The 60180-nt window shown below is 42.0% G+C and overlaps 2 protein-coding genes across 3 annotated transcripts in view; both read left to right on the plus strand.

Moving 5' to 3' along the window:
* GAB3 (GRB2 associated binding protein 3) overlaps nucleotides 1-5474 on the plus strand; it is a 64331-nt gene extending 58857 nt beyond the window's left edge. The window contains exons 6-9 of the mRNA XM_074147520.1: nucleotides 1095-1198; nucleotides 2855-2957; nucleotides 4209-4322; nucleotides 5358-5474. Of these exons, the coding sequence (XP_074003621.1) occupies nucleotides 1095-1198; nucleotides 2855-2957; nucleotides 4209-4322; nucleotides 5358-5474 (438 nt within the window). The remainder of the gene's footprint in view (nucleotides 1-1094; nucleotides 1199-2854; nucleotides 2958-4208; nucleotides 4323-5357) is intronic.
* A 23264-nt stretch (nucleotides 5475-28738) lies between these two features.
* On the plus strand, nucleotides 28739-59878 carry LOC141464996 (phosphatidylinositol-binding clathrin assembly protein-like). Of its 2 annotated transcripts, XM_074148171.1 has the most exons (22): nucleotides 28739-28868; nucleotides 36499-36641; nucleotides 39439-39514; nucleotides 40306-40408; nucleotides 40592-40685; nucleotides 40787-40898; nucleotides 41953-42059; nucleotides 42673-42714; nucleotides 46644-46729; nucleotides 47554-47677; nucleotides 48281-48417; nucleotides 48734-48837; nucleotides 49678-49824; nucleotides 50282-50341; nucleotides 50447-50557; nucleotides 51419-51535; nucleotides 51654-51684; nucleotides 52187-52307; nucleotides 54233-54256; nucleotides 54387-54443; nucleotides 54767-54874; nucleotides 55460-59878. In XM_074148171.1, the coding sequence occupies exons 1-22, from the start codon at nucleotides 28739-28741 to the stop codon at nucleotides 55472-55474; spliced, it is 2049 nt and encodes a 682-aa protein (XP_074004272.1). In that variant the 3' UTR covers nucleotides 55475-59878. The 2 variants fall into 2 exon arrangements, with proteins under 2 accessions (XP_074004272.1, XP_074004274.1); XM_074148173.1 differs by lacking the exon at nucleotides 54233-54256.
* Nucleotides 59879-60180: the final 302 nt, after the last annotated feature.

The following is a 60180-nucleotide window of genomic DNA, read 5'->3' on the forward strand; positions in this document are numbered from 1 at the left end:
GGTCCTGATAGCGGGGACACGGGTGACCTCCTTTGATAGTGTCCTTGGCACATTTTAAAGTGCATCCTGCTCTAGAAGAGGATTGACTTGCTGTGTAAGTGGCTAATAGTACTGTAACATAGGATGTGTCTGCAGAGGAAGAGCATCCATACCTGCTTTTGTGGTCAAAGACCAGGTGACTGCATTAGTATGGTGCATGGCCTTAGCTCCACTCTGACTGCAAATGACCAAAGGGATGTACCCTTGGAGAGAGAGCAGGCTAAATCCTGCAGTTCTGAAGTACATGTACTGCTGTCTCACCAGCTCCCTGACCTTCCAGGAACAGGACATCCAAACACTCAAATACTCAAACTCAATGTGTGGCTTTTGGTTGAACCTCTGTTGGGTAGGCGCGGCTGTCTTGGTTTAATTAGGAATGTCCTGCAGATGCTTTTACTGATGGTAATTTTACACTCTTGTTTTCCATGGCATCTCCAAAATCTGGGTTGCATTTCCAGAGGATATACTGGGGACAAAATCCAGCTTTGCAGTGGAGAAGTTGCCTAAACCTAGCCTACATTAAAGCTCTTAGGGCTGCAGAGCCGCAGGGCTTCTCAGATACTGGTTCAGGAAATGCTACTGTGAACTGGGGACAGAAATATAGACCATTGCCAGGAAGCAAAGCAAGTTTAAGTCCTTTCACAGAGGGTTTTGAGAACAGAGTGAAAAATGTACATTAACTGGTGAGAAGAATGATCTTGATCTCCACGTGTAGGACCTTTTTATTTAGAAGAGAGCCCAAAACCTGTTTTGACCTGTAGGCTGAACTGGCCTCACCTCTTGAAGGCAGCACACGCAGAGCAGATTTGAGGCAAGCACGTGGATCTTTTGGGGCATTTGCTCTACTTATCCCCATTGTATTTATTCTATTATTTTAGGGTAAATGAGGGCCTTGCTTTCCAGCACTGATTGAAGTGGTCATTTGTTACTTACTTCTGTCTTGGTTATATCAGTTATGTTCTGTGAAATACTCTGTTAGTTTCTTACTGTTAATATAAAACTGCGTTTTTCTAAACAGTCTGTACTTTTCATTAGCTCTGCTATTGGAAATTTAGTACCTTTTGTATCTACTTGCAGCACGGCCACCTCCTCTGGACTTGAGGAACCTTTCCACAATCCGGGAGCATGCTGCCGTGACCAGGATGTGGACTGTGCCTTAGTAAGTCAACAAGAAACCTGCCGTTCCAATCTTTTAAGTATTAACATTGTGGAGTGGAGTTAAAAATAACTTATCACATCCCACAAGAAACAGTTTCCTGGCAAAGTCCACAAACAAAAATTCCCCAGGGCTCCTTCCAGCATCCCCCAGGCTTTTGCTGTCTCTAAAAAGCAAGGCTCCCTTTCATGACAGGCAGTTCCAGTGCATCACACAGTGATGCTCAGTCTGTTTTGAAGGTTTTTTTTGAAAAGACTGGAGCTGGTCTGCATTTTGGTGTGGCTGTTGCGATGGCTAAAAGCTTCACATACTTAATTATTTTTTTTTTCAAAGTGATAGAGCCATTTTTGTTCCTGAAAATTAATATAGCAAAGGAGAACCAAATAAGATAACATCTGCCTGACTTGCAGTCCAGGTGTAGACTTCTGCACTGCCACAGAGCAATTCAGACTTGATCTTCTGGTGTGACCTTGTGTCACTGGAAATTAGTTGTGGGGTAAAAAAAAATGCTTTTGGTCCCAAAGCCCAGGAACTATGAACAGATTATACTGTTGGGCTCCATGGGCATTGAAAGACTCATCTTCAGGGAACACGTGAGTAGGGGCGGACTGCAGCCTGGTGGCTGGGGAGATCTTGGCACTATGGGGAAAGGCTGACAGCAGAGCCAGCTGTGCTGAAGTGTGCATGCAAAAGCCAGGAATTCCCACCAACCTCCTCTGCATACCCCGGGCACTCCAGAAAATGTGTTTTTTCGCTAGCATGAGTGCCAGACAGGTCATTTACACTCCTCTGCCTCAGGTCATCATTTGGAGGGCAAAAGGGGCACGAGACGGGCACTTTCTCAATTGCAGACCCCTCGCCCAGCCATACAATCCAAAGCCGACTAAGCCCATCAGTGCTGCCTGTTGAGGAAACCCAGTAGCCTTCCTCCCAAGCATCCCTGCCAGAGCACGGTGGTTAATTAGTGCTGACACAGTGCAGAGTCCTGAGGATAATGAGCTTGGAGGGAGTTTGTATGTTTTGCATTAACCAAACTAAAAAAAGAAGTATGCCCGGAACTAATAAAGCAAAAGGAATTATACTATTTGTACTGCACAAAGTGGCCATCTAATCTCCTAATAACTAACCCCATTGTGCTAGCCTGCAATAATTTACTCACGATACACCTCTGACAGTTATCTTACTGGAAGAGATTTTCTTGTACAAGGGCTGAGTCGCAGCCATCTCCACAGCACATACTCTGTGTTCAAAGCCAGACAAGTTCCTCTGCATGCACCTCCAGTAGCTGATTAATTCACATCAATCTCCAAAATGTGGATACCCGCACAACTAAGTAACTGCCCCATCAGCACATATTATCTGGATGAATGATACCTGTGTCTGTGCCCCTTGCTGGAGAATTGCTCCAATGTTTTATGCTTTCTGTCATGCCAGAGATGGGAAACTTTCATAAATCCCAGAAAAAAAATCATCAACAAAACCACTCATAGTAATACAGCACACTTTTTCTAGAACTGAGGAGTGGTTTTGGACATCCTTTCCATAAAGGCTGCAGCGTTAGTGTGAGTTTATTCACCATATGGACTGTGTCAGGCTTTGGCTTCATTTCAGAGCATCTGTAAGATGCTTCCTTAACCTCTCCTGTGTTTTCCTTCATAGCAATCGAATGAGCTTTATCTCACCAGAAAGAGACGGTATTAATTCAGCAAGAATATTTGCCAATTCAGTTTCCGGAGAAGAGGAAGAAAGTTACATTCATATGGTAATCTTCATTTTCACACAGCCATCCTTTGCTTTATTCTGCTCTGTCACATTGATGGAGAATGCAGAAGTTTGTTTTCTAAGAAAAAATGTTGAGGAGGTTTGTCCTTTGCCTTCTGTTTTTTTAAAAAAATGATGAAACAGTTTTAAACCAAAGACACTGGGACCAATTTACGGAGAGATAAGGGAAGCCCTTCTTCTGCTCTGCAGAACTCAGCTGTTCGCCCACGAATGTTGCTGAGCAGTTCCAAGAGATCACAGGGATCAGCCATATTTACATGAGAACTCATTAAGGCAAAGGAAAATTAAATCTTTTCACCTTTTAAAAGTGTGCCCTGCAGAATCTCCTAGGAAATGACAGAAAGCCGTTAGTGCACTTCCTAAAGAAACACACCAAATATTGTGCAGAAACAGAACTCCCATTAAAGTCTCTTATTGCTTCTGCTTTGGCTGGTGGCACTAACCCCACTTCCCATCCCATGAAAGAACATCTGGCTTTGTGGCTTCCTTTTCTTCATTCACTCTTTAGCCATATCTTGCAAAAGACCAGAATCTCAGTTTCCTTTGAATTTTAGGTAGAAATGAATCTCAAATCCCTTGGTCTGAGCCAATGTCTACAGATTTGGCTCCACAGCCAAAGCCCAACAGCAGTGGCTATAAAAATATATTGTAAAACTGACCACAGTCTCCATGAACCATAGTCTCAAATTTTAACCCACACCTTTACTACATCAAAATCTGCTCAGGAGGGCAGTTCCAATTGTAACTATGCCCTATTTGATTTTTCTAGTCAAATAAAACCTTCCATACATTTGTGGTCATCTGGGATTTTCCTGAGATTAATTTTCAGTTGCTAGATTTGAACAGAATTATCACTATTTCTTCAAATTCATAGAAGGATGCTGGTTAAGAGGGCACCAAATCTGGGCCTTCCAAGGGCTTGGGTCGAGAAGCTGGGCACAAGTCCTTCCTGATAACATTGAATGAAAATCACCCTGGTTTGCTTGTTTTGCCATAATTACCAGGAGAAAAAGGCTCTCACAGTTGGGGTTTTTCTTATGCCATCTCACAGTTAATCAGTGTTATCCTGTGGTTAGTCACCAAAAGGCACCCTTGGCGTAGAAAACTGCATGGGTGCTGACCCTCCTCACTCACATTCTGCCAGACAAGTCTCCCACCTCCCAGTTGTAGTCCTGCTTCTTTTTAGGATCATGTTTTGAGAGCATTAAAAGTTTCTCTTCTTTTCCGACAGGAACACAGACAGGCAACATCTCCATACAGTGGTGCTTTTCCATGGACAAGGAAATCTAACCTTGATTACTTAGCATTGGATTTTAATTCTGCTTCCCCGTCCCCTGTACAGAAGGTATGAGTCGTATGAAAAACCCTACGGCCTCCTGTCTTTTTGTCTGCTGGGAGGAAAACAATACACAATACCAAGAGTCACACTCTGCTAGGTGCCCTAACTATCATGATGAAGCCAGTCATGTTTCCAGCTGACTGCATTTGTGGCAGGCTCAAGATTAACATAATAATAAAAGCACTATTAGGGTGATGACAAGGTGTCCTTAGCGTGACTCATAGGGATGCCATTAACACGACCTCGGCAGAGGGCAGGAGTCCACACTGGATGTGCAGCCATGAGGGCTTGTGGACAAGCTTGTTGGTGCTTGCAGGATCTCTGCATGCTCTTCCATTTTCATCGAGTCTCCAAAAACCCTTTCCTTCTAGTTTTCCCCCAAATCTCTTTGCAGTAACAAGTTTACAGCCCATGATAAATTCATGGGGTAGAACTGTACCATCTCTTGTAACATGGCAAAATGTGCATCTTTATTCTTGCATCACCAAAAGCATTTCAATTTCCTTAGCAATGCTGATAAAATACATTCATTGTTCCAAAGAGCTTATAATCTGCCCAGGTGATGGGTAGGTACCACTGCAAAGCAATGAACTGTTGTCGGTTTGTGCCATTTTGTCCTGTGTATCATTTTCCCCATCAGGTAATACTCCTGGAGACAAAAGACTCAAGACTCCTAAGCTTTCTTATTTAATCCCCCCCTACTCCCCCTCCCACCCTGTAGTTAAAATGCAGTTAGGTTATCCCTGCAGCAGGATCACTCGGATGAGAAGAGAATGATTATCTGCATGGAAATAGCCAGAACAGCACGTTTCCCTTGCTCGCTGTGCTGGGCTGAGTGACAGGGTGACAGATGGATAATTATAGCTAAAGCAGGCTGTAAAGCAATGCTTTTGTCAGCTGATGTCACTGTGAGCTTCAAGGTGAAGTGAAGCAATCAAGGAACAAGGGGAAGGGAAAAAACAGAAAATCAAGCCAAGTTTTACTAGCATCCCTTTTCAACCCTAAAATTAATACGTTGGTTTTTTCCTTTCTTTCCCACAGAAACCTTTTCTCTCTGAGGAGCAGAGAGTGGACTACGTCCAGGTAGATGAACAGAAGACTCAAGCTTTACAGAACACTAAGCAGGAATGGACAGATGAGAGGCAATCAAAAGTCTAAAGGAAGAAGATTTAGGATCTGGAGGATGGGGTTTTTTGCACTGGAACCACAATGTTAATGAAGCAGCTATCACAGTAGAGTTCAAAGGCTGAGAGAGTTGCAAGATGCTTACAGTCTGTAGAGGAACAGCATTTTTAATGGAAACCTTTGATTTCAGCTGGAAATAGTATGTTGAATGAGTGAGTGGTTCACTGATGATTAAAGTAATGCATTACCCTTTTGACTGCCCTTACCAGTAAGCTACATGGTACCATTTTCTGGCATGATTCTGCGACGAGTCATACACTTAATGTTAACAAAATCCACTACATGTTGCATTAATCTAGTTAGTCCTGCCTTCTCTCTCTGTTGCATAATTCCTAGTTGCTAAAGCTATTTTTTGATATTCCTACAAATACTGCGGGTGCTCAGAGTGCTTTTATGGCAGTGGGCATCTGACAAGTATTGGTGACTAATCAACTAAGGGCTAAAATACTGAACCAGTAAAAAGAACTTTGAATATATAGTGCTTAAGCAAAGAGAATTTTGGAAAATATTTTTCCCCTGGGTTTAAAGGTCTGACTCTGAGCTGATGCTGTCAAAAAGTCAAAACAGGACTATATACCTACCGATGGGACTGGAACGCATGGTCTTTGACCCTCTAGATGACAGTCATCGTATTAAGCTTCTTCTCTCCATTGTGGCTCATACTTGTCGCCTTTCTGTCTGATTCTTACTGATGTTTTCTCCCCTATCTTGAGGAGCGTCTTCGGCACAGCACAGCACAGCTGCTCCTCTAGCAGGAGGCTGCAGGCACACAGCTCTTGGCTGGCCAAAAAATAGAAAGGGAAGCTGTGAGCCTGTTTCTGCAAGTCTTGGGAGAACTGGCAAAGGATCAAGAATGCTTTCATCTGAACTGCAGAAGAAATGCCATTGGAATTGCTGGTAGCAGTCGTCAGACTGATTGTTTCACTAGACCCACCCCCAAAAAAAAAGAGAATTAGGAAGTGCAGCATGCTCGAGAGAGGCTAGCAGGCCTGCCAAAATAAAACAACAATGCGCTTACGTGGTGTGAGGACCTCTGGGTTCAGGAAGCTTATCTACCTTGGGACTTGCTACAGGCACTATCTCAGGATCACATATGCGTATAGTTTATAACATATTTAACTTTAAAAGCTTGGCTGCAGTCTTTATTTTAAGGTGGCACACAGCCACTGGAATCATGGAAGTATGCAGTGCTGCTGGGTGACCCACACTGGATTTGATCTTGCAGGCTTCACTGGTGCAGGCATGTCCAAGTAGCCATAGGAGGTCTGATCCAGGCAGCCAGGACCCTTACGAAAGATTTCCTCTTTGACAGTGCCAAGTCACTGGCCTCCCTTCACGTGCCTGTTGCTACCACCTTGTATTACTGTAATCTGACATCCCAAAAGCGCTGATTTACCAAACAGAGGCTGTAGAAATGTCATTGCAGAAACCACTGGCATTTCCTTGAAAGGTTCTACTTGCTGTACTCCATGCACCCATTCTGCTTCAGCCTTTTGGGCACTCCAGGAAGCCGGGACACGGTCGAGTCACTCATCCTGCTGGGAGAGGCAGCGTAGCTCACAGAAACGCCATTTTTCTCCTACCTCAAGAGAGCTGAAGTGCTTGCAAGCCTCACTGCTTCTTTAGAGCAAATACAAAACTGGGGATCTGTGGTGACCAGGCTCTTATTAGCTGATCCTGTGAGAACAACAAGGTTCACCCGCTCCTTTATTGACTCTGGCGCAAACTGGGCGCCCAGGCCTGCAGGCATAAAAGTGTCCTGGACTAGAGCTGCTTGGGAAAATGGGGTTTACAGCGCAGATAGCTACCAGCTGTTTCCTCATACTCTGCCCCCCAGCCCCCAAAGCTCTAAAATTAATGTTCATAAAAGTTTGGAAAAGAATTCAGACTTTTCCATCTAAATCTTGTCTGTCTGGTGTGAAATTCAGTTTGTTAAAACCCAGTTGTTCTGTCCTAAAATGGATTTAGGAGGGCTGTGAGCAGCCGTGCCCTGGCTGTGGTATTGCTGCAGGGGAAGTGGGTTTGGGGCGAGGCGGAGGAGCCGGGCACCTCCCCGGAGGTGCTAGAGAGAGGTACGCGAGGAAGAGCCACACTTACAGAGACTTTTGCCTTTCTGCTCAAAAGAATTGCCTTTCTTGCAAGGTGTGCAAATAAAACATGTCACTGAAAGCTTTTGGTGTATGCTGCAGGACTGAAAGAGTTAAAAGACCAGTTAAGACCAGTAGGGGACAGAAAACATCCACAAAGGGCAGGTAAAATTATGCTCTGCTCCTGCAGACCCCAGACTGCAGGGTGATGGTGCGGCAGCCTCCGATGCAGACTGCAGTAGCATACAGAGCAGCTCACGTTTGACTGGAGTGTTTCTTTTCATGCTGTCAGAAATTATTCTGAAGTGGAAAAACACCAAGTTATTAGAGGCAACTGGCTCACTTGTTATTCTAGTTTATTGTAAAAATATTTAAACTTTGATAAACCTGGCTAACAGATCATTGAGATGTTTAGAAAAGAAGGAGCTCTTTTGGTATTTTTTTTCCCCTAAAAGGACATAACCGTGTATCTTGGCAAGGACCTTAGATCAGAATGGCTATCTTTCAACTTCTGAGCCTGCCCCCACCGCTCTGTTATCTTGATCAAACACTGCTCACTGGTTTCTAACTTTCACTTTTAAACTAAAAGCTAAGTTTAGGGATTTATTCAGATTTTTCATTGAAGGTCTGTTTTTTCCCGCTGCCCAGGGCCCATGACATGCATTCTTGTGTGAGCCCAACACACAAGAGGCGCAATTAAAAAAATAATTTAAAAAATGTTTTAAAAGCAGAGCAGTCCTCCCCCAAGGCTTTCTCTTTTTTTTTTTAAAGTCAAATTCCGTGATATTCCCAAGAGGGTAAAGAGGAGGAGGATGGTGGGAGGATGGCGAAGGCCAAATCTGCTGTGGCCACCCCATTATTGAGGATTTTGTTGTGAACGGAGCCACAACAGCCCCTGCTTGGTACAGGACTGCAGGTATAGATATAGGATAGCTATAGGACATACCTATGGGCTGCCACGCTGCCAACCCATAGAGCCTACTGGTGGGAGAGGAGGGGTGGTACAGAGCGAAAAGGAGGCACTCTTTAATGAAGTCTGTTCTTAAATACTGGTCCCCTGGCCAAAAGAGAAAAGAAAACCTGTGAAAGCACATGAAAACTGAGTCAGCTTTTGACAGTCAGGTCCGAAAATGTAGCCCGGGCAAGAGACCTGTCTCTGGGGTCAGCCAGGAACACTCCTGGTAGTGTCTTCTTTCTGCTGTGGGTCTGGTATGTTGTTATTTTTATGTATTTCTTTAAAAAGTATCATGAGAGCTGATACAGAGAGCGGCTCTGCACCCAAATGAGGCAGAGCCTCCTAAGAGATGGCCAGTGGTCCCTTAGGAAACTCTTAGAGTCTCCTGAGGGAACGGGCATTGCTCAGGACTTGTAGTGCCTTCTCCAGCACTGCTGGGCTTTCTCGTTCCAAATGGAGAGCAGCACTAAATAAGCAGAATAGTTTTTGTTTGAAAATGTCACCCTGCAGAGTTGCCAGGTGAAGTTCTGTTGCAGGACAATGTGGAAAACAAACGAGCTAAATGGTTTCAATCCTGTGGTTACTGTTAGGACGATCAGCTGGATTCTCCCCACTGCTGGTGCCCGGGCATGGGAAGGAGATCAGAGGTGAGATGGATCTCTTCTGCTGAATTTGTCTGTGGCCATTGAACACAAAAATAGCCTGCGTCAAACACCTGCTTGAAATACAACCTAAAGAGTCATAAATAAATCAGTCTGATCTGAACTTCTGTTTTGGAGTGAGCAGGATTTCAGTCCTTACTGGAGTTCCACGCATTCCCCAGGTCTTTGCTCAGTTTGGGTTTAATATGACCTTATTCTGCAGTCTTTCAATGATGACACATTTGAGCAAGACATAGCAGGATCCAAGACTTGTTTTCTTTTTTGGACAAAACTGTATTTTCGGTTTATAATTCCTTTTTTACAGGAAGCAGCATTAAATTCCTTACTGGTGGATAGGAACACTTTACCTGAGAAACGTCAAGAGCCATTTAACTTGAGGCAGGTGTTTTCAACCAGCTCACTTCTGTCAGCGGTAGTGCCTGCTCTCTTCCATGTTACTAATTACATCATAGATGTAGATTTTGGAGTTGCATTCACTTGAAGTGATTCAGTGGCTTAGTAATTTAAAGACCATCAGATGCTGTGATGAGAATGAAGCACAGGGCAATGCCTTTCCTTTGATCCCCTGTTCCGCAAAACTTGCTCAGGTTTAAAAAAAAAATTTAAAAAGCCACCAAAATAGCAGACTTTTGCCATGTCAAAGCCAGAATATTTTTTGTTCAAATGAAAATAAACTTTTGTCTTGTGCTAATGAAGCATTATACATTTTTTGTATTTGTAAATCTGTGGAGAAGCATTAAACAGTCATCTCTGTTATGAAGGAGTAAGTCATTGATAGAGGGAAGGGGCTCACCTTCCTGATGTTTCATTGTAATGTTTGTTGTATATATTTGCACATTAAACTGTGTATCTTTTTTCTAATAAATTAATATAAAATGTATCAGTGATCTTCAATCATTTTGATAAGTGAAGGTGCTCATGGGGAAAACTCACGTTTTTCATTTAATGCTTTTTCCATTTTTTAAGTCTCTTTATTAGGCCGTGTCTTGTTCATCTAAATTATTTGGAGGCGAATTCAGACAAATTTGCAAACAAATTCCACACACCTGTGTATCAGGAAGATTATTTGCGGATGACTTGAGAAACAAAGAATGGTGAGGTTGCAACCTGGGCTGGTGTCTGCCTCCTCCCGGGGCGTGGGGAAGTTGCAGCCCCCTAGCCCGGGGGCAGGAAGGGGCCGCGCTTACTGAGCAAAGATGTAGACCACAAGCACAAATTTGTTCAGCATATGCTCTGGGCTTGGATACAAAGACTAGTTGTTATTTAACCTGATCCTTTAATTGCTCTGTGCTGAGGAGCGTAGTTGCTGTTAATGTAATTTCCACATGCGGCGAGCTGGGGACGTGGGATCCTTTCACCATGCCCGTCTCGGGATTTTGAAGATGAAATGAGGCAGTCCACGGGAGCAGAGCTGGGCAAGCCTAGCTGCTAACAAGCAAGGTAGTTTGGGAAATAGTTTATTTATTGCTCCAGGCAAGTGTCACTTTTGGATCCGTGTGCTTTGTCATCCTGGCTGGATACCCGCTGCGGTGAATCGAGGGACTTGTAGTGCTTAGAGAGCCACTGATGGAAACTTGGCTGCAGGACTCGAGAAGCACAGACACGCGTAGTTTAGATAAGCCTATGCCTGCGGGCTTGATACAAGGGAACTGCGTGACATTTTGTGTTCAGTCTTACAGGCAGGGCAGGTCGGATAAATAAAAGGTCAGATAAAGTCTGACTGCCGGTTCACAGGCTGCTCCCGTGTCCTCTCTCCAGCCGAGATGGGAACGGCTCTTTTGGCAGGGTGTTCTCTCCAGAAAAGTGACCTCCCTCCCCTGCACCAGCTCCCAGCCCCTTGGAGGGGGAAGCGAGCCCCGACAAAGCCACCGCCACCCCTCCTGCAATGGCCCGGCATGTCCCCTCCATGGGGCACTTCCCAGAACAGCAGAGGTGGCCCCAGGTGGTGGAGGGTCCCAGAGCATCCCCACAGGCAGGGACAGCCCGGCCCGTGAGAGCCAACGCTCTCTGAGCTTGCGATGAAGAAACTGGGTTCTGCGGGTAAACAGTGATGAAACGAAGCAGTATGAGGTTCCGCAAAATTCAGGAAGCTCTCATGCTTCTCACGCCTCTGTGCAAGTGCTTTGGTGATTAGATAATAAGGGGAAAAAACTGACAGCAAAAAGTATGACTGTGTAAGCACTTGGTAGAGGTTAGCCCCCTAATCACATCCGCAGCTTCCAACCACGTAACATGTTTCCCTGAAGCAAAAAGCTGCAGAGCAGCCAGTTACCAAACCCAGGTCATCTTCACAGGGCATGAAAACACAAACCCCTCCAAAAAGGCAGTAATTCCCTATTGCCCCCGTGCTGTTTCCCTCTAACTCTTTTGGTTATGAGTGCAATTGCTTTGGTCTTTTTTAGCCTGAGATGCTCAATAGAGCACTACCTTAAAAATGGGCATTCCTATGTAATCGTGTCCACACTGGGGACCAGATAAAAGCAAGGATACAGGTCTTGAGATATCACAGTGGTGACATCTCATTTCTCTCCAGTAGATCTCCAAGAGCTTTGGCAAAGGGACCTGTAATTTATTTCTGATTTTTCATGTGTGCTTTGAGGGACAGTGACTCCCCCAGGGCCTGTGGCAGCACCGGAGACGGCACCTGGGTCTGGGGAGTCTTAGTCCTGCCCTTTCGCCAGCAACGAATACAGGCTGCATGCTGTGTTTTGACAGGTCTTAAGATCTGCATTTCCCCATCAAACAGCATCTAAAGCTCCTCTTCCAGTTGTTCAGGGCAGAGAGCGCAGAGGGGCTGTGCTCTACCGGTTATACATATTTATAGGAGCGCGCCAGGTGTCAGCAGCACCACATCCAGCACTTAAACACAAAGGATGGGTCTGGCAGGGGTTCAGCCCCTTCCCACCCAGGGAGCTGATCCCAGGCTCTGTTGTAATGCAGGAGTGAGCAGGGAGTGACCCAACCTTTCATTTATTGTCCTGTTTTGTTTTACTTTGATATTTGATCTTCCTTTCACATCCGATTTTAGCATCAGCTCATTGTTATACAGCCCCGACCTGCCCCGCTCTGGCAGCTTGGGGATCTCAGCGTTGGCAAATGCATCACTGTGGAAGAGCCTGAAAATCCCTTGCTCTGCTGGTGGGGTCTCATTGAGGGCTTTAAAGCCTAACACAAATTGGGGGTGTTTTCCTTGCATGTGTTTGTGCTGGTTGTTGTTGCAGTTTGGTTTGCTTCTTCATTCAAAAATGTTCAGTGCTTTGTCCGGGAGCTCAGCTACTTGGAAGTGCCTCTGGCTGTGCCGCTATCTAGAGACGCTTGGTTTTGCTACTGCTGCTGTTATTTCTTGGCTTCCTTCCCCACATGGACAGCAGAGCAACAGGGAGGACCTGCTCCGTATTTTTCCCCACAAGGGGAAAACCACAGATCCTTCCCATGAAAGCAGTGGTTCTGCCACCCATCCCAGGAGGATGCCGTGGTGCAAACACCTCGGCTTTCTCCAGGAAGGCATGGAGCATTTTGTAGAGTTACGGGATGATGGAAAAGGCAAAACATCAAATGAAGGCAGTGGTGTCTGTCAGCACTGGAGGAGATGCCAGAAGGCAAACATAGCTTTTGCCTTTAGGTTTCCAGATCAAAGTTCTGGACGAGCTTTCAGTGCGACCTTTTGTACAGCCTGAGAGAGACAATTCCTCTACAGAGAGGGGTGGAGGATTGAGCAATAAAGGGATACATAAAACCTCTGAGGTCTCGGTATCTCTTTGGTCTCTCTGTTTTGTATTAACGTAGCTTTTGGGTAGCAGCCAGGCTTGCCTGGCAATGGGAACCAAGGTTTCAAACAGGAGTCCTCTCCTGGCGGGGTTTGGTTGCCTCCACTACTGGGACATCCAGCTGAGATCCCCTTCCACAGCTGGGGTCTCAGAGATGCTGAGCTGTTCCCCTTCAAAACTGAAAACCCAGACTGGCAGAGGCTGAGATTTGCCCTTGGCCATGGGGGCAGGCAGCCCTCCATCATCCACATCTCAGGGTATGTTCCTTCAGACTACGAACTACTTATTTTGAAGCACTGAGCAAGCCCAATGTAGTGATGCTGGCAAATGAAGGTCCCCAAAAAGGGTAAGGACTTCCCAGCAGAAAACGTATCTGGCCTTTGGTGTATATTTTATCCATGAAGATGAGGCAGTCAGCAGAGTAGAAGGCAGGCTGTTTACAGTTCAAAAATAAGATATGTCCTTTTTAAAGTTTTTTTTTAAATAAAAAATGGAAGATTCATCATTTCTTTCATTAGACTTCCTCCACAGTTAGTCAGAAATCATCAGGAAATGCTACCAAAGGAAATCCGTCCTGTTCTGCCTGGTCAGCACAAGGAACGAGTGCACGCAGAGGAGGACAGCGAGGGGGCTCTGGCTCTTCCCAGGCAGAGCTGAGGGACGAAGCAGAGACAGCTCAAGAGCAAACTTGCCTGACATGTACAGTAAAAATGACAGGGAGACAAAATAAAGATGGATTTCCACAATCAGCACATCCAGAATCTGACTTTGGCACAAAATGAAAATTTGGAATAACTCCAGAAATGCCAGTAATTTTTTTTCTATATTTATATCTAGCACAAAAGCATCTTTTACCATCCATACACCTCCTCAGACATTGCTTTTTGCTAAACAGCTCTAACTGTTAAATGAGACACAAGGGTCATCAAATAGCTTTATTTCTATTGCAGACTTGCCCATTTCCCAGTGCTCCTCTCACCAGTGACCACACCATTACTCCCTCCACAACCTGCAGCTGGGCTGGCTCAAAAGCACTTGAATGTTACTATTTACCTCCAGCCTCTCTAGATCGGGTTGGGTGAAAGGGATGTTTTGGTGTTATTCCATCAGGTATGGGAGCCTATACACTTGTGGCTGCAAAAATGGAGATATCTAAGCAAACGCACCATTTTTTTCCACTGGCAGGGTAATGTTAATCCTCCTAACGAGCTCTGGCTAACTCTGCTGACTGCAGTTGTTCACTGAAAAAGCAGAGGGAGGAGTGTGTATCGTGGCTGGTCTATAGTGGGAGGAGGTGAGAAACAGATGTGCACGAGTTGGGAGCAAAGAGAGGAGCATCTGTATCCATGAGGTTTGTTTCAATCCTATAGATGAGACACTGCATAGAAAAGGTGAACAACCCCAAACCTCAGTTTTACAGGCTAGTACAAAGTCTGTATCTGTTCTAGAAACAGATGTTCTTATTCAGAACAGCATACCTGGATTGCGTTATTCTACAGCAGTGAGTAAAACATGCTAGGTAAGGCAGCGAAGCATCGTTCATTAGCTCTTTGCATCACTCTTTAGCTCTGACTTGTGCTTCTCTGGAGGAGGCAGGTGCAGCCCCGCTCACCCTCCGGGCCTCATCAGCGTCCCAGAGAGCAGAGCCCGACCTGAGCTGGCAGGTCCCCAAACCGCCGCAAGGCAGATAAGGAAAATAACCTGTACAGGAAAAAAGAGAAAACGGCTCTGAATCGCGTTTTGTGTTTATTGGTGTTATTTGCCCTGTGCGTGCCTTTGATCCCACTTTCCAGGGAAGCAGCAGGTTCAAGGAGCTACACGGCATAAGAAAACCCCTGAGGTTCTTCTGCTGGGGAAAGGCTTGGCAGGTCTGGCCGTGTGGTGGCACGGAGCCTGCGCCTGGCCGTGGGGATGGCTCTGCGTGCCCTCAGAACGGGGGCATTGGCTTTGTTTGACAAATACATAGGCTGCCACTTGAGCTTGAAAGCCCTGTGCAAGCTCCTTTTGTTGCATGGACCAAGAGGAAAATGCACTCAGCTGCTTGCACCTTCTCCCTTCCAAAGCACCCAGGGGAGAGTCTCAGCCTTGGACCTGGGGGAGGAAAACCTGCAGCCTCAGAAAGAGGCAGAAAAAAACATCCTTAGCTGGAAGTCTTGCCTATAAATACCACATCTCAGCAGCAGTCGGGGCATGCTTTCTCAATATCCCCCATAAAATTCTGAACAGTCAGAATAGACTTAAAAACCAGATTTCCCCAATAACACCGACACTTGAACTGCAGCCAAGTGGAGTCCTCCGCCTGGAAAACGTTGACGCAAAGGCTTCCCAGTGGTGCAGAGCAGCAGTCAGCCTGAGATGGGATCAGTAACTCCAACCTAGGGTTGAGCAACCTGTTTGTCAAACTGTCATCTGGCCACTTCCCGGGGCCGTGCTCGCTTCCCCTCCACACCAGCCACCACAGTACAAAGGGCCAAGGGCAGGGCAGGCGGAGAGAAACCCAGCAAGAAAAGCCACTAGGCAAGGGTGAGACATTGCTGGGCAAAAGCAGGCCCTACCCTGCCGTGCCTAATACCTACCTGCTGCTTCCACAGGGAAATTACAGCCCAGGAGCCTCCAGCACGTCCAAGCACACTTTTATAGGAGATTGGCAACAGCGCTAGGATGTGCACAAGGTGTCCAAAGCTGTCTGTAGCTGAGTGGGTGGGAGCTCAGGGGACTACAACTTCCACATCCCAAAACATTACCTTTTATTTTGGCTTGGAAAGCATGCAAGTAGCTGCCCTTCAAAAATCTAGAGCTTCTCCTCATCTGCTCTTTGCAGTGTGCATGGCCCTGTGGCCGTCAACCCAAATGGGAAGGGGAAAAAAGGGGAACTACTTTGGTGAAAGAAGGCACTTGGTGTTCGTGAACAGCCCCATAAAGATTTTCAGTTGTTGTGGGATCTACTTTGTGCCATGATTGCTTTGTTGTTTTTTTTTTTTAATAACCAGCCTCGGGAAATAGCACAAGGCAAAGCCAGAGGGGAGAGCCAGTGCCCAGGTCTGGGGGCCACAGGTAACCTCGAAATGAATCTCTGCTGCTGTCAAGGCAGAGAAGAGGAACCGCCGCCACTGCCTCAGTGAAGGCTGATCTTCCATCTCGATTTATGAAACCTTTCAGAGGGAAGTGGTCAATCTCTAGCTGTTTGGAGTCATGTTCATGGAAGTCTCCAAATAGATGTTATGCCTCAGTGCTGAAGAGGGCGTTTTTAAGAAAAGTAAACAAAGTGCTGTTGCTGCAGCCCACATTTTGTCGAGGATGGTACTGAAAGTGGATGAAGTTCAGCTGTATTCCTCTCGCTCTCTTTCTGCTGACTTTCCCATGTGCCTGTGGCTGAGGGAAATGAGCCCAGCGGCCACGCAGGCAGCTGAGCGCAAAGCAGAGGGGAAATCTGGGACTTAGACACTCAAGTAAAAGCAATTCACCTGGTTTCTTTTCATAAAAGGGCGTTTTTCATCAAGTCATTGGTAATGAAATCAATCCAAGTGCTGTTTTGGTTGATGCTAAACTGACTGGAGAAGTCGCTGCCTACGGTTGCCCATTCCCAGCCCCTGCAGTGATCACTGTCAAGGGCCACGAGGTCCATCCCACTTCTGCCAACACGGAATAACCTGACTCCTTCATTTACCAAAGCAATCTGGGATTTCTAACGTGGGTTGTTCTTCTGTAGCACCAAGTTAGATACGTAGGAGAGGCTGGCAAATGGGGATCTCCTCCTCCCTTGGGACACTGTCCTGTGCCTCGGGCTGCCGGACACCTTCCCCATATGCTTCTTCTTTACTTCACAACCCAGATGAAAAAGACTCCCAGCCCCGAAGGCCTGCCAGTGGAATAGTATGTACTGGAATTAAAAAACCCCACACGTGTATCTGTATAAAAACTATTTATATAGTGTGTATATATATATATGTAGCTTGAGGACATATCCATGTATATATTCTTGAGAAATGCAAGACATCTGTCTCTCGCGCTGGGACTCAGAGGTGTGCGGGGGCCTGGAGCCACACCGTTCCTGCGGGGAGACCAGAGTTTCTATTTTGGTTTCCGCCTCTCTGCCCAGTGCCTTGTGCCGCCGTGCCCGTGCCCACCAAAACCCGGGACACTGTGCGTGCACCAGCAGCTCTCTGTGCTCACAGAGTGGGCAGGCTGAGGAAAGGGAGAGGAAAATGCTGGTTTGCCCCATCACCTCCTCCCATGCAGGGCTGTCCTGTGGCAGATGTGACCATCACTACCACGTTGTGGCTCCTGGTGTAGGGTTTAACAGTCCCTTAAGACAAAGCCAGCATTGCAGCCTCCTGCTTCCAGCCACAGGACTACAGTCCTGCCAAAATCCCTGGCACTGCAGGGGTGGTCACCACGGGCTGAATTGGCCCCACTTCCTGCATACCCTTTATGTAGACCTGTATCACCGTCATCTTTGGAAGATTAAGGTGAGCTATGGGTTACAGAAGTTGGCAGTTGTGTCACCTGTAATGATTTTGCTTCTGTTCCCTAATCAGGTCAGCAGCTGACAGTGGCCAAACTTCACTCATTCCCGCTCACATGTTGCCTATGGGATTTATTGCAATATTGGTTGTCGGTTTGGGTTTGCCAGAAGTGGGTACCAACCTACTAGTCGCTGCTGCGATGGGATGGGAGCGGTGGCACTGAGCCTGCAGCTCCTCATCACGAGCAGTGCAAGAGCATCCAGGCATGCAGCAGGATAGAAGTGTGAGCGCCAGATGAGCTGGAAACACAGGTCAGCCTCAAAACATCTCCCCTCCAATGCCTGGGGCTCCTTGTCCCCAGGAGATAGGGCAGGCAGCGGTATCTGGCTGGGCCCAGGCGTGGGGCTGGTCCGCACTTGGGTGGACGAGCCACGCGCTGGGAACCTGCCAACATCTGGTGGCTTTAAGGTGGAGGGGCTCTGAGCTGCATGGCAGCCATCAGCTCCAGGACTCTGCTTCCCAGAGCATTTCAGTTTTGCATGCAAGAGGCTTTGCAGTCTCTGTTCTTGTTATTTTTACCACTTTTTACCTTCTGAAGCAGGCAGACAACTGTCCATGTTAATGCAACTGTTTTAACCTTGTGGAGCACGGACTTTTGTGGTCATTGGGCTGTTCCCCAGAAACCCCATGAAGGGTGGTGTTCCCAGGCGCCAGATATTCCCATCGCCCCGGGAACACAGTGCCCATCTCCGCTAATCTTGGCCTGAGGCTGGTCCGTTGCCCCCCACTCCCAACTCGTGACCTGCTGGGCACCAGCCCTCGACCCACCCTGGGCCAGCAGTGGGTGGCACCGCTGTGAAGGACAGCTCGACCGATGGTGCCCGTGATAAGCACCCACCCAGCAGCCCTCCCACAGCCCTGCAGCCTTCTCAGCTGCCATCCCGGAGGAGAAAGCAATGCCATTTCCTTCGCAAGCTTGTGAGCTTCAACTCAAACGTAGCCCTCCTGTGGCTGTGCCTGTACCGGCTGCTCTCAAGCGGGGTTTCACTGATCCCCCCCAGGCTTTCCTGGGAGTGAAAGAGGGAGCTCAGGGACCACAAGACTGTCATCTGGGCCAAATCAACTGGAGTTTTCCGTCACCTTCTCTGGCACATCTTCTGCCAGCCACAGGGATGCCTGCGGTCGAGGAATCCCCCTTGCACAGCACCGCAGAGCCCAGTTCCCTTCAGTGTGTATGAGTGCATCGCCCTTTAATACTGAGCCCACTGCTGTGTGAGGAACAGAAACTTCACCCATCAATAAGAAATTGTGTGTGCTTATCTATTAAATTGCATACTTGCATTCAGCAGATAAAAATGCTGTCAGAATCACATAGGCTTAGAAGGGGCTTCTGGAGATCATCTGGTCCAACCCCCCTGCCAAAGCAGGTCCACCTAAAGCAGGTTGCACAGGAACTTGTCCAGGCAGGTTTTGAATGTCTCCAGAGAAGGAGACTCCACCACCTCTCTGGGCAGCCTGTTCCAGGGCTCTGCCACCCTCAAAGTAAAGAAGTTCCTCCTCGTGTTAGGTGGAACTTCTTATATTCAAGTTTGTGCCCATTTCCTCTTGTCCTGTCACTGGGCACCACTAAAAAAGACCAGCCCTGTCCTCTTGACACCCTCCCTTTAAGTATTTATAAGCATTGATCAGATCCCCCCTCAGTCTTCTCTTCTCCAGACTAAAAAGACCCAAGTCCCTCAGCCTCTCCTCATAAGAGAGATGCTCCAGGCCCCTAATCATCTTTGTAGCCCTCTGCTGTACCCTCTCCAGCAGTTGCCTGTCCTTCTTGAACTGGGGAGCCCAGAACTGGACACAGTACTCCAGATGTGGCCTCACCAGGGCAGAATAGAGGGGGAGGATAATCTCTCTCACCTGCTGGTCAGAAGTTGCATTAGGGGTTGCATTAGGGGTTGCCAGTACTCACTTTCCTTTTTCACTGATTAATTTTACAGACGGAAGGGGAACTCTTGCAAAAAGAGGACTGCAATTGTGGTGTGACGTTTAAGGGTGTAGGGATGGTGAGACCTATAGTAAGAGGTGAAATTGTTGAACAGGCACAATAGTGTAATTGGAAAAAACAGTAAGTGGCTTTTCAGCCCACAAATGTCTGTCTCTGTCATTGCCCGCACACCCCTTCAGCCTGCACAACTTTAACACTTCAAAATAGAATAGGAGCCAAAGCAACCGATTGTAATGCAAAAGCCAATCCATAACTAGCCATAGTTAAGAGGTAAAGGAATAACAGCACGAACAGGTAATGAAAGCTTTAGTTTTAATATATCACAATGAAAGGTAAAATAAAGCCATGCTTGCTGAGAGCGAGACGTGCACGTGGGCTCGTACTGTTCACATGTACGTGTTTTGTACTTTGGAAATGTGCATAAAAACCAGCCATGGGGCTTTCAGCAGCCAGAGAGCCTTGTGCTGGCTCCCCATAGAGCACGGGGTGCTTCCCAGTGTGCCTCTGCCCTAAAACACGGCCAACTGGTAGAAAAGAACAGATGAGATGGAAGAAGCATTGCTCTGTAACCCCTTAAAAACACCTTACAGAGGAGTAGACAGCTCCTCTCTCCCTTGAGCCCACCCTGAGCCTTGACATTGTCAGCTGTCTAATTAATTTGCTGTTGCTCTCCTTGGCTTTTCTCCAGTGCAATCAAAAGCAGGCCCCAGCTTCCCAAGCCCAGGCCCACCCGATGCCGTTATTGCCTGGCCATGATGCTCCCGGCGCTGACCACACTCACTTCCCAGTCACCTCACCTCATCTCCAGCACATGGACAAGCGCAATACCCCTCCGGTCTGCACAGCCACGCACCCCTGGCAGCCTCTGCCCCCTTCCTCCGCAACAGAGACCCCTCAAAAAGCCCCAGAGGGTTTTATGCAGTTTGTTTGGCATTTTTTTTCCCTCTCTGGCAATGGAGTGGGTAGCAAAACCAGCTATTTTACTGCTGTTTTGTACACCCGTTCTGACCTCTGGGATGATGACGTCTTGTGTAAAAAGAAAGCAAGAGCCCAGAAAGGAATGTGGCACTATCTGCTTGGCCGACTTTCTAAAAATACCGTGCACAGCTCTTTCATCCACACAGTAGGCACGGCAGCTTCTCCCGTCCCTGCCGAGCTGATGGGATCTGATTTTCAACTTGTTTTCCTGCAAGGTCACACTCCGTCTGTCCCCTCCCTAGTAATTCTTGAGTCCGCTGCCCACCTTACTCTCAAAGGAGTGACTGTCTTGGAAAACATTAAGGTCTTGCAAATTTTTCTGAGAACAGGTAATCAGGCTGAGAAAAGAGAGAGGCAACAGAATGAATTAAACCCTGGGAAAAGCCTTAATGGGAGTCTGTGCCTTATTAGACACCAGAAAATCCACTCTTTAGTCAAGGTTTCTCTCTCATGTGGATTCACTGGTGTTTAATGAAGCGTGAACTCCCATTAATGCTTTTCCTGTGGTTAGGACATTCACAATGTGTGGCTTCTCTGATGTCTTACAAGCAACAGACTTGTGCTGCAGCCTTGGAGAGCTCAGTCTCTCAGTCTCCAGGCATAGAACCATAGAAAGTTATTTACTAGTTTATTTATTAGTTCTGTGGCACATGGGGCTGCTTCTTAGACCCAGCATTTTCCCATAAAAACAGATGAAAGGACAAAAGGAAAAGGCAGGCTGCATACAGCAGGAGCCATCCTATCCCATCCCATCCCATCCCATCCCATCCCATCCCATCCCATCCCATCCCATCCTGTCCTGCAGCACTCACTGCAGCACCAGCTCAGGCTCTTTCCCCCACCATGACCAGCCCCTCATCTGTCTCTATGTGTTCTCAGTTACCTCTGTTTTGGTTAAATTCTTAGTGTTGTCGGTATCTTGATTTGGTTCGTTTTAGCTTGCATAAAAAAATAGTATAAAAAATCCATCTCCAGGATGATTTTGAATCCACTGTGTTTGTTTCAATGGTATTAACTTAGTGCTTGTTCCCTCAGCAATGACAGGTAATGCAAACAAGCATTTCTGTTTCAAAACACTTGTAACTCTTTACTCTTTGAATCCACTTCCATTTCACCCTTTCAGGATCAGCTTTTCAGAGGTTTGTGAGTACCTAGTAACACAGCGAGATGCCTCGAGGGCATTTCACAAGTGCCTTAGCTCAATCGTCCTTGTCTTTTTATTTTTATTTTTAAAGTCTAGATAAAAGGTATGTGCTGGTTTGCCCTTATCTTCTGTTCCACTCACACACTCAAGGAATTTTATATGTTTTGAGATGGAAGATTGTCCTTTACAGACCTCCGCAACTTTGCCTCTATTAATTCATGCTTAGCCAAATGTCTCATATTTACCACCATTTTTTGTTCCCATTCATTTATTTGGTATGAAACTAATGCCCACTGGGATGTAATTTCCAGGACTGCTTTAGGCTGACTTTAACACAAGGTTGTTTTCCATTGGCAGTGCTACATATTTTTGGAGACTGGGCTGCTGGGTCCTTTCCCTGCTGCCACAGCGCAGCCCCACAACCCAGCCAGCCTCGCTGCCCCAAAATCCTTCTTCCCAAAACCAGGTATGTTCCTCTTCCTTGGTGGGGACAGAAACATTGCAGATCCTCTCTGGTCCAGTGCGATAATTTGTGTAATTTTATTAGGCTGGTGATTTTAGCTTTCGTGTCTCTCCAGAGTTATTGTGTCTGTGGATAAAATGATCAGTGTCGGGTGGGGAACGGCTGTCCTGGTCCTGACCAAGAGTCCTCCAAACTTCAAATCTTATCTTTAAGCCCAACCAGAAAGCAAAGACTTGCCCAAAATGCTGATATTGCTGGCCAAAATAAAAATCCTCCTATGGATTGCTATAAAGCACAGGCCACATTTCTGCCCCTTTCCCTCCTTCTCTGAGGGGCAACATGGATTGCTCTGCTCTGAAAATCAGACCTTTTCAAACCAGTGGTGCCCAGCTCACCGCAGGTGGACAGGTTCACAGTCCACAACAAACCAGGCTCTGCTTTCCTGCTCGGAAATGTTTCCAAAAGGCCACTAGTTGTGGCCTGCATGGTCAAATCAGCCGCAGGCGTATGGCTGCGGCATCAGCACCTGGATGTCATCCCTATCTAAGTGCCCCGAAAAGCCTCTTGCAAAGGGGTTCCCTGAAATGAGTGCCAAGGCGATGGAAACAGGGTGGATTAATACATTGGTGAGCGGTCAACCCAAACCCTCCGAAATGCCTGGAGCAGGGCTAGCTGTTTTCTCAGATGACAACTACGTTTCATAAGGTGTCTGCTAATGCTGGTGGTGACTGTCTGTATCAAAACTGTTCACGTGTACATACATAGACATAAGCACACAGGGCTATGGCAAACAAATGAGGCTTGTCCTGGAACAGCTCCAAAGCCAAAACAGAGCTCTGGCCCCTCCTCACTTAAACCAAGACTAATCTTCCAAGTCTAAACTTCAGATCCTAAATTTGCACGAGATTCCTCAGACGGGTCCTGCTTTTCAAAGTCTATGAGCCCTTATTAAATTCATAATGTAACAATGTAACAGACCAAACCGGAACAGGTTAAGGTAATTATATTACACTGACTACATCATATTTTGCTTTAGCTTTTAGAAAATACTGAATTGTAACGTCAAGGAGAGACGTCAAAGAAAGGGTTCATTAACCTTGGTTAAATGCTCAGCAGTAAGAAACAGAACAGCTTCTTCACCAAACAAACTCTTTTACAGGGAAGGACTCCAGTAATAATACATAAATCTTCTCTTAAATGTCATTATTGACAGCAATCCACCTGCAGGGAATACGATTGGTCTAAGGGCAGGAATGGCAGTGGGAGCTGCAGGGCTCCTGCCCTTCTGCCTCCCAGCACTTCTGCAACTGGGCATACCTCCAGATTGTTTTTTCCTTCCCCTTCTTTCTTTTCCTCTTTATTTTCTCCCTTCTCTATACAAAGTCAGCAATTTAAAAGTTCAAACTTCACCCACAGTTTGAGAGGCAGAAGCTGGCGATGGCCGAGAGGCAGAGCGAGCCCTGCCCTAGGCCACCGCTCCTCAACAGCAGCTGGATGGAAGGAAGGGGCAGAGGAAGCATGACTGACCCTCATGTGACAGGACATAAGAAAAAAACATGTGACTCTTACCAGTCATACACTGTTGACCACAAATCTCACATCTGCAGGGCACCTGGAAAAGGGGCTTAAAGACCCCAGGGATTGCATTGGACTTCGTGCCTCTTGTGGGCTCCAAAACCAGCCCTGAAGCAAACCTGATCACAACTCAGGGTCTCTTCATGGTACTGGAGGAAAGGGCTTTATCTGGGATGGATACAGGATAGTCCAGCAGGGCTCAGGGTGTTGGTAGGCCCTGCCCTGCTCCCTGCTCAGAGCTGAATCCCCTGGGAGTGGGGATGCTCCCGGCTGCGGAATCGGGACAGGGCGGCACAGTCACCCTTCTGGAAGAGTTGCAAATGCCTCTCACCACTGCTTCTCCAGCCATCTAGTGTCTCTTGCTGCAAGCTTTTCAATGGAGGCACATTTTAGCTTTCTGAAGCGTTGGCCTGACTTCTGGAAGCAGAAATCCCCCCTCCTTTATTCCAGAAACCATACCAGCTATTAGACCACATGGAGAAAATGTAGTAAGGAAGTGCAAATAAAAGTTCATTAAATATTTTTACTGCAGCCTTTTTTATTTCCTAGTTGTTCCTTACGATGCATAATATCAGTCACAAAACTTCTCAGAAAAACAAATGGTCCATTTTTTGTGTTAAGCACAATACATGGACAAGCAGCTGTAGATACTATTTTTTCTAAGAGTAAAGTTCCTCCAACTGATTTTTCTCTTGCCACTTTCAGGCCACGTTTGTTTGCCACTTTGTACATTCCAGAAACTTTACTAATGTCAATGAAACATAAAGGTAAGTGGATCTGTTCCAGATTCCTACACAAATAAGCAAGCTCCATTAAAAAAGGCGCTTTTATGGTTTATTCTCCCAGTAAGCTTTTCTCTTTCATGACTGTCTCTATGTCACTTCTGTCCTTCCACACACAAACTGAGACATGAATTCCACTCTTTGGCACTCATAATCCTTTGCATCTTCACTTTTTTTCCTTGTTTCATTATTTTCACACTACATTTTTCTATTAAATTATTCTTTTAAAGAGCTGCTTATTCAGGCCTGCCTCTCCCTGGAATTCTCTCTGACCCTGCACTAAAAACCCAACTCAGACGTAACGCCGAGTCTGAGTTTCAGCCAGGCAATTTCCGATGACAGACTGATCTGATCTTTTCATATTTTGCAGTTATGCAAGGTTTGGATGAATTTAGCTGTAGAGAGTTCCAGTTCTGGAGTTTGACTTCGTATCCACATTTTACAGCTCAGACAGAAGGAAACGAAGATCTTTAAAAGAGACTGGCAGAATATGGTACCCATAAATCCAAGTGGACAACAGTGTGTGGGGTTTTTCTTTCTCTCCTGTCTCTGCTGAGGTAAGAATTAGCATTGGAACTCATTCTGGTTTTAGGCTTTTTAGATGATGCTCGTGTCTCATTTCTCTCCCAGAAATCTTCACATCCAGTAACCAATTTCAACCACACCTGACAGCAGTAAAGATCCCCAAGACACTCTTCTTTGGCAAACCTCCTGGAAAACAGGGAGCCAGGCAGAAAGGACTCTTGCTGCCCTGCAGGGAGAAAGACTGGGGCAGGGGTCCTTGTCGGGGCAGGGAATCAGCCTCGAGCCCCCCAGCAAACCTGGCTCTGCTGCCACCGCTGCTGCTGGCAGAGCTGTTTCCCATGCGAGCAGCCGTGGAAGTGAGGTATTTCTAAGCCACTTCAGTGTCCTAAATTGTGTGAGAAGCAGCTTTGCACAGCCCACCCTTCTGTGGAGACACCTTGCTGTCCACCAGGAAGAAAAGCTAACTGCAACAATTTAATTATCCCAGGTTTAAACTGGGATTGAACAAGTTTGATTAAATTTACAGTCCTGTAATTTTTAGATCACAATCACAGTTTTTACAAAATAATAAAAAAAATTTACTAGTGATTTCTATCTCACCTCTATCTAGAAACACAACAGTCACCGGTAAGGTAGGTTCTGCAATATTTTGCATTCAGCACTGTTGAGCAGATGGTATTTATTGACAAACCTGCTGCTAAACTGTTTGCATTCCCGGGGCTGTAGGTGCAGCCAGCCTGAAGCACGTTCACTGCTCATTACTAAAATACTCATTTCCCTGGAAAGCCATCTGTGTCATTCAGTCATGGCAGGAGCCCAGAAACTTCCCATTCCCTCTGCCACCACCTCCTCAGCACTATTTATATGCGTCCATGCCTGGACTATGTTTCCCATCTCCTTTCTGAAGCCCTCATCACCTGCCGTACAGTAAACACAGGGCAGCAAGATGAACGAGACATAAATTCACAGAACCATACGATGGTTAGAGTTGGAAGGGACCTTAAAGATCATCTAGTTTCAACCCCCCTGCCATGGGCAGGGACACCTCCCACTAGAGCAGGTTGCTCAAAGCCCCATCCAGCCTGGCCTTGAACACTTCTGGGGATGGGCATCCACAGCTTCTCTGGGCAACCTGTGCCAGTGTCTCACCACCCTCACCGTAAAGAATTTCTTCCTAATATCTAATCTAAATCTACCCTCTTTCTGCCCTAAGCCCGTTACCCTCCATCCTGTTGCTACACTCCCTAATAAAGAGTCCCTCCCCATCTTTGCTGTAGCCCCTTTAGGCCCTGGAAGGGGCTGTAACGAGCCTTCTCTTCTCCAGGCTGAACAACCCCAGCTCTCTCAGCCTGTCTTCATAAGAGAGGTGCTCCAGCCCTCTATCGTCTTCATGGCCTCCTTTGGACCCATTCCAACAGGTCCAATTGTACGTACTACCACACCATCTCCAGCAGTCCTTCCCAAAATACATTTCCCTATGCCTCTATGACCATGGCAAATGCACCTATGGTATGCTTTATGATATGGAATAATTCTTTTGAGTATCTCATCCCAGCATCATTTGTTGTCTGGAATAGGAATTATGCAGACAGTCTAATTAATGAATTAAACCAAAAGAAGGCACGTCTACAGAGGACCCCACTGAGATGGCCTGAACGCCAATAAAAAACTGACTTGCATTCCCTACCCACTGGCTTTCAGGCTTTATAGACCATGCTCAGTGTGTTGCGTTGGCCTGGGCAGCCGTCGGTGCTGACCCGCAGCCACCCGCGCTGCGCACAGGACGGCTTGAACCTGGAGCAGGTCAATGCACTGACTGAAAGAGGACATTTGAACTCGTATTTAGGCCTGACTAGCACATCGAGTAAAGCCAGAGCCATGGCAGTGTGAAACACTCAACTCAGGCACTTTTATGTGAAATCTAGGCTTTCTGAAACAGAATGAAACAAGAGAGTCCCTGCTGGGGGTGGCGGTAGCACAGAGTAGCTGCTGTGCTTCAGCTCACACCCTCACTTATTGCGAAACAGCATCCCTGTTTAGACAAGCCCTAAGAGATGTAGACACTTATAATGCGTGTTTAATCTTTCCATCGCTTCTTTTCTTACTGTTTTGATGTTTCCTCAGGCTTTGAAGATTCAAGATCATTTTTTCCCAGAAACTACAAGTCTTAAGGCAAAAAATAAAGGCAGCTAGAAATTGCCTGCTACCAGCCGCACTGAAGATCTGTAACGTTTTCCAGCACAGGAAATGTTCAATATTTTAATGGCAGTGACCACATTCTAATGCATTTATGCCCTTAGGGTTATAAAAATCCTTCATTCACAACATGACCCGGGTTGTAATTAAGGGTCATCCCTTACGTTACAACGGATGGGAGAATAATATCTACCTGTTAAAGGACAGGGGGTAGTCATTAATGAGACTCTATAAATCTAGGTGCTGGGTATAAAGACGGTATAAAGATGGTTTAATTACGTAGTATAACTTATAAGGGTTGGCAAGAAGATGTATCAGTCGTCCTCATTCCCTGTGGTCACCTCGTTGCCTGTGAGGAATGTGCTGAAGCACTTAATAAATGCCCTCTGTGTTGTACAAATATTATGAAAAGACAGGAATTTTCTATGTATTAGTGAAGTGTACGGTACTGTGGATGCAAACGTTTCCTGCTTTATTCCTTTAAATATGTGTAAGGCAGTAACAGACGGTTTGGTCTTCGGCAGTCTAGCACACATTTATGGAATATTTCCCTTTAGGGATAATGTAAGCAATAACGCTTTAATCGCCACCCTGAAATAGGAGTTGACTGTCAGAAGCTGCTAGATTTTTGTTTATAACACTCGTATTCAACTGCCGCCTTATTACTCTCCTTGCGTTTTCATTTCGAAGTTGTAACCTAAAATAATTATTGCTGCGTTCGCAGACCTTCTATTCGTACAAGTGTTCGCGCTCACATCAACGTACTACAAACGCAGAAGCTAAAGAATTACTCTTCCAGGGCACGGGGCGGGAGCTCGGGGTGTGCTGGGGGAGCAGCGGCGGTGCCGCGTTCCCGCCCTGGCTGCGCGGGGCCCGGCCGGGCTGCAGCTCGTTGTCCCCCCGGCAGCCCCCACCCCCTGGGGAGCCGGGCAGGTGCTGGTACCCGCGGGTGCTTCGCCTGCAGCTCCGCAGCACCAGGGCTGTCTCTCCCACGTCCCCCCCGCCACCAGAGGTGCCAAACGCCACCTGACGGTGCCACCGACGGAGGAGCCCCGCGGGCCACGAGGCGCCACCGCGCGCGCTTTCCCGCCACACGCCGCGCGCCCTCGCCCTGGCGTGGCGAGGGAGGGGGAATGGGGGAGGCGGAGCCGAGCCGGGGGGACAGCGCGCGCCGTTCGGCCCCGCCCGCGCCTCCGGAGAGGGGCGGGGCGCGGGGGGGGGCGGGCAGCGCGAGGCGGGCGGTCACCTGACGCCGCCGCCGCCGCGGCCGCCGCCATTTTGTCTGGGAGCGTAAATGTGAAAGGGAAAGCCGGGGCGCAGCCCGCGGAGGCAGGGAGCCGGGCCGGGCGGCGAGGGGTCGCTACCGCACCGCAGAGCACCGGGAAGAGCCCCTCCGTCTTCCCCCGGTGTCGCCGCTCGTGAGGAGCCGGTGAGGCGGAGCCCGGTGAGGCGGAGCCCGGTGAGGACTCCCCGGTCGCCGGCGTCGCATTCGGAGGGGGCTGCCGGCGCCCTTCCCCTGGGGAGGCTGCGCTCGCCTCCCACCGCCCCCGGCCGCGGGGGAGCCGCTGCCCCGGCCTTGCTGCTGCCCGCCGCGGCGGGTCCGCGGGGGGAGCCGCCGCCGGCAGGGCCGCGCCGAGGATGTCGGGGCAGTCGATCACCGACCGCATCACGGCGGCGCAGCACAGTGTCACCGGCTCGGCCGTCGCCAAGGCCGTCTGCAAGGCGACGACCCACGAGGTGATGGGCCCCAAGAAGAAGCACCTGGACTGTGAGTAGGACCCCGGCGGCGGGGGGGGGGAGGCCGGGGCGGGCAGCCGCTCCGAGCCCCGGGGCGGCCGGCCGCTCCGAGCCCCGGGGCGGCCGGCGTGGGCTCTGCCCTCCCGCAGAGGTAGGGTGGGGAGGGGGGAGATGGCACCGGGAGGAGACGGGGGACACGCACACGCGTAAATCTGGGTGAACCTGGCTGTTTTGCGCTTCAGAACTTATTTTACGTGGGGAGGGGGTGAGCTTTGTAACAACCTTTTGCGGCCGGGAAGCAGAAATGTTCCAACCTTGTGAACTCTTCCCGGTGAGACCTTAGCTGACGTGCAATGGATTATATACATAAGCATAATTAATTATATACATAAGCACGTAGTATGGAGATATAGATATATATGTGCTTATTAACCCGGCACTTGGGGAAAGGGTGGGTTAAGTGTTGTGGTTTTACTGTTGTGAGCGAGAAGGTAAATTTTCAAGAGCTCTTCTGTGCATCTGGTGGAGTGCAGCCGTTTAAGTATTTCTAGCGTTTCCTGAAATATTATAGCTTTCTGTCTTACAGCTCTTGAAAGGAGGTAAAAAGACTTGAAGCGAGGTCCAGGGAAGGGTGAAGTTGGATCAGTACATGTCTCAGAATGAGAGTGCGTTGCCCCTGATACGTTTAAACTTAATATGTTAAAACTTCTTTCTGTATACCAAAAAGTGTAGAAAGCTGCCCTTGATAGCTACAGAAGTATCAGTGGTGCTGCTTTGCTTCAGGTCTTAGTAACTGGATAGCAACTGAAGTTACTGTTTGAGTGCTCAAAAGTGCACTGAATGCTCCAAACTTTGTACTTTGTGCAGTGTACCTGGTCACCATCCACCAAAAGTGGAGTAAGTGTGTGTGTGTTTCCATTAGGGAGAGGAATGAGGGCACGAAGCTTTATGCTGGTTTCTTCAAAGTCAAGGGAGGGGGCTGGTAGTTTTGCAGGACTCGTTCAAGTTGGTGGTGCTCAGGGGAGTCTGCTCTTGAGGCTTTTGGAAGAAGCGTACTCAGTTACATTGTTTGAGGAGAGTTTGGCTCCCTGATGCTTGTCTGTTAGTACAGACTTCTGGTGTCAGAGTTTCTGATGTGGATCAAACAGTTAAAACCAGCCAAATATATATATCATTTGTTACTGATCTGAACAAGTTGAATCCAGCTACGGTAGTGAATAGTGCAGCTACTGTGTTGAAATTAAAAGCCTTAAAACTGTGTAGCTTACAACTTTTTTTAAAGATACCTTTTTAAAGCTACCTTATTTTATCTTGTCTTGTGTTCTGCCTGTGGTAGAACAAGGTAACTTACTGAGGTAACCCTTAAGTCCAGAAATGGCAACATAACAGGAAGCCAGAAAGTGGTGACAGTTTGCTCAATAGTTTGAAGGCTTCTGAAGCTTAAAAGATGTTGTGAGTTCTTTGAAAATGTCCTTAGAATAATGTCATCTACTCTAAGTTACCCTCACAAAATAAGAAAATGGAAACCTGGAAAAAGTCTTTAACTTGAGAGTATCATAAACTGAGATTGGCTTTTGACTATCAAATTCCTTTTAGTGTCTTTTGATACAAACCTGTTTAGAACTGTCAGTTCCTAAAGGTTCCCTTCTGTGCCACACAAGTTCTGTGTTTTGGTGTAATTCACTTTCTCAGACTTTGATCTAAGACAAACAAAAAGCTTGCTGTTCTGACTTGGTATCTGGAATAGACGAATGCTTTGGTGAGGTGGGGAAGAAAAAGAGATGAAATGTGGTATCACAAATATCTCCGTAAGGGGTTAAAAAAATAGCCATGAACATTCTCCAGTCTTCATTGAGTATACCCAGGCGCTGCTTTTCAAACATCTGCAAGCCTTTGTGTGGCATTTCTTATTTTTTCACTTGTACACAAAACTTACTTGTAAGCAAGGTGAGATACTAATTTAAAGACTGTAATCTCCTTGAAAAATCACACAATGTATTTTCAAAGATACAGTGCAAGTACTTTCCAATTTAAGTAAATTATGAAGGAAAACAGAGCTTGGATTTAATGCAACACTGCTAGTTGTACCTTGGTCACTGCATGTCTGTCATTAAAAATGCTACATCATCTGGTATTGCTTGTAATTGCTGCTCAAGAAAAGCTTCACCAAGAATGTGGTTTTGAGTGTTGCTGTAGTTGCATCGGGGATTGTGGAGGAGTATCAGTTTGTGCACTCTATTTGGATTAATTCTTAAAATCCCCTTATTGCCAAGCTTTCTCAGCAAGAAAAACTCTAATATTACAATACAGATTTTTACGTGAAGATTTACACATGCAGTGTGTGAACTAGTGTTTAAGAGTCTTGGGTTTTGTCTGGATACTGTTGAGTAGTATACTCATATTTTTTCTTGAAGAGCAAAAAAAACCACAAACACAAAAAACACCTAAGCAATGTCAATGGGAATACTTGGGGTTTTTTCCTTTTAAAGTAGGTCATGGTGTCCTAAATAAGTCAGCAGATCTATTTCTGTAGTATTTTGTAATATTTAGGATAACACAAAATGTTACAGAGAGGCTGATCTTTTCTCTCAGTGGAACACCTGAAGGTCTTGTCTTTTCTTCCTCAGTGTGGGTTCTGTCACTTCCCCTCAGCCTCCTGAGTTTGGGTTGTGGTGGAGTGGGGCTAGAGAATGCTTTTGGTGACATTTCTCTTACTGGCTAACTGTTGAAAAGCCATAATAAAAAATGAATAAATTAAAGCTGTAGCTAAGTTAGTAGCTGGCAGAATAGGCTTGTGTATAGATCAAAATATAGGAAAAAATCGAACTCCTAAATTAATTGTATTTTAAACTTCTAAATGAACATGGTAATAAAGGAAAAAAACAACTGCTGTTAACTATTTTTCCCTACCCTTGTATGCAAGTTAATGTTACTCATCAAAACTTAAAAATCCTCTGCAAGCTTTAAAAGTCTTGTAAGAAGTGCTAATTCAGGTGCTGTAAAAGTTGTATCATGTAGCAGAATTAGGCTCTTACGGCTTTTGCTCTTAAGTTCAGGTCTCTACCAAATCATTGCAAACTTCTAAGTTTTGCCAATAATGTCACATTATGACTGTCACAGTTTTGGGGTGGTTTTGTATCTGCCCATTCTTATTTTTGGCAGCTAGAGCTCATGGCTGTCTGGTGAATGCTGATGCAGTGTGGTTCTTGCAGAGTTATGTCTTGAACTCTTCCACAGGCGTTAAGGTGGCTGTCTTTAATTTGAGGCTCTTTAGTAATCTGTGAAGCTTTTCAGTATAGTAATTGAGGAAGTTTGACTTGAACTAAAAAGAAGTTAATGTTTTTGTAATCTATAAATGTGGGGGTTTTTAATTTAGAATTTGCTTAACCTTTTAAAAACCCCTTAAATGAATTGTTGTATTCCATAGGCTACATTGAGAAAGTTTGCTGAAGTGGCTCTTCTGTTTTACATTTTTGTAATATCTAGTTTATGATGCAACTTCCAAAAAGAAAATGTAAATTTTTTTTTTTCAAGACTGCCAAGCTTAAGGAAAGGGATTTTAATTCTTATATCTGACTTAGAGCAATTTCAGTCCTGTGACAAAATGGGAGAAATATGGGAATATTAAGTCATTATGGTTGTCTTTAACTTAAGTATTTACACTTCCCTTGAGAGACACATTCCTCAATCAAGAAAGTGGTTACTTTCTTATTACTTGAAAGTTGAAAAGTGTCAGTTTTTGTCAGTGCCTGACTGAGAATTTTCAAAAAACCTGTTACTTTTTTTTTTCCCAAGTATCTGGGTTTATGCATGCTGTTCTCTGAAAAGCTGTATGGTTTCATAGATGATGTGCCAGTATTTCAGATGAGCTGTTGAAGAGAAATCCTTAGTACTCTTCTAGGCAGTAAGATTTCCACAGCTCTTCCAGGCTGCATGAAATCCCCTATGGTACTCTTCTGGTTTAAAGCTGTTCAATTATTTTTTTTTTTTTTGTGTGATGCTAACATGTTTCTAAATTCCATTCTAGAAATAGCACCACACACCACAGTTTCATTTGCAGTTGAAATGATTCCTCTGGGTAATTGGCAAAATCCTTTGAGTTGTAAAGTGTTTATATAAGTCATGCAATAAGAAAACGAGCATCACTTGCCCAACACATTTCATACCAGTTTTTGCTGCCAACATCCGTATTACAGTTGCCCAGCTGTTGGTCTCTCAGGTGCATGTGTTCCTTTATCCTTCCAGATGTGTGGAAGGATAATAGCCTCTTCCTCCTTTGCTGCCAGCTGTAACAGATCCGTACAGTTGTTTCTGTGTAGATGTTCCTAGTGCAGATTTAGAAGAATCATATTAGAGAAATGACACTTGATTTTTTGATGTATCTCGATTGCTAGAACTCAAATGTGATGCTGGCTTTATTATTACTAGTTGCAAAATAATAATTAAAAAATTTGATCTGATCTCAGTGGGCACTGAGAATTTTTTCTGCTCTTCACTCTTAGTTTAGTATTTTTGAGATGTTTTATTTGCCTAAGCATGTGTTCTTCAGTTTTGGCAACTGCGTTTATGTGTTTGGGCATTCAAGGAGATTTTGAAACCAAGAACTACAATTGTGCTAAGTGCCCTCAATAAAAATTGTCTTCAGAGGAACCAGTATGTATTGTCTTCAGCATGTGTCTGAAGTCCATGGGACTTGCTGCTCACTTGGGTCCTCTAGCCTCAGGCACAGCTTGAATTTGACTCTGAGTAGCCCCGTGCGTGTGAAATACTCCCTTTTGGTTGCCTTTTAAAATGGTCGGGCTCTGATTTTACAGAAGCAAGTAGCGCACACTGGAAAACCTTACTACCACTTTTACAGAATTACTGGAACTTGGAACCACACTCGTGGAATAAAACAACAACATATGAACTTCTCAAATGCTCCAGAGGTCAGTCAACTTCCGCTCTGTTACTGTCACTTGACAGAAGACTGCTTTTAGGTTTGTGTACCAGAGCAGGAGGTAGTTGCTGCCTTCTGAGGGTAGACATCTGCACGGCTTGTTGTGGTAGTAAACCTTCATGATGGCATGATAATCCAAAGCTTTTTTTATGGATGTGTGGCTTAAGGGGAGCTGATGAGTTGCAGCATTTAATGTAGTTGCTAACAGTAGGATTTCTGTCACATTGTGACTGAGCAACACTGTAAGAACACATTAGTTATCAGTCTTAGACCTAAGTATATGGGAGGGATCTCCCAGTTGGTCAGCAGCTTTGTATGGTCCACTGGAACATCTGCTGGTAGACCATAGCTTGAGGGAAGGTGGAAAGATTGAGATCTTTGTGGAGAGTGCTGGCAAAATATGAATGAAATTAGCTTGGCTAATTTGACTTGAGAGCAGAAAGTTTTTGTTTTTAACCTGAATGTTCCAGTTTCATCTATTATAAAATAAGCACTCTTAATATTTAAAATCTTCAGTGAAAAATTTGACTTGCTTAGTGGTCATGTGAAGGAAAAGGACTTTGTGCAGAAATAGTATTTTCGATAGGCTATCTGTGTGGTCTTTGACCTCAGCAGATCAATGGGATTTAACTGCCACCTAGTAGTAAAGTTATAGCTATTGCTTTATAGAGAGTTTGTGGGGCTTTTGTTGGTTGATTATTTGCTTGGTTGTTTTATAAACCGAGAATAGGACTTGTAACAGTTCTGTTAACATTTCTGTGCTGATAGTTACATGAAAAATACTGAGCAAGATGTAACAGCAGTGTCTTTGTAATGCTTGCTTAGAAACTGATTGAATTTGGGAAAACTTCTTTTCCTTAATATGTTTTGGGAGAATTACTTGGAAATGTCATAACAAAGTTCTCATTCAGTAGATGAGGCTGTTGAATTAAATTCCAGTTTTCTCTATTCTCTAATTGGGACACGCTTCATTATATGGGGCAATAATTGTCTATGGGCTGTTTGGACTTTTAGATGTTTTAGAGTACTACTTAATTTGACACAGCATCTGACAATGATACAGCCAGTCGTGAGCAGCATCTATCAAATGACTTATTTTTGAGAATCTTCATATTTGTAAAGATTGAAATATTTTAATACTACATCAACAATAATATTTTTTATGTATAGCTTGCTTAAAACTTCAGAGCTGCTCTTATTGTGTAGTTATTGAAGTGTTTTCGTGTGTTGCTATAAAGATGGAAGTTTTCATCCCAACTTACATGTTTTATACGTATTTGGAAACCTTTGAAATCAGAATGAAATTAGTAAGCTACTAAAACTTGCATTTTATAGCTTTCTACCTTGATATAAGATACTATCTAAAACTTTTTGTTAAAATTACCCTAACCAGTGATCCTTAATCAAATTAGGTTTTGTTCTTAATATACAGATCTTTAATTAAGATGCATCTGTAATATATTCTGTGCAGTAGAACAGATATAAATTCTAAGTGCAAATTTCTGTGAAATATTTCACCCTTAAACTATCAATGTGCGATCTCTTAAGTTCGTGTTTAAACTGCTTATGATAATGTAGTCTGTCCTCTACGTCCTGCTAATAGAACAAATAAGTTGGCCTTCTCAGCGGTGTGAGACCTCCACGTTCAGTTGTTGCCCAGCTTCCCCAGCACTTGCCCTTCTTCAAGTGCTTGCGCAGACAAACCGCGTAAACAGTGATGCTGCTCTGCAGCCAACAGGCTGCTCACAGACTTGGCTTAAGTAAGAGACCACAAAGGAAGCGTTTCAAACTAGATGTTTGTTTTAGTAGCCTTGCCTAGTCCTTAAGGTGTACTTTGATCACACCTGGGCCAAATTTAGCTCAGAGAGAATAAATGTCTCCTGTGCATGTCTTGAGGGGGTTAGAATAGTCCTGAGTTCAGTTCTTTGCTCTCTACTCAGCAAGTGCTTTCACTAGCATTCTCAGACAGGCTTTGTCCCACGTATCTGCTGGAGCCTGTTCTGGTTTTGTACCAGTGCTCAGGCGGAGACTGAAAGCTCTCTGTCTCTCATCTCCCAAGTTAATATTCTACTATTGAGAAATTGATATTTATAATCAGTCTTGGATACATAGGGCTTTTTTATACAGAAGCCTGAGATCTGCCGTGATCTCAGTAGGTTGGTGATTAGATTATTTTAGCTAAGTGGGAAGGTGTGTAGATGCAGATTCTTACTCTTAATTTTTATAGAAAAGAGGCTTATTACAGCTTTGTAGCATCTCGTTTGCTGTTGTGTGTGTCAGTACTCAACGCTTAGGTTGGAGTTTCAGGGTACCTGCTGCCTGTTGATCTTATGAGGTATAGCTGTTTTGGCTTTTCCTTGTTTCTCTGATTTTAATTTTTTTTGTTGGATTGAGTGGCTTCAGGCATTGAGCACCCAGAAGGTCTACACTGGCTTTGGGACAGTAATTTAGGCATAGAGTTTGTACTGGAGCAGATTATTGATGAGATACTGGGACTCCATGAAATTATTAAAATGCCTTTGAAGTTCGCACTTGGAGTATTTTAGTAAAATGCAGTGAATTTGAGTAAGGAATGTGAAATAGCTCGATTATTTCTCAAACAAAGAACTGAAGCTAATGTTTCCAGTATGAATTCTCAGTGTAAAAACACAAAATAAACATGGTGGTCCTCTTTGAGCATATAAATCATTGTAATGCTTTGATTTTTTTTTCTTTAATTTAGATCTAATACAGTGCACAAATGAAATGAATGTGAATATTCCGCAGTTGGCAGACACACTCTTTGAGAGAACTGCAAACAGTAGCTGGGTTGTAGTGTTCAAAGCTCTAATTACAACACACCACCTCATGATGTATGGAAACGAGGTAAGATATAATTATTTCTGTTAAAGTCTCCTTGACAGTGTTTTAAAAAATTGTCTCAGCCTATGAAGCACTAGATACATACTTTGGTTTTTCAGAGGTCTTTGTTTTTCTGCTGCTGATGGCTGTAAAGTACTTCTCCAGAGAAGAAAATATTCCTTTATTGTTTCAATACTGAAATATATCAGTGTTTACAATTTACCTGCAGGCATCTGGGTTGGGCTTTGAGGGAATAACGAGTGACCTTTCTAAAATAAAGACTTGAAAAATTTCTGATGAGCTTTACTTCATTAGGCTAGTGCTTATCAGTAAGAGCACAGCAAAAGAGTCTGTTAGCACTCCATAAATGTGCAGCCAACCTATTAATGGATAAGAATACGTACTAAAGGAGAGAGGAATGTGGTGACTTGCAAATTATCATCTAATGGGCTAAATCTTCACATACTGTTGCTGTTAGCATTCCTCTGAAACGGGTTTCTATTGCATTTAGTTCACTTAAATTATTTCATTGCTATTTATGAAAAGCTTCCCAGACAGTAACATGGCATTAGAAACATAGTGTTGCTTGCACAGTCCTTCCATGAAAAACTAAACTTTTTTGTGGTCAGGTGACAGTTTAGTCCTGAACTTGTGTGTAGTCATTCTCCTAACAAATGTCTGTTGACTGCTGGTAATACTGAAATGATTCTTAAAGGTACTGCTTCCAGCCGTTAAACTGCTCTGAAAACTTAGTGTTGCCTCCTCTCTCCAAAGCTCTGTGAACTTAATTGAAATGACCTGTAAAAAATAGTGTGCTCTTTGTTAACACTTCCCCAGGTTATTTATGTGCTTAAATTGTAATTTCAACTGATAATAGGCTGAAATTAGAGGATAATGTGAAGTAAATGCGAAGTAAAATTCACTTACTCCAAGTGTAAAGCTAAACCGACTGCTGCAAATCAGTCTGTATGTTTTATTCTCTCTTCTTCCGATACAGTTCATATCTACGCACTGAAACTTGAAAGAAAAAAAAGCAGACAACTGAACCATAGAAAAAAACCACGAAAACTTAAAGTTGTGGTCTGCCAGTCAGTATGTGTTTGCCTGTACAGCGTTTCATAGTGGTGGAAGAGTTGAATTTTTATGTCTGTACCAAAACTGCTCTTTAGCTTTGAAAGGGTGCATTCAAAAAATCAGTTCCTTTATACCTGCTGAGGTAACTAGAACACTAGTTCTGTAATTTCAGGTGGTACATGAGTGTACTCCTCGCTCTTCTAATATGTTAAGAGGCCTTTTTCTTTAATGGATAAAAGAAATTGTTAGATGTTGGACTTTTATTTTAAGTACAAGTAAATATAGCAGAAGGTGAATATGCTCAAAATGTTGTCTGAGCAATCAGTGTCTTGCAGTTTCTTGTTCAATATGACTACCTGTTTCTTGTGATGAGGTTGTGGATGAAACAAGGTAAAACTCCTCTCACCCGTGCATTGTGCAATGCAAGACCCCTGACATCTGGAGAGTGAGAGTTAGCCTTGGCCCTTTTAAAATGCAGTTCAGAACAGTAGCTAATTTTGAAATGTGCATAGCCACCTTCTGAGTATCTACTGTTCTGTTTCTGATCATATTCCAACTGGGTTTCTTCTTCTGTATTTTATGAATGCAGAACTAAGATGTACAAAGACCAGATAAACTGTAAAACAGAATAAGAAGTTAAAACAGTGCCAGAACTGTTGTCAGTCGAGCTGTGCGTTGTATGCTGGTGTGAACTCTGTAGTTACAGGCTGAGAACACTCATGGAGTTACTGATGAGGTGGTACATGACAAGTTAGGGAATCATTTGAGCGCCTTGGAAGGTGAAAGTACTGCTTTCAGTTTGAATAGTACATGTGAGGAGAATTTTCTTATTGCTGTGCTAAGCTGTCATTACAGTTCCCAAAGAGCAGGTGCTTTACTGATCCCAACTGTTAGAAAAACTAGTTTTGTGGAGCGTGACAGTCCAAACCTGGCAGACAGGTGGGTTTCCACCATGAAGGGTGAAGGAACAGGCCCTGCGTGCTGCGGCAGCAGAGCAATTCAGATCAAAGGTGTAACAAGTCCCTTAAGCCATACTGAGCATAATCCTCTTTTATGGACTAAAACACATACAAAGATGTAAGAAATCACAATCATAGGAGATCTGTGTGGAACAGTGGCAGAGGACTTTTTTTAAAACTACCTTGCTGTTTGGATGTGTTTGTCTCTTACTCTTCCGTTATTTATGGAGCCAGCTATTATTTGTCAAAACTCAAATGTTGTTTAGTCAGCTCCACTATAATGTATGTATTTTATATATATAAAATTATAACAATATTGCTGCTGCTCCCCACAGTTCTGGGAACATTTTTTGTTACTAACTACTTTTAAACCTTGTAACTAACACTGTCTGCCACTTTTACAGCAGCAGTAGAGCTATGCAAACCTCAGGAGCTTGGATAATGCTAGTGGTATTTCTGTTTTGTGTTTTCCAGCTTGACTGTTCTAAACTATGAAGTTAACCTAAGCAGTTTCCTCTAGATTTATTAGCCTTTTATTCGTGGGCAGTGATATCTTTTTATTTAAATAGATTTAAATATAGATTTAAAACTTTTTTTTGCCAGAGTTTTGTATTTCAGAGGCTTTGCTAGTCGGTAGTTTCAGGTTTTCCTTTAAACTTTTCTCTTTTAACTAATTCTTATTGTTGATAGAGGTTACTAGAAACAGTTCCAAGGTACATGTAGTTTTCTTGTAATATGCTTAAATGTTTTGACTCTGACAACGATATTAACTTTTTCTTCACCAACAGCGCTTTATCCAGTATCTTGCATCCCGAAACACTTTGTTCAATTTAAATAACTACCTGGACAAAAGTGCCATGCAGGGTAAGGATCTTTCATTGAAGGAAATAATTCTACTGCATTTTTGCTCTGTGATAGTGTCTGTGTCAGTGTACTCTAGGAGACAAATGACAGTGAAATGAAAAGGTATTATGATTTATATTGCATGAGGCACTGAAGAATATCCAACCAAGAATATAGATACAAGGAAAGTGAGGTTCTGAGTTACCTAGCTGAGTGCTAGAGATTTGTCTGTAATGTATGTATCACGTACATACACAGCTGTAAATTTTAAAAAGTGAACTCTTAATGCTGACTAGAATAAACTTTATGAATCTTAGCACAATGATCTATTTTTGCCATTGCATTTTAGTGTCTCGGAAGTAAATGTTTACTGTTAAGGTCCACAGAGCAGTTACTAGGATGTGCTGTGTAAATAGTGAGAACTCCTTCAAATCTCTGAGAAGTCTTTTGATTACTTGCCTATGGTAGAAAATATTTTTGGGTCTTTATGTAGATTTTGAGGCATTGGAGTTATTACTAAGTCTTCAGCATTTAACTAGGAATACATTTTCTTTTCTAATTTCAAGACCATCTTAAGAGACGCTTCATTCTTGACTAATATTTTAATGTGTTTAAGTGTTTATTTTCATAATTGCAATGAATGCTTTCCTAATCTTAGCAAGCTGGGAAGAAACTGTAACATTACATCTCAAGGTGAAAAATAGTTAGGCAAATTAATATAAAGTGGGCTCATAGGAGAGCAGTTCTTGAAAAGAACTTAAAAGAAACTGTACCCCTTCAAAATGTCTAACTTACAAATGCTTAACTTCTAGGCTATGATATGTCTACCTTCATTAGACGATATAGCAGATACTTGAATGAAAAAGCACTTTCATATAGACTTGTAGCAGTTGACTTCACCAAAATGAAAAGAGGGTAAGACTGCTATTGCTTCTTTTCTTTGGACTTTCATATTAGGGGTGGGAAATACCAGTTGTTCTTGAGCTTATCATAGACTGGTGTTCCCTTTGGCCCTTTGAATCAGTATAGTGTTGTTGAAACAGCGTAATATGCTGAGGTCTCTTGGTAACTTGTAAACATGTGGCTTCTACTCTGTAGGATAGATGGAGTGATGAGAACCATGAATCCTGAAAAGCTTCTGAAAACCCTTCCAATTATACAGAACCAGCTTGATGCACTCCTTGATTTTGATGTAAGTACTTTAAGCTCAGTGTTAGGTAACACTCATTTTTGAAGTGAGAGTTTCATTATTTTATTAAATACTAATTGACTTTCTCATTGCTTTCTACACAGGCAAATCCAAATGAACTAACAAATGGTGTTATAAATGCTGCCTTTATGCTCCTCTTTAAAGATTCCATTAGACTTTTTGCAGCATACAATGAGGGGATTATTAATCTTTTAGGTATGTGATAATTTTTTTAGCTTTTGAACTTTTGTGAAAGACGCTGAGAGAACTGAGGCATATAGCTGATTTCTGACTGCAGTTTTCTAATAAATTGTCTCTGCTCCATTACCATTAAATTAAGCCTGTCTTGGTTTCAGTGGCAACTAGTATAGGCTTAAACATATGCTTCTACCTAGAAGAACACATCTTGAAACAGAAATTGAGATGAGAGGGTGACTAGTGAGACCAAAACAAAGATACCATAAATGTGCAGTGGACAACCTTTGTGATTGGACTGTAAAAGTATTAGTAAGATACTTGGTATTTTGAGTATTTAGCATAGTCACAGTATGACTGACTTCTGTTTTCCCATATAACTTTGTTCACCTTTACCTGGTACCTACATGAGTCTAGTAGATGATATGTAGAGGTTTTTGTTCAAGAGTGATAAACTCTTAGCAAAGCCTTATAATGATTATTCAAGCAAATTTCTGAGTGAAAGCATCTGAGCAGTTTCTTCTGTTAATCCATTAGTTTTTGCTCAATGAAATATCTACAAGTAGATAGGACAAAACCATAAATGAAGAACGCAGTTGATATTCCTTTTCGTAGGTCAGTTCAGTATATGTACCACTTCAGTAGCCATTCTGATGTCTTTTGAATATGGAGCCCATTTACAAATATCAAAAAATATTGACACAGGGTCTAAAAATGTAAATATCTACCAGGAGTAACTTCAAATTATAAAATAATTTGCCTCATTACCAGCTAATAAGATGAGTTCTTGCAAATATTCCCCAAAGTACCTAATTTAACAATTGCAGTGATTCACATCCATGCTGAATAAAGCTTTGCATTATATTCTAATGAAATGGGAAAAATCCATGTTTTTTTATTGACTGACTGACTACAAAGGTGTCAGGTATTCATGTAAACTTTACAATCTTTATAGCTTTGAATTATTCCTGTCTGTTCTCTCACTAAAGCTTGTCTCGAGTTAACTTTTATAATACTGTGTCAGCTTTTTGCTGAGGAGGCTGTTACCTTACAAGAGTTTTATTTGCATCCTCAGAAAGATACTTTGATATGAAGAAGAACCAGTGCAAAGAAGGCTTGGATATTTACAAAAAATTTCTAGCCAGAATGACCAAATTGTCAGAATTCCTCAAAGTAGCAGAGGTAAATAAATCTACATGTACGGAATTGATATAATTTAGCTGCCTGTACTGGTACAGTAGTCTATATTCATAACAACAGCCTTACAAACAGATTAATGTTTGCTTAACTTCACTATACAAGGAAGTATTCTACAGATTAGGTATTTTAAAGATTGTATATGCTCATTAAAATTACTTGAGATACTTGAGTATCCTTTTTATTAGCCAGACAACATAGAAAACTTTTCTGAAGTGTTGTTATAAATTTCATGAATGGTCCAAAATATATGAACTGAATGTTACAGTCTATTTGCAGTGCTCTCCTTTACTGTAACTGCTAAAAATAGAGAAGTAGTTCCAGTAAGCAATATTGGTGTTTCTAATGCTCCCAGTAAATTTTGCTGCATGAAGAAGGCTGGATGAAAAGTTAGGTTTGCTTTGAGATGCAGTTTAATGCACTTGTAATTTCTAGGGCGTGTACCTAGTGAAACTTGTACCGGTTCAGAAAGTTATGAATATCCGGTTCTAGTATGTTAGTTTCTATGTAGCATTCAGATATCACTGTTTTTTATTTTCTTTTCTACTGCATGTAGTAATGTACTTTTTCTTTTTTTTTTTTTTTTTTTGAAATCCAGCAAGTTGGAATTGATCAGGGTGACATTCCAGATCTTACTCAGGTCAGTGTACTTATCATATTGACTAACCCAATTATTTTCTTCTTTGTGTTTTTAAAGATGGGTGACTATCATAGCAATCATTCATCTCAAGAACATATTCTTTTCTATGTATTTATATATGGGAAATATGTATGGTGATTTTCCCCATGGATTACATGTACTCAGTACTTGGACTTTGCAGCTCTTAATAAGATTTTTTGATTGTTTAAAGCAATAAAACTCACAGAAAATATTCAAAAACGTCTGGTATTTATGACAGGATTCACTGGCATGTAAGCCACAAGCATCTTGCCATGCCTTGAGGAAAACCTTCCATTTCACCATAACTTAATGTCTTCCAGCACACTTAAAAGATTACAGTGAGCCAGTTCAGTTGATAATTTTTTCTTTCCCCTGAGTAGATTTGATATTTTTGTATCAGCTCTTAATGCTGGCTTCAGTATTACTCAGTAGTATGAGGGACATGCACTATACAGGTTGTGCACTGGAAAACTTAGTCTAAAAGATGGAATGCAGAAGAACTCCTTCTAGAGAGGGTAAATTGAGGGGCAGAAACTTAATCAGTGTTGTTTTAATATGGAAACAAAATTTAAACCACAAACTTCCATCGTCAGTGGTGTTCATTACTGCCTACAGTATGATTTCCATCTGAAATACATGTTTCAAAGTACAGATCTCTAATTCCTGCTCCTAGCAAATAATATTAACCCCTTTAAGAACTTCCAGGCCTTTGTGGTAGGAAAGAAATATGACTGTAACCAGCAGGGTAGGAGCAGGTGATGAGTGAAAGCAATAGTCTGATGTTTTCTATTGGTGTTTGATCTTAGCATCTTACTCTTTTGATTAGTACTGCGGCATTCAGATGGTCTGTATTATATTAATCAAATTATACTCAAGTCTGAGGTTATACTTCACTGAGTTTGTGTGCACTTGTGCAGTTAATTGGTCGTTATAAAGCTCTTCAAAGCAGGGGTGGTTTTGATTTACTGAAAACAGGGGATTTAACTTCATTTGCTGCTTTCTAGATCTGAAACTTTCAGTGAGCAAAACCCCTTGTACCTACTGTTCTCACAGAATTTTTTCTTATAGCTCAGCTATTTTGTTGTAAGTGCACTTAAACATGAAAGGTAACTCTGAACTGTGGTGGTAGACATCAGCATCCTGTGCCTTTTGGCAATTTCATTGTCACTGTTAATCATTCCACTTCCATAGAAGATTTCATGTCATTTAGTAAGAGTTGAATAATTGTACATTTATTTAGTGCCACATTAAAATAATTTCCTAAAGTTTCTTAATACCAGGCTTTCACAAAAAATTAATTTTCAGTGTGCTTATGTTTCTGAAATAAGTTCTGACATGTCTTTCGTTTCTATTCTGGTGTACCATATTTAATTTTTTTCCAAATACTTTGTTTATGTTTCTGGTGTGTATTCAGTGCTGGGATATGCATTTTTTCAGAGTTTTCTTAAGCTGTCTCTGGCAACAATGGTTTTATCTCTTTAGGGGCTTATTATTACTGCTGCTGTATAACTGTTTTTCTTCCTTGATTCTAGTGTTCACACTACTGACACTTCTGCCAGTTCCTGTAAAGAAAATATTTTCCTTTGTAGGTGCCCTGTTTCACAATGCTGTTGCTGACTTTCTGTTTATAGCTGTTGCTGTAATTCGTGAATGCAACCGGGTCATTTTCCTCTGGATGGATGTTCGTCTGTCAGATGTCTTTGGGTGGAGGAAGGGAGGCTGAGTCATAAAATACAGCTTTTCTCAAGTCACAGTGTCTCTATTAGTCCAGGCATCTATTCTGGCATAAAACTACTGAGATCTGTTCAGACCAGATTTCATCTCTGATGTTTTGTTGGATGTCTGCAGCAATGAGAAAGTTCACGGAAGTTACTGGTTTGTTGGTTTTAGGTTTTATGGTTGAGAGGGTTGTTTAAAAGGTTTTAGAAAGAGTAAGTATAGAATATGCTTTTCAAGACAAGTTTTAAAGTGGCCTTGGGAAAAAAAAAAAAAAGACTGGGAAAAGCTTTCTGGAATTAGGGTATAGCTGTCTGCTGTTAAGATTATCTATCTAGCTGGGTCATGCAATGCCTTTTGCCAACTGCTGTTCCTCCTGAAAAGTAAAAGTATGCGGGTTTTTTGGTTTGGGCTTTTTTTTTTTTGTCCCTGATATGTTTCCAGAAGGGTGTTTCAAAATGTTTCCCCTTGGGGTTTAGCTGTCCAGTTTGAATGCTGCATTTATTCATGACCAGTTATTGAGGTAACTGCACTCTTTTAGCTTACCTAGCTCTATTTATAGAAAGAAGTACCAACTCAGGCCTTAACTTTAAGACAAGCAGTTTTCTAGGATTATTCCAGTTGTTTTTCTTTGCATTTCTTGTAACTTGAATTAGCCTTCATTGAATGCGGGAAGCTAGAATTGTGCTATTTCAGAGGGGAACTTGCCAAAGCCTTCTGTGATTAATAATTTTCCTCTTTCCAGGAAATACTTTGGTCTGGCTTTTGGTACAGAAGGGCTAGCAAGAGCAAGCTTGATTTTCTTCCAAACAGTATCTATCCTATCTGTTCTACCTACTGCAAATTGGCAAGTGGTCAGAGAGGCTTAATGTCTCCAAAACCCTGCCAGATGAGGAGGGTGAAGCTGGCAAGTAGATTAAAATGTTAGAGGTCTATTGCCTTCATCTGAATCTGTAATAGGATTTATTTCACTTGTTTTATGGAGTATGGACTATGTAGTTAAAAGCCAGGAGAGAAATGGGGCTAGAATAGCAAGGCGTTGAACTCTTCCAAAAGCACCAGCCTAATTATTTTGCTTGATGGAGGCTGTTTTTATAGGGTGATTTGGAGAAATCTTACCTTCTACTAAGACTGTGTAATAAAGATGAGTTCAAATTTATTCTGAGCTTTGAAGCCGTTTCCTTTGGTATGGAAAAAATATTTCTCTAGTGGATGGCAGAAAGAAGGCAGATTATGATTGGCACTTCTTTCTTGTTTATGGTAGGAGCCAAAGCAACTCTGGTGTGTCTTAGTCCGTGTACTTTAAACTTAACGCTTTTCTGTTACCTGTCGGTTAAAATCTAGGGTACTGTATAATGTCGTGGCTGTGCTCTCAAAAGTCTCAGTAAGCTTATGAATATTGGTCACCTAGAACTCATTTAGGTGTCTGAAGTCTTAGCTGAGGTGTCTAGTTTCTGACTTCCTGCTGGATTTAAGTGGCAAGAAACATGTATTTTTTGGAATCTTCTTCATTGCTTTAGAAACAACTTTAAATATTTAAAAACTTCTCATAGTAACACTTTTCGGCAAGGGGGGGATGACGATGACCACCAGAACCCAACTGTATTTGAAGCGGTGTTGCTAATTTCTAATGACTTTGGAGGAATTGAGTTGGTTTATTGTAGTCATATGTTGAATAGCTCTTCAGTCTGCAGTAGTATTGTTGGTTGAATTTGATGGCCTTTTCCTCAAACCAAACATCCTGCTGTAGTTAAGTATATCTAATGCAAGCCTTTGGCTGTAAGTATTTGAATGGAAAGTGATTGGCTTTTTGTTGTTAGGGGGAAAGGGGATCAAAATGCAAAGACCTTATTTTGGTACTTCTGCAAGTTTAAGGAAGTACTGCTTAATCAGCTGTGACTATTGGATTAATCTCAACATAGCAAATGCTGTTGTCAAAAACAAGAATGCAACTTGCATACACAGAAGGAGACCTGCTCTGGGGGAATCCTTACTTCATGTCTCTGGTTCTCTGAAAGGAGTGGCACCACAACTGGGTAGATAGAATCCAGGTCTGCAGGATGGCAGTAAAACCCAAAGGCACATTTGATGTGTGAGGTTTTGTTTGCTTTTAGTAGATGAGGAAACTAATCTGTGTACTAAACAATGATGTGTTGTCTAGAAGCAGTGTTTTATAAATACTTTAACTTTAGGCACCCAGCAGCTTGCTTGAAGCACTGGAACAGCATTTGGCTTCTGTGGAGGGAAAGAAAACAAAAGAAGTCTCCGCTGCCAGCAGGTGAGCACCCAATGAATTACGATTCCCATACTTAGGATCTGTCCTCTTCATACTAAGAATTTTCAGGATTCAGCCATTTGATGTTCTCTTTGGAATTTTATTCATGTCCAAATAGATCTTCCTAGAAGTATAAATGAAGTGTCTGGTGATTAATAGTCTGACAGCTTAGTCACATTTAAAATCTAAGTATGTCTCCTTGTATCTCTGACAGACTTCTTATGCTCTAATAAACCACTGAGCTGAGACCTAGTATGTTACTGTTTTTAGCTTTTACTTGTTTGAAGTCCTTTGGCTTCTAAGACTTCGAAAGTATTTGGGTTTTGATGCTTTTTAACCAAGATAGCATGTTATTTAGCTTTATTGTCAATTATCTACCTCTCAGAACATGAATTTATCTTAAGATGCTTATAGAAGTTCATCAGTCCCTCCTCAGAACAGCCTAAAAAGTATACTCTATAGGGAATAACTTCTGTGCTTTGTTTACCATGATATATATTGTATATACAAATAGCTTTCTGTGCCTTTGGCTGCTTGAATGGATTAGAATTCCAGTCTAGTCTATATGACCTGAAAGAGAAAAGATAACTGGTATGTTCTGTGCTTTCTATTTCCTGCCTGCTGAAACTTGAGAGCGTAATCCGGTGCTGCTTTTTCACCAAACTCCCTTGTTATTGGAGTGTCTACTTTTCTGTACTAGAGAGTAAGGGCTGGAGTGGAGGGGAAATGACACACAACTAGATAAAGCACTTGATGATTAAAATATAAGTGATGTACACCTGACTGTTTTTTCTTAATAGAACTCTTTAAATTATTACTGTTTTTAGAGCCAGTGCCCTATCCAGTGCTGTTTCCACACTTGCCAATACAGGAATGTCATTTAGCAGGATGGATGAGAAAGAAAAACAGCAGGCATTGGAGGAAGAACAAGCTAGACTGCAGGCACTTAAGGTACTATATATTTTTTTTTTACAAAGTTGTATTCTGAGATTTTTTTTTAAACTGGATACAGGTGAAAACTAAGATTGGCTTAAAATCTTGGTGGGGGAACTCTCATCTTAAGAGAGGCCAAGGTGTGAGCCTGTAGGATGCAGGTGTGATCCTACGTGGCTGCCAATATGTGGTGACCCTTTTATCAGGAGTATGACTTGAATAGCAGACAGCTAATATAAATCATTTACGTACGTTCTTACAAGAGATCGTTATTTATCTTAAAGATTTGTAAAATGAGTCTACAACAATTCTAGGTTACCTCTCAGCAGCCAAACATACAGCATTGCTACTGTAAGACTGACTATTGGTAGGAGGGAATTATTTTTGCCCATGATGTATGGAATATGGCTTTAGTGCGACTTGATTTTTAAAGGCTTGGTTAAAACAAATACTCCTATCTCCAATTTCAATCATCTTTTTGTTTTCAGGACTTTACAGAAGAACAACTGATTTAATTAAGAAGATGATAAAAATTTCTTCTTGGACAAGGTCTTGGGGACCTTCATGAAGGGTTAATAAATTAAGAAAACTAAAATACCAACTGTTTATCTCATCTTTCAGGAGCAGCGATTAAGAGAGATTTCTGTAGTATCGAATTCCACTTCCACATCAGCATCCCCAAGCACCTTATCAGGAAAAAGTGTGAATACCACTGCAGCTGCTGACCTCTTTGCAGTACCAGCACCCACAACAAATAGGTGAGAGATACTTTGCTTTCTGAAGCAAACAAATTACTGCATTGGCCTATAGCTCCACAATTGGCTGCAAAGCACTGATCCTAGTTACTTCTCAAATACTTTTCAAGAATAACCTTTTGCTCATGATTTCCTGGTGTATTCATGGGAATTTCGGTATTAATCAGTAAGTGCTTAATTACTAGTCTTGTTTTATATCACTGTTATTGATGGGCTACTAGCAGAAAAGAGGAAAGTGAGATTGGTATGAGTGCTTGTATAACACAGGAATACAATGCCTAGTATGTATCTTCATGTTTCTCTCTCTTCTCTTATTCAGCATGCCCAACCTTTCTAGTGATCTTTTTGATCTTCAGCCTGCATTTGTTCCAACTGTGCAGAGTACCCCAGCTATATCAACATCAGCAAGCAGTGCTTGGGGAGGTGAGCTGATATGATTTGACTGTCTAAATGATGGGTGAATTCATACTTAATTGAATCTACATCTTAAATCTTAATTACTTTGCATCCAAATGTTTCTGTCCTTGACAGAATATTAAGTCATCTGAAAGCTCTGGTAAACTGTTACAGGAACCTTACTTTTTTTTTTTAACACATCAGTAGTGTCAATGTGCAGTAGGTGGAATGAAGGAGCTATTCGATAAAGGGAACAGGTAGAAGAAATGTAACTAAAAATCGAAGTTTAAAAATGCTGGGAAATAAAAGCTAAGCAAATGTAATGGAGTATTATTTCCATTCCATTAAGTAGTATTTAATATACTTTTCATTTAAAAGGTGTTGGTGACTTCAAGTCCTTATAACAAAGCTGTCGTTCCCAGTTTCTTGGGTACAGCATTCTCTGTACCCTTTTTTCATCCCTCCGAAAAATAATCAGGATAAATGTCAAAGAAATGTTTTAAATGCTAAAATAAGGCAATGGTAACACCATTGTAAGTGTTGGTATTTTAATAGGTGGAATTGATATCCTTATGTGGTATTTAAAAGGTATATTCTTGAAGCCAAAAACATAGTATCTAACTTTTTTGGTTGATAAATGTTCTATCATTTCCCCCTCCCACCCAATGGCAATACTAGAACTATTTTCCCTAAATAGAGATGTTACTATTTTGATCTGAAACTAAGAATTTGTATCTTTAATGGGCTGACAGTGGAATACTTACAGTTTGACTTTGTCTAGAGTTTCTCATATGCAATCATTTCAGTCTGTTTTTCTTTTCCATTGTCTGTACTCTATATTCTTTCCTTCACTTCTGCATCTGAAAGGTCCTTTCTCGTCCTCAAATGGTTGTGTTGGTTCTCCACCTCATCTGGACATCTTTGACATGAAGCCAGTTGAAGAAGCTGTAAAATCTACCACCCCTTTCATCAATTCTGCTTTTTCCTCCAAACAAACAGTGGAACTGTTTAGTGGTAAAAAAACAAACAAAACCCATGTAACTTCATTGCAACTTGACATAGTAATGCTAATAAACTGGGCCATATAATCTTTTTGTGGTTTGGACCAGTCTTCACTTTTCATTAACAAGTAAAAATGGTACATTAATTCCAGATGTAGTAAATTATGTTTCCTTAAAGTTTTATTTCTACATTTGAAACAACGCATTGTTTTGTTCAGCTTGCCCAACCTAGGCATCCAAAGACTTGAAATGTTGCTGGAATTTTTGCTGATTTCTTTCAAACTGCTACCTCCTTTCTCTTTTGTAATGGGGAATGCAGGAGTTACTTGAGCTTTTTAAATTTGCTAAATAAAAAAAAAAATCCCTTTTTATTACTAAATATCTTAATTTTTAACTGCAGACTTAATTTTGGGGTCCCCACTTCCTTTTTGTCTTTTAAACTTACCTTATTTTCTTCTCTTTTTACAAAGATGACTTTAGTGGTCATAAACCTACATACGCTTCTGTGTATCATCCTCTGACTGTTGATGGTAATTTGTTTTTATTTTTTTAAAAAACCCAACTTTCTGCTTTCACTGTAATGAGTGATACTACTCTATGGGTGTATTTGATTGCTCTAAACTTTTTTTTTTCAGGTTTTCCTCTTCATTCAGCTTCTCCAAGTACCACCTCTTCAACAATTAATGTGGACTTTGATGCTGTTTTTGGAGGAAAATCTACAGCACCAGAGTATAGGACTACAAGTGGTAAAAACTAGTTTATGACTAATTTACACCCTACAGGCAACAGTTGCTTAACAATTTAGTGTAATTGCTATTGCAGTTCAAAATTTAATAACTTAATACATCTGCAAGCTGATTATAGGGCTGATAAAATAAGAGGCAATCAGTTCAATTGTAGTGATTTGTTTTAAAATTAGCTTTAACTAATAATGGTTTCCTCTCTTTTTGGGGAATGAACTTCGAACATGGCCTGCTGGATGTCTCTTAACGGGTAAGTGTACGTTAATCTGTTTTCAGTGCTTATGACTTCAGTGTGTTCTCTTGATATGTGATAATTCCCTCTGACTTTCCTGAGAGGTGTTGTACTTAGGAAAATGCAAAACTAGTTGTGTGTGTGTTGCTTGAAGACCAGCCAAGTTACAATCTTTCTCTTGGTACTATTTTGCTATATATTCCAAGTCCTTATGAACATATAGCAAAGGAACTCTTCTGTACATTCAGGGTACTAGCAGTATTCTGAAATTATTGCTGTATTGTGTTACCAGAACACTTTGAAACTTTAACAGCCTTCTTTCTTCTTCAGCTTTAGGGGAGATTCATCTTAATTTTAAAATACCATCAGTTACTTCTGAAGTAAATTTAAAGATTCTACTGGATTAGAAGCTAGAATATAGTATTTCATAAAGAAATAAGGCTTAGACAGAAGCATACATTACCCCTTTAAACACTTCCAGCATGTTGAACCTCCACATAGAACATGAAGTAGATTGAGTATTTATATAAAGGAAATATTTCTCTGGCTTATGGATGTCTCTTATTAAATGCAGTGTAACTGTTTTGTTAACAGTTGCTTTTATGTTTTTTGTTTAGCTTTTAATTTTCTAGATGATGTATTGCAACCCACAGTACCACCACAAAGTCAAAGAGCCACTTTAGCCAACCAGCAAAGTGGAAAAATTTTGGCAAATGACCTTGATTCTTCACTTGCTAATCTAGTGGGAAGTAAGTGTGAAGCTTTCAAATTTAACTTTCCCGTTTTGTCACTGAAAACAAACCAAGCTTTTTTTTTCCCCCCAAATTAAAAATACTTAGGGATTTTGTGTGTTTCTCTTCCCCACAGATCTTGGCTTTGGAGGAACTCCATCCAAAAAGTAAGTGCATATATGAACTTATGATATGCTTACATGACTATTCGGTAGTCTCTGGCACAGTTGACCAGCACTAACATGGCAAGAGTCTCAACTCTTGAGAGTAATCTGGTACCAAGTACAGCTCTGAAACTGAGTTTGTGGTCAGTCACCATAATGTGGTCAACCTTAACTTTTTGGAAGTAATTCACTTTAGTTTTGCAATTGCTGTATTTTTACTAAAGTATTTTTATGAAGCACCATAAAATATCTTGCAGTTACATAAAAGTCCAGTTAATCATTATGCTGTACAGTGCAGTAGTGATAGCTTACTTTTCACACAGAACCTCCAGATTTCATATTTACTGGAACAGAGATAGATAAGTAGTTATTGAAATTCTGAGTGTTTCTTCCACCCATAGATTTCAGCTGTGTACATGTATTAAGGCATGTTTTAGTTTTCCATTATGTTGTTGTTACTCTAGCTGTTGACTCTGTGAAAACTAATACCACAGTTTCATTTTAGATCAGATATGCAGTGGACCCAGCCTACAGAGAAAAAACTTACTGGTGGAACAAACTGGCAAGCAAAAACAAGCACATCGACCACATGGAACCCTACTCCCTTACCCACTATTCCACATATGGTAATTTCTGTACTATTGAAATCACACTTCCTTCTAGTAAATGCTACTTCCCTGTTTGAATTAACAAGTATAGCAAAGGCCATTTGGGACAATACTGGGGGCTGAGGGGAATGAGGTAGAGATTTTATGTACTTTTATTTTCCTTCACTGTAGAACTTGTCCATTAAAGACTTAATTAGGCTTTCACTTGAGAAATAGCTCAGTCTGTAAGTTCTTTTTGATTGAAACAAATGACCCCAACACAGAACACTTCTGATGCGCATGTTTGAGATGCTCCTGCCCACCTCCCACGTGCACGAATATGCACCTTTGAGAATCTGAAGAATTTGTTTTAAGGGGAAAAACTGCTGTTCTTTCCAGTTTTTGCTCCATTTTCGATTTTGTCACCTGAAACACTGCTGCAGCCCCTGCAAGGCATTGTAGTTATCAGGTCAAGCAGCACTTTGGACTTTTGATAATGGTCAACGGCAAATTTGTATTTTTAACATAGTATAAAATACTAAGTGGAAGTTTTATAGTTATTTAAATGAATAATTCTCACTTCCTGGAGGAATATTTGTAGGCAACTGACTTCTTCCTATGCTTTTAAGAGCATTCATACATACATTCTTCTATTCATACATACTCATACAAATACAAACCACTTGTGAAATACAGCTGCCTTAGAAATAGGATGGTCACCTCAGTTATATGTACAACGAGGGTAATTGCCACATTTGCTATGGATTTTGGACTGCTGTCTGACTTTATTTTCCAATAAGAATAGCTTTGCCTGTAATGCCTATTTTCCTCATCTTACATGAGTATGCTTATTCAAAATTATCAAAGTTGAATAGAATATTAAATCCAGTATTGGACTCAAAAGTCAAACTCAAATTCAGGTGAGAAGATGTCTCAGGTGTATAGCACTTCTATGTGAGACTTCTGAGAATCTTTTTCTTGCCTTTTGGTGCTCTAGAACATGCTATGTTGGAGTGCAAATGCATTCTTACTTTTGAAAGATAGAGGGCACTTCAGCACACATTGATCACTCTGGATTAGGGTTGTGTGTTTTTATTTTGTGTGCTCATGTTTAATGTTTTCTGGTCTAAGCATGTCAGTGCTTTATGCTGGGTATCTACTCACTCATCTGCTTGGAATTCCAACAACTAACGATACAAAGAACTAGCTCAGATATGAGCATCTTTAAAATCAGTGCCCCAGTATTGGAAAGGTCTCACTGTTTTGGCTTGGTCTGTGGCGTCCAGAGTACTAACCCTCCAGTTCATGTCTTCATACCCTTTCATAGGGAAGTGTTTTAACTAGAACTCCATTTTTAGTATAATTAGCACTACTTAACAATGCATGGCAGTATGAAGTGCATGCATCACTGTGCCTGTGAGCCATAACCTGACATAAATTATTACCGGCTTAAGAAGATCTTCATTTTTCTTCTTTCCTTTTGTAATATGTTGCAGACATCAGAAATTAAGTATGTGAGCAACACTTATCAGACTAAACATTTGTTGCTATTTGTTTCTTAAGCTGAATGGTCACTGGCTTCCTTTTTTTTTTTTCTATGCCCTTCCCGCACATAATGGGAGGAAGGAGGAATACTGCATGACATGCCCTCTAAAAGCTTCTCATGCAAATGCTTGTGCAAGCAATAAATTCAAATCTGGCTAGATTTAGTAAAATTTTAATTTTTGCTCTAAGTCCTCTTTGGTGATAGCGTTCCAGGCAGGGAGTCTATCCAAGTTACCAGACGTAGTTACTGATGTTGCTGTCCTTGCTGCTCTTTTTCCTCCCTCTAATTGTTTTAAGAAATGAGTTGAGCGTAGTTACAGACAGTTATGGTACTGGACTTGAATCCATCCCTTGGTTAGAATTTCCAGTTCTAATACCTCTTAAATAACATTCTGTCCTTACTCCTTTTGCTGTGCCAGAATGGAATACACTATCCTGGATATGTAAGTCTATTTCTTGTAAATACGTTGGTTATTTTAAGTATTGAAAAATATGTATTTTTCAAAGTTTTATACATATATTACTAGTATGCATGAGCTTATCTAAAATACACTCTAATTTTCTTGATTGAAGGTACCTGCTCCTATCACATACCCATTGACCACACCTCAAGTGCCTATATATGGAATGGTAAGAAATGTGATTGTCTTGTATTCCTGAAAAAACTGTTTCCTCCTTGGATTTCATGGCAGGCATTATTGTGCTCAAATCGTCCTGCAACTTACATGTATTGTTTCATAAGGTCAATAGTGTGTGAAATGTGATAGCTTTTTAACACTGTGCATTGGAAGGGATTGCTCTAAATTTTTATACAGCAAGTTTTTTAAAAGGTTTGGCTTTATTACGTGTGTGTGTCTATACGCTTCTTTTCTACTATACGTCTTTTTGCATTGTAGTATCTTCTAGAATTAGTTTGTTTCATATACCTGTTTTTTTTGTTGTTTTTCTAACAGGTACCTCCTCAGATTGGAGCTGCTCCTTTGATGGCACCCCAGTCAATGATGTACACGCAGCCTGCTCTAAGGCCAACAAATCCTTTTGCACCTGTTTCTGAAACTCAGGTGAACAGTTTTCTTTAATCTTGAGATCACATTGGAACTTCAGTCTTGGTAAAAGCAACCGAATGTTTCTTGAAGGGCTACTAATGTATTTCTGCATTTGAAAGTGAGGGGGTCCTCACTCAAGGGCAACAGCTTTTGCAGATGAGGAAGCAAATGTAGGTGCTGAGACCATGCAAATGTGGGAAGCAAGGAAGAAAGGACAAATGAGAGCTGTAGTGGGTGGCTTCTTACTGTGTCATTATTAAGAGAATGGAAGTGTTGAAGATACATAGAATTTAGACTTCCCATGACATCAGCTGGATACTTGGTTCAGTTATGCTGAGCAGGGCAGTGTGAAAGCTTTCTGAAGGATCAGGTGGTGGGGAAGTGAAAAAGGCATGGACAGGAGATCATTCAAGTTGAAGAAAAAGTGTATTCCTGTTGTCCAAATATGTTGGTCTTAATGTTCTTCAGTGATTTTCAAAGTGCCAAAACCTGTAGTCTTAACTTGCAAGTAACAAGGCAGTTGAATAGATTCAGGATTCTAAAACACTGAGAAACCATGTGTTATTTAGGTGACATTAATATGTAATCTCTATTTCACAGATACAGTTTATGTAGAGCCGCCAAAGCAGCAAGATGTGAGAACAACCAAATACTGGTAAAAAAAAGACAAGACTGAATTTCAGTCTTTCCATGATGTATTCCTGAACAGGGCAACTGTTTTTTTCCCTGTATAATACAATATTATTTTGAATTGCAATGCTTTAGTGATTCTTGTTTATAACAGTCACTGCAGTGTGAAATCATGTTTGTTCACCGAATATTTTTTTTTTTAAACTGCTCAGCAGAAAACTATTTTATTGAGGTTGACTCAGAAGGTGCAAGCTGGATTATTATCTTCAAAGTTGAGAAGAGGGGCTACATGATCACTCTACAACCTTATTCATCAGTGGATTACCTTAGAAAGTTAACTGAGGATGTCAAAGCTATTTATTTTCTCCATAAATTCTGTGGCTGTTGTAACCAAGACACAACACAAATGAAGTTGAGCAATAAAATTTTTGTGCTCTAATAAGTACTCTGATAGAGCAATGCTTGCGTTATCATAAGGCCAATATGTGAAATCAGACAGCTTTTTCACATTAGAATAGCTTATAGTAATTTGCAAACTTTATAATGTGAGTTTGAAATGCTGTGAATCAACAAGATATATACATATTACATATATATATAGTAAAAATAATAAATTGCTCCATTGGTATGTCAGTGTTACGTGGCTGGTTGAAAGAGCCAGGCTCTGATATGGGCTGAAAGTCTGAGATGGAGTAGGGGAAATGGGTGCGTTACAGAACAGCATGCGCAGCCTCGGACAGGTGACAGCACCTGTGTTCCATCCAGTACCTGCTCTGCAGGTGGCATCTTCCACAGCTGGAGTAAGAGAAGCTCTGGGAGCCAGGGAATGTGGGTGTCCCCAGTAGCAGCAACTGGGAGCAATCTGAAATTGTTGTTGCTAACTGCAAAAGAGGCAAGAGATCCATTTTCTTTTAAAAGTCCATTAGGTCAAAAGAAGCAAACCTCGCAATAGTGCTGACACTTGGGAACTGGCAGTTATATTGAAATTATCCAGCTGTAGAGAATAGCTTGTGCTGCTTTTCTGAAATAAGAATCTAGTTGTAAACCATATAAAAGTAACTTTTAAATGTGTAAATACGTGCAAACTTTTAGATAATCCTTTCTTCAATGCTGCAGTAATCTTTTTTTCTTCTGTAGTAATTTCAAGGTAAAAATGCTGTGTTAAGAAATCCAGACTCTTTTTGAGAGGAAAATCTTTTAAATCAACTGATTTATGAAGTATGCTAATCATGAAGGGTCAGATGTGTACAGATTCCTGGCACATCTTTTATATTTAACAATCTTCCTCCAAAACTGAAATCGGCTATGAAAATGCCTTATCTTGTATTTTTCAATGTCTGATAAAACGTGATAGCATTAAAAAAAAAAAGGAGTTAACAAGTAAATGGAATTGGCAGCAACCTTTCTTCCAGAAGTTTTGTGGCAGAATACGATGAAAAGCTCTCCTGTAAAATGACTTCTACTTATAATTAATATTAAAGCGGAGTTTTCAAAAAACGAATAGTTTTCTATTGTTACAATAAGTAGACTTCCAGAATAGCATGTCTTTTATCTTTTTGGGGAGTCTATAATTACAGAGATATCTGACTCTCATTATAAATCCAAATAGGCCTGAGAATCTTGTCAAACTGTCCTGTAGAGAACTTCTAAAATATAGCACTTCCCTCCATGGTGGGAACAAGCCTTCTCTCTTTCTCAATGCTTAATTCTCTCCAAAGAATGTGAAAGTAGTATTTCTTGAACCCTATGGAAATATTTTAGTCAAGTGAAACAAATAAAAAAAAAAAAAAAAAAAACCAAAAACAACAAACCAACCCTTGGAATCTGTAACCACTAACTTCCTGGGAAGCTCCCTCCTTGCAGAAATTTAAAACTCAGAGTTTCTGAATGTGTATTGATTTTTAAAAGAATTTGGACCAATATATAGTAATTAAGTGCTCAAATTTGAATTACAAAGGGCTTCAAGCTTTAATCCACCTTTATTGGGTTGAACAATTGTACAGTTTTAAGCCAATGAGTTCTTCAGTGCCTATAGTTACCCTCCACCTGATGAAGGAATAGGTGCCACTTAGAACGGGTCATTGTGTTGAGGGGATTGTTTATTTAAGAAATAGTGAATTCCTTTGGTTTAGTCAGCATTGAAAAGTCTTGAGTTCAAGCTAGACCAGTACGTGTAGTAATAAATGTCTGGGCATTAATGACAGAGCTGAGAGAGCTACAGTCAGGCAGCTTCCAGCACTGTAAGCTGTTAGGTCTTTCTCATACAGAGTTGTGTAAGTAATAATCCATTATTTTAATAAAATATGCAAATAAATGCCTGGCAAACAGTATATATTTGTTATAACTTTGTTGCAGAGCATTCTGAATATCTGGAATGTACTTCGCTTAGAAATGGATTTAGTACTTAGTATAGCTTGCACTACTTCTGATTTGCTCTGGATTTTTTAATGGTTCTTTGGTATGCTTTCTTGTAGCAAAGCTGTCTGATACCAATTTATTTAGTGTTATAAAGGAGAAACAGCCACAAAGTACATCCCAAAAATGTTATAAGCTACCTTCTTTTTAGTCTTGTTCAGAATATTTCATACATTAAAACATGGCTTTCAGATTTATCCTTATGAAGAAAAGATTGCTTTACGCACTTCTCTGCACAGAAGTGCACAGGATTCCTTTTTGCCAACCTTTTCCTTGTGCACGTACTGGAACGCATAACACGGCAGAGCACTGTGTTTTAAGTAAAATAGTTCATACATTAGAAGTAAAAAAAAAACCAGGACTTAAGATGCTGTCAAGGCTGTTATGGCTCAGAACTTTTTCTCCAGAAAAACACTTTGAAGACAAAGGTTGTTGTTGAGGGTAACTGTAACAGCCTGCGGGAGTTGCAAATAGTGGTTGCAATGAGTAAAACACTGAAGAGATGTATATAAATGTGACTTTCCCTTTTGTTTCCTTCCAACTCGTTTGGTCAGAATCCCGTTCTGAATACTTCAGAAAGCAGACAGCTGAGATGTCACTCCATGTTTGTTTGAACAAGGAGGAGGACTTGAAGCATGCTGTGCGCTTTGTGTTATTGTACCTTAGTGGGTCATTCAAGCCTGACTGTTGGGACTTTGTGCTGCTACAGGGAGGCTGTCCTTCATGGGATATACCGTAAGATAACTTCTGGGGGAATTCGGAAAGGTTGATTGTGTTAGGCCTGTTAGACTTGAAAGTGTACCTCTTCTTAAATAACTGGGGTTTTCTAACGTTCTCTAGATACAGTTTGACTTTGCCTCCAAGAAGTTACTGATTTTTTTTTTTATTTTAATTTTGGACATGTACTAGAGAAATCTCAGTTCTGTGCATATAGTGGTGGAATACTTGTAGGTAAAAATAACAAATGGATTTTTTTTTTAAACAAAACGCAAAAAAACCCCAACAACAAAAAAACCTGACTACAAGATTTGAATACAGGGTGTATCCCCATCTGGGTTTTTTGATGTGTGGCAGGGAGGGTGGGGTTACAATTAGAATAGTATGCACTGTGGATCGGTGCTTAATTTGTACATAAAAAGGAAAACTTTGTTTTGGGTAGTTTGTATTGTAAGGACATTTAAAGGCACTGTGTATCAGTCATTTATTTCCATTTAAAAGATTATATTTTTGAGCAATGGAAATTGTACATGTTCTCATTTATACATTACTGATAGCTAGGAATATAGAAAACCTGTTGCTATTACTCTGAAGATGTATCTGACTTGTCATTGGTATATAACATCACTGCATCACTACTTTATGCAGGTTCTCATGCTCATTTATTTAAAGAGATTATAGTAACTGGTAGAGTTACAACAGGAATTGTAACATCAGATCTTTCAGTTGTATCTCAAATGTGTAATCCTTGTGATTGAGTTTAATTCTTTACCAAATGTTTGGCTGGAATTTCATCTTGGAGCAATGACAAAATAGGTGCTGGAACAGATTTCCCTCATTCCAACCCACACTTTATTTATTTAATAGGTCTCGTTTTGTATGTTATGCTTTTCCCCATAACAGGTTTGTGCCTTTTATTGGATATTTATTTAAAAGGAGCTACTATAGTTTAGGTGGTTCAGGCTTTTTTTTCAGATGTATTCTTGTACAGCTGTTCCTTTACATGAATTCCTTCATTTTATAAGAATACAGAATGTGTGGAAAATACACTAGCCACAAACTGGAAAAAAATTTTGAGGGTTTATGTTCTACGAATTAATTTTTTTAAAAAGAAGCCTAAGCACAAGACTGGCTGTGTTGATATTTTAATTGTGGAACTTCACAATTTGTTAATACACAAACTGTTTGTTTTTTAAAAACTGCTCATATCCAATTATTTGATGAAACAATTTTGGAAAAAAAAGAATAAACTTTGGCAGATGCAAAGAGTGTGTGTGTGTGATCATTCCGTAACCTTTCTCAAGCTTAAGGCTTTCTCCACTAGTGACAAGCTGCTGCTGAATGAGGAGGGTTACCCATCTGCACTTACATTTAATGAGGTGTGATGCCTCACTCAAATTACCAGTGTTGCTTCCCGTGACAAGTTCTGCTCTGCTTCAGTGTCCCCTTGGGAGGCAGTGACAGGTTCTCCTGTGCTGGGCCACTGGACTCGATTGAGGGGGCAACAGAGGGGGGGCGACACCGACTTGCTGGTGTCACACAGGGGCCTGGGTTAACCA

Source organism: Numenius arquata, chromosome 5 (assembly GCF_964106895.1).
Source record: "Numenius arquata chromosome 5, bNumArq3.hap1.1, whole genome shotgun sequence".
Lineage (NCBI taxonomy): Eukaryota > Metazoa > Chordata > Aves > Charadriiformes > Scolopacidae > Numenius > Numenius arquata.

Excerpts from the sequence above, each read along its gene's own strand:
- LOC141464996 (XM_074148171.1), top strand. The coding sequence starts at position 28,739 with ATGTCGGGGCAGTCGATCACCGACCGCATCACGGCGGCGCAGCACAGT. Across the intron at positions 40,686-40,786 it reads ATGCACTCCTTGATTTTGAT|GCAAATCCAAATGAACTAAC; the intron begins GTAAGTACTTTA and ends CTTTCTACACAG. Across the intron at positions 49,825-50,281 it reads AACAGTGGAACTGTTTAGTG|ATGACTTTAGTGGTCATAAA; the intron begins GTAAAAAAACAA and ends CTTTTTACAAAG.